This window comes from Anolis carolinensis, chromosome 4, assembly GCF_035594765.1.
Source record: "Anolis carolinensis isolate JA03-04 chromosome 4, rAnoCar3.1.pri, whole genome shotgun sequence".
Taxonomy (NCBI): domain Eukaryota; kingdom Metazoa; phylum Chordata; class Lepidosauria; order Squamata; family Dactyloidae; genus Anolis; species Anolis carolinensis.
The window spans coordinates 204446545-204518633 of NC_085844.1; the positions used below are offsets into that span (position 1 = coordinate 204446545).

Consider the following 72089-nt stretch of genomic DNA (forward strand, 5'->3'; position numbering starts at 1 on the left):
ACAATCAAAACCAATGACAGAATTCACTAAACCAAGTTAAAATGATAGCCACCAATTTATAAAATTTAAGAGAACTGAGTGAATTCATAGAAGACACCCAGTCACTACTGGTCATATTATTTACATATTTCTTCAAGAACTAGAGCCAGTATGTCTTTGTATGCCAGGTACTCCATGCAGAGCAGATACAAGCAGAAGAACGCTACTCCAGTCGTGTCCTGATTTATGGAGCTTCTTGTAAGCTTCTGTATTGGCCAATGTGTGAACACAATCCAGGACTTGGCATAGCTCTTATGTTTTTAATAAAGCAAATCAGAAATAACTCTAATCAGGACATGGGTAGTAGGAGACTGCTTGAAAAATTCCTCAAGAGCAGTTAAGGAATAGTTACAAAGACTACATTCACATAGTGCCAAAATTGTGCTTTCATCTTCAACATCAAACAGTTGTATTCCTGTTTAAACCTTGGGTTCAGATTTGTAATTCTGTGCAGATTTATGTGTGAAAAATTACACTGAACTCAGTAAAACATAAGTCTACGCACAGGACTGGACTACAACAAAGAAATCACTAGAATCCTGTTGACAATGTTCAATGAATAAGTTCTCCGTATAGGAGCTACTGGACACCTTTGTACCATGCAGCGTGTCAGCATTCAGGTTAAGCTTGTGGAAATGGAGTAGTATCACTGTGATGCAGAACTGAATGTGAATACATATGTGCTTTTGGTTTCACTTTCAGTTCCACATCTGGGTTGCTTACAGTTGGACAACATTGCTTTTCAACGAATGGGTTGCACAGTCTAATCTATGTACAAATCCACATGCAGAAAAATACACTACTCAATTCTGATATAGGTCTCAGCCAATATCATTTTAAAAAATTTCTTCTTCTTCTTCTTCTTCTTGTTATTATTATTATTATTATTATTATTATTGTTATTGTTATTATTATTATTATTTACACAACAGTCTGACAAAGCAAACAAAGTAGATATGCTGGATTTCGTATCACAAAATCACAAGTCAAACACTTCCCAAGCATTTAGGACTGTGTGATGTATTTTTGGATGATGTGCGCAGATCCCAGTAGGGTGGCCTTTTGCAGTTGGCAGACCCGCTACGACCCACCTCGAAGCTTAAGATCGTCAGGTGAGGCCCTGCTCACGGTCCCGTCAGCCTCACAGGTGCGGCTGGCGGGGACGAGAGACAGGGCCTTTTCAGTAGTGGCTCCCCACCTATGGAACGCCCTTCTCATTGAAGTCAGGCAGGTTCCCTCCCTCCTGTCTTTCCGAAAGAGAACAAAAACGTGGTTATGGGACCAGGCATTTGAGCATGAATAGCTGCAACAATGAGATATGAATATATGACCTACTGACAGACCCCACCTGGACATGGAAAGCGCCTTAAATGTATATTTAAATGTATAATTATGTATATTTTAATGTATATTCTTAATTTTATTGTAATTTTTAATCTCAATGGATTTTTAAATTTGATAAAAACTGTTTTTTAATGTGTATGTTTATATTGTAAGCCGCCCTGAGTCCCCTGATGGGTGAGAAGGGCGGGGTAGAAGTGATGTAATAAATAAATGAATAACTAAATAAATCGTAGTTTTGTCAATGTCTATTGTTTCCAAATGCTGGCTGAGATCTTTTGGCACGGCACCCAGTATGCTGATCACCACCGGGACCACCTGCACTGGTTTCTGCCAGAGTCTTTGAAGTTCGATCTTGAGGTCCTGATAGTGGCTGAGTTTTTCCTGTTGTTTTTCATCAATTCGACTGTCACCTGGTATGGCGACATCAATAATCCAAACGTTTTTCTTTTCCACAACTGTGATGTCTGGTGTGTTGTGTTCCAGAACTTTGTCAGTCTGGATTCGAAAGTCCCACAGTATCTTTGCGTGTTCATTTTCCATTAACTTTGCAAGTTTGTGATCCCACCAGTTCTTTACTGCAGGGAGGTGGTACTTGAGGCATAAGTTCCAATGAATCATTTAGGCCACATAGTTGTGCCTCTGTTTGTAGTCAGTCTGTGCAATTTTCTTACAGCAGCTGAGGATATGATCAATGGTTTCATCAGCTTCCTTGCACAGTCTGCATTTTGGGTCATCAGCTGATTTTTCGATTTTGGACTTAATTGCATTTGTTCTGATGGCTTGCTCCTGGGCTGCAAGGATGATTATTTATGGTCTGATTCATTCTGTATGGTGTATAATGTGATAGATGAATATGGTTGCACAATGGTACACTGGTCAACTCATGCTCAAAATGGATATGAATGAATGCGACTAGAGAAGATGTGATGTGAAACCTGAGTGGATCGTCTAAATGACAAGTGATTATCATTTAATAATTTATATACAGCATAGGACCAGATTACCCAAAGGCCCATATTCTCCAATATGAGCTTGCTTATGTTTTGAGATTTTCTGGGAAGGTCCTTGTCTCTGTCACACCACTGTCACAGGTACATCTGATGGGAACATTGGGAGAGAGGCTTCTTACTATTTCATCAGATGAAGGCAAAGAAGACACCTCTCCCCACTTGCCAGCATGGAGTCTGAGAATCCATGACATAATGCAGGGCTACTTCCGGCAGGTCTCCATGGGGCTACATGCTGGCAGCAGAGAGAAACGGAGCTCAGACTTATCATACAAAAAAGGCAAAGGAGTCAAAGAGGAAATGTAGCATAGTGAGGAAACATCGAGGAAAGGATACCACGATCCCCGATGACACCTAAAGGTAGGGAATACAGTGTGACGCTGCTCCACAATTTCCCCTACTGTTGTATCTCAGCCTGCACCTGAGCTGTCAGGTGAGCCTGAGGTTGGGCCTGTTCAGCCTATGATTGTACCTGCACCTGGCCTGTCAGATGAATCTGGGTTGGGGCCTAAGATTCCCATGCAGCCAGAGTTGGATGAGGCTGCTGTTCCTGGACAGCCCGAGTTTGTTCCTGAGGATTTTGGGAGCAGGCAGACAATGGTTTCAAGCAGGCAGATTGAACCGCATTCCTTGGGAGAGTCAAGGTCGGGTTATCTCTTGGCAGATGGACATTCTAGTTGTGATAAGAGTAATGAGGTTGACAGAAAGAAAGCAATATGCCAATGGAGACAACAGAGGGAGGTTTTGAGAAGGAGCAGACGGTTGCTAATGAGAAAGGGTTTTGAGCAAACTTCCCATGGAAAGAGGCCTTGATTCCAGCTTTAAGAGGAACCGCTTCTGAGAGAGATTTTCAGAGGTTGTTCAACATCAAGAGTGTTGTTCCTGTTTGCTCATCAAGAGTATTGTTCCTGTTTCATGGACTCTTGTCGAATGCTTCATGGAATCTTGTGTCATGTTCCTGTGGACTTTAATGCCAAGTTTCTGTAACAACAACAACAACAATAACAATAACAACAACTTTATTTTTATATCCTGCCTCCATCTCCCTGAAGGGACTCAGGGGGACAAGCTCGTTCCAACAAAGATTAAACCAAACATAGATTAAAACATATCTCTGTAGAATCTCTACAGTTTCATGGTATGGATTTAAACTGAAACTTTAAAGACATTCTTTCCTCATAATTTTTGGACTGTATTTTTTACTGTAGCCTTGTAGCTGCAGTACTCTCTCTGCACTCCTTTGAGGAGAAGAGCCAAATTGCTGCCACTACTTCCCAGGCATTCAAAAAGGCCAGAAGTAGTGCTGTGGCAGAGAAACTATAGAAGATTGGTGCTTCTTTTAGGTTCTCTCAGGACAGGCTAAGGACCTTGTCACACATGCCACCAGAATCAGTGAGTCTTACTGCATTTTCGCGGAGCCCATTCAAGGGAGCATGGGGACCTGTTGCCTCACCCCCTGCTCAGTCCCGTCTCCCCCTCATCACACAGAGAAGAAAGGAGAACTAGGAAGATACTTTGCTATGCCTTGGTCCCAGAGCCCTGTGCGAACAGCGACCACTCACTCCCAGTGAGAGAGCTCCCACACCACAAACTTACACACACATGCCACACACACCACACACTTACACACACATTGACACCACTCCCTGGAGGAGGAGAAGCCTGCTGGCTTTGTTTGCCAGCCAAGCATTTTTCAGTGTTGCTTGGTAACAGTGGCTAGCACAAGGAGGGCATCCCTTTATGGCCCCAGAGGCTGCCATATGGCTTGACTCCCAGTCTCCCTGGAGGGGAAGGTGTCAGGAAGGCAGGTAGATAGATGGCCCTCTTGTCTCTACACCTGGGGGCCCCACCCAAAGGGAGGTCACCCCTGCCTTCACTCTGTTTTGAAGGGAGAGAATGGGGGGAAGCGGAGGTTGAGCGAGTGGGAACCCCTCCTTCTCTGTTTGGAGGTGGCTGTGGTGAGGGGATGAGGAGACAGGAAGATGCCCGGTGTGCCGGGAGTAATGGAGAGCTGCCACCTCACACTGCTGGTACATAGGGCATCTTTCTTTCTCTCTCCATTCCAAAATGATAGCCCCAAAAAGGGCACCTTGCATCCTGCACCCTCCTGGCTTTCCCCTGCCCCATCTTACATGAAAAAGCCACAATAAGTCACCTCAACCCTTCTTTCCTTATAGAAAGATGGGAAGCCTCCTGTTATGCCCCACCAGCCTCTTTTTGGAAGTGGCAGGGGTTTTTTTTCCAGTACAGGCATGGAGCCACCCCGGGAGTACTTCTAATGGGTGTCATGGGAGGCATCGGGCTCTGTGGCCAAACTTGAAAAACCCCATAGCTGCTGCCATAAAGCAGCATACATACAGTGTCAAATGGCTTTTCTGAACACCTGGGCAGGAAAATGATGGTGGTGGCCAGGAGCAGGTCACATCCCAAAGGCATCCATGGAAGTTTCCGATCTTCATGGAATTATCATTGATTGCTCCATGGGTCATATAAAAATAATTTTGACTCAAAACCTGCCATCAACTTATTTATGAGGACAAGTTATACACAAGTTTGTGTGGTGTACTTGGGAAGCTGCTGAATCAAAGAGAACTTTCCCTGAATATTTCAGGAACTGCACAGACTCGTATAAAAAGACCATGAGATAGTCTGGATAAAATTCTTTCAAGGGCATTTAAAATGTAATTATACTTACAACAATTACTAGTTTGTGAACACATCTAAATAATTGCATGTTACTGGAAAGTGGAAATAGGGGATTAGTGGAGTGAGAGCAAGTTCACACTGCACAGGCAGAGCTCAGTTAATGAAACCTAAGAATGCACCTTCTTTGTAGAAAGTCTTTGGGGCACATACAGCTACTGACCAGACTAGAAACTTAACATTTTAGGTTGCTTAAAAAAGTTTTACAGGAACTAAAAGAGAATAATATTTATAGCACAGAACAGATAAACTCTTCCAGTGGAAAAAGTGAGAGAGGCAAAAATAAGTCAGGAAGTGACTGCAGGGAATTTCCAACATAATTTCTTTCAACAGAAACCTCAGACATCAGGCCAGGTAAACTTTGCATAAGTTGAGATGCTATATTTTAAAGGGGGAAAAAGAAAGATTGGCAAAACAGATATTGTCATAGTTTTAAATAAAACATTTGATGAAACAGAATCATTAGAGCTGGAAGAGCCCACAAGAGCTGCCCTTATTTTGTTAACTGAGATATACTTGTAGTTTGTAAGAGAGATGTACATTCATCTGAATCACATTGCCATTTCCAACAGGAAAAATGCATGCAAAATCCTTTTCCTTTATCTGAGGACACTAGCTCAATCAGGTTTATGCATATGTTCAAAGTTTTTATAAATGCATGTATGTTTTCTATCTATAGAACAAATCCATGTATTTACTTTTTGCTCAGAAATGTGTTATTGCTCATGAGGTCTTCAACAAACAAGTTGGAACAATCTATCACTGACTGAAGATCAAGGACAGAGCATTCCCAAAGGAGTGTCTTCAGCTGGCACTAGACTAGAACCATTACTTGGATAAAGCAGCATGTGTCTTCATGCCCTCAGAAAGGAAAGGGTTTGTTTTATTCACAGTTGCAAATTATAGGGAGACCGTCAAAGGTAAAGCTGCTGCAAAGTTGTGGCACAGTCTTCTAGAACACACGGGATGGGGGAATTTACAGAAAAAGTGGGCACTTTTAGAAATCTGGGAAATGGACCAAAAGAATGTGGGTCTCTGTCCAGGACTCATTCAGAATAGGTGTGTATTCTATGCCAAAAGTAATGTCCAGGGATGGGGAGGGTTATAACAGAAAACATCACTTGGAGTCCTAGTGAAAAAGAGGTAGTTTGCTTCCTTATATTCTCTACTTTTAGTCAAAATAGCACTATAATTAGCATTATTAACTTGAGATAAGATACTCTGATGTACATTTCTGCATGATTAATCTAAGATAAGCAAGTTTCTATAGCTGTTGTATAAGTCAGTCTCCTTCTTTACATTCCTGAAATAGCGTTCATCCAAATTAAAGATCAAAGACTAGGAAATTTGTGATTCTGTTTTTTTTTTTCTTTTTATTCTCTTTTCCATATGCCATGAAAGCTCATTTCACTAAGCTTACTCTCTAGGTAGCTAAAATCTTTTTTTATCATGATGAATGTGAAGGAATGCTGGTGAGAGCCAAGTTAGGATGTTCATTTGCTATGGGGCAAACTCTTGTGGTTTATAGTACATGCAAACTTTGCAATTTCTTGAGTGCCTGAGGTAATGTGGGGGTGTCTTCTCTTGTTTTATGATTCAGTTACTAGGTGTGTTAGGATACACATTGAGATGGGCTCTACATTCTGATTCTGCTGGCAGCAAATCAAAGGCACTGAAAGGCAAACCAAACAGATCTGGGCAATGTGGTCTGGTGAAACTAACTCTTTCAAAATTAGTTGTTATCTGTGATTTCTCATGTGTGAAAGCAAGTGTATAACAATCTACCTGATGTGTTTAGGCTTAGCAGACCAACATCTTTACCACCATGAAATGCCACACAAGAGCTAATGATATTTTTTAAAACTTTGAAAAAAGTGCAAAACAGTTTGAAGTTTTTGGGGGGTTGGGACGAGAGAAGGCACTATTGCTGAGCAAAACACGCCAATATTGTCCCACCCTCATCAAGCTTCACTGGATGTGAAGCAATGTGGAAAAGGATCAGCATTCAAATCCAAATCACATTTTCCATACAGAGAGTCCTTCCATTTCTCCTGACTGGTCAGGAGTGAACTTGCCATGCAGAGCTCAACCAGATTGAACAACTTGCTGTGCAATGAGATTAACAAGGGAGCGGCCCCATTTCACATACAGAAGCTGGATGGAGTGGTTGATTAATCCTAGCAGTCATATTGGTCCAGTGAATAGAACTCAGGACAGGTTATGTAGCAGAAAAGAACAGTTGGGTGGAGAGCTCACGAATGAGAGCAGTGGCCAACCCACTTGTCCCCAGAAAATGCTGCGTAAAGTGTTTATCTCCGTTTGCTGAAAGTTAGTGCCAGTCCTGAAGCTGCCATCAAGAGTCAGCAAAAATGAGAAACATCCTTTCAGTTACCTGAACAGTTGGGATATGTTTACTTCCCTTTTTCAGAGTGATGAGACTTTATATGCCCACAATTAAACTATCGAGCAGCTTAATACAGTGGGCTCTTAGTATCTGCTCGGGAGTGGTTCCAGGACTTCCTGTGGGTATTCAAATCCATGGATGCTCAAATCTCATTATATACGGTGGTGCCCCTATCAAGAATTGCATTTTGGAATTTAATATATATATATATATATATTCCAGAAAGGAATGATTGAATCTATGGACATAGAGGGCCGACTGTATATTCAAGTATCTGTCTGACATCATGCTTTCATTGTACCAATTCCTATTTAATGGCAATACCCTGTTTTCCCGAAAATAAGACATCCTCAGAAAATAAGACCTAGTAGAGGTTTTGCTGAATTGCTAAATATAAATCCTCCCCTGAAAGTAAGATCTAGCAAAGTTTTTGTTTGGAAGCATGCTCGCTTAACAGAACACCAGAGCATGCAGAATCGGTAAATGTACGTACCATAGAGTGTTGTACATGGCAATATTGGTAGTAACAAGACATTCTTAATAGGATTCACAGTTTGTTTGGTTATGTTGGTTTGTGATGACAACTGCTGAATAGTATATACTAAATTTTTGTGTTCAACAATTAATGTGAATTCTTCTTCATGGAAAAATAAAACATCATCTGGAAATAAGACCTAGTGCATCTTTGGGAACAAAAATGAATATAGGACACTATCTTATTTTCAGCGAAACACAGTAGATAAAAAAGCAATTGCAACAAACAAGTGACAAAATGTAAAAATAAGTAGGAAGAGGTTTCACAAACCATGCCCATTCTCCCAGAATGGCAACATCTACATAGTAAAGTTCACAGAAATTCTGCATAGCATTTATTCATGTGGTTAAATGCTGATAACATTTAATTATTCCTACAATGTGTTTCTTTCTCTCCTAATCATGCTTTCATCACTCATGACAGATGGATTCCCATGAACTGTGGCAAAGCTGTACATGCGGAAACTATATTTGTCATAGTGACTGTTGCTTTGATTTTAAATAGTGTGCCTGTATTCGAAAGTTTTAAAAATTATCTTTTTGCATACTAGGATGAAAAGCTGACAGAAAAAATAGAATGTTAAAAAATAGTTTATTTTGCTCTCACTAAACTATCTATGTTCACATTAATGGCACTCCTTTACTTCCTACACCCTTGTGATATTGTCATCTAGCACATGTCTTTGCAGAAGGCGCAAAATCCTTCACAGGCAGCAGTACAGTGGGAAATGCACAGCTTGGAAAGTGTTAGTTGTCCACAGCAGTGGAGAAAATAAAATCCTGTATATTTCGTCATGGGAAACAGTCTCAAGAAAGTACTAGATGCAATTCAGTTAAATTTTTCTTCAAATCACCTAGGATCATCATTAGAAAACTTCACATTCATCACCATGCCAGAAGGGCAGAGCAAGGCCTATGAATGGGAGTTTTAATTTTAAGGCCTTAGGTGAAACACTGGAATTCATACTGTCCACCTGAATTCAGATTAATGGCTATTTGTCAGATGACTAATTAGTGCATGGACATTCTTGCTTTTTCTTTTCAAAAGCGTTTAAAAGAATATCAATTAATTCACACCAGGGCCAGACGAAGATAATTTTGAATATTAAGTGGGGGTGGGGAAAAGCGCCCCCCCCCCGCCGGCACCGCGGGAGGCGTGGCCATGTGCCTCGGGAGGCACATGGCCACGCCTCCCGCGGCGCCGGCGGGCCCCGCCTCCTGTGCCCTGATCCCGCCTCTCACGCAGCGTGGGAGGCGGGCTCAGGGCGAGTAGCGCGGGAGGCAGGGCCAGGGTTGGCCCCGCCTCCCGCGCTACTCACCCTCGCCCGTCTGGCCTTTTCCAGCTGGCCAGACTGCAGCGGAGATCCCTCCAGGCCTTCCTGTTCACCGGCGAGCGAGCCCATGGTCCCCGCTGGGGCGGGGGAAGCCTGACGGCGCCCCCCGGGGACCTGCGCCCGAGGCGGCGGCCTCACGTGGCCTCCATGGTGGGGCCGGCCCTGGTTCACACTTCCTCATACTTGCAAGATGATTTTCTCGTATGATATGACAATACAGGTTACTGAGCCATAGTACTGTGGAGACTGTAACAAATACAGGGTGGAAATGAGAAACAACCTCTCTTGCTTTCTGTTAAATACTCTCTCTCATTCATATATATATATATATATATATATATATATATATATAGAAGAGATGTGCTGTACCATACCAAAAGAGATACTCACAGGAACATTTCAGCAAGTGAGAGTCCAAAAGTAGCAGGCTAAAACCCAGAACCTCAATCAGTGGCAGTGAGAGACTCCATCCTGGGCACACAGAAGACTGAGCGACTTGGAAAGTACTGAACAGACTGCGCTCTGCATCACGAGATGCAGAGCCAACCTTAGGAAATGGGGCCACAAAGTGGAATCCACGACAGTGTCTGGACTGTACCTCCCATAGGATGTTTCCTCTAAAATGTTTTAAATAGATAATCTATTCTTTCAAAATGCTTTGTTAATTTTATTATCCATTTTCTTTTAAAATACTGATTTAAAGAATTTTACAAGTTACATGGTAAGAGTGGTGTTGCCACATTTCCTGATTGTCTAGCTCACAGCGTCTTTGGATCCCGACCCCCAATGGGGTTCCCTGAGCTCAAGGTGGGGTCACAAAAATTTGGCAACAGTAAAGGTTTTCTGAATGTCACCTAAGAGCTGTTTTAGAAATTTACACAAATTTTGAGCAGTGTTTACAGTGGACTATGCAGAAAATGTTTCAGCTGTACTTCATAAAAAGAAAAATCAGCCTGTTTAGCAAGCTTTGCAAATGCTGATTTATTACCAGTAAATGTTTAATTGTGATACCTATTTTATATACCTTTATACCTGTAGTCACATAAAGATATCTTGGGAGAAAGGGGGTCACAACTGAATTTTCTAGCTTCTATTCAACCTTATGGTAAGTTCTAGCAAAAATCATTCATTTCAATAAAATTCACTATTATTTTTGGTTTTCTGTTTCCACAGCATGTTTAGAAATCTCTGTGGATAAAAGGGATATGAAAGTTTCTGGATAACTTATACTATGCAAAATATTCAGTAGATGAATATCAAGATTGCGGGGAGCCCTGGAAGTTTTTTTAAAAAACAGTTCAATCAAGGATGAAGTTAAAAATTAAATTTAGAAGTTTATAAAATGTTGAAATCAATTCAACTGAGTGAAATAGTCATATGACTCATGTGTTGCTATGCTGGAAAATTTATGGGTTGTGAATCATAGGTTGCCATGAAGTCAAGGGTTACTCTTTTAAAACTTTGATGCATGAAACAGAATATTAGCCAATCTTATTTGGTGTTCATTAAACAGGATAGAACAAGAGTTTGTTGGCAATTTGAAACTGCAACTTTTGAAAGATGTCTTAGTACCAATTGTATTTGTATCATGTTATTTGAATTGCTATGGGAGCTGTCATAGAAACATGGCTCATAGTTGTTCTTAAGAATTAACATTAAAAAATAACACTATGTAACACATTTTTTGTTCCTGGGTTATAAATGTTATTTCCTAATTAGTTCTATCAAAACAAGGGGGAAAATTTATTAAACTGCAAAAACTTTGTTTTTGCAGAACATCATACGACATATTTTGCTATAGTTTTTCAATGAATATCTCATGCAACAAGGTCAACATAGTTTGTGGCAGCCAGAAAAATGAATTTTCTGAAGTATAATAACTATTTTCAAAGCACATACCACAAAATTAAACAGGAAGTAACACTTTCAAACCATGAACTGATTTTTTTCAAATTTTGTTACATAGTGTAAAAGCAGCAGGCAAACAATCAATAAATGGAACTTCACGAGTAAGATACAGACTTAAGTAAGTGACAACCTTGAAGAGACAGCTAAATCCAAATCCAATCCCTGTGGACTGCTGAATAGATTTGTGTTTTTGAAACATACTATATTTGTTACCTCTGTGAAATTTTTTACAAAAACAAAGTCTGAAACACATTTTTTTTAAACTGGTCACTTTAGATGAAAATTTCAATATAAAACAACCACACTAAAAGGCTGAAATAAATTTTAAAAAGAATTTATGAGCTCTGGCAGGAGGAGAACCACCTGGAAAGGAAAGTTGTAAAGGTGATGCACCATCACTGACAAGGACATGTTATAGTCTATATCTCAGTTGAGGAAACAGGACACAGTGACCTGTAATATTCAGTACCCTGGCTTCAAGTCATTTTTAATAAACATAGAATTGTGCCAGGAATAGTATAGCTGTTCACAAACTAGCCAGATTTTTCTGTTGGCCTTCATTACAACCTGCTAAACTAAATACTGCTAATGCATGGATAACTGTGGCCAGGGTATCTCTAATTTTTGCTTTTTGCCTGGGATTATAATATTCATTCAGCATTTTCATTATATAAAAAGACATATCTTAGTATCTCCCATTCTTGACCCTTTAAACCGGTGCCTGTCTTCAGTGATGGACTGGATGAGGGCTAATAAGTTGAAACTAAATCCAGACAAGACAGAGGTACTCCTAGTCAGTCGGAAGGCGGATCAGGGTGTGGAATTACAGCCTGTGTTGGATGGGGTCACACTTCCCCTGAAGACACAGGTGCGCAGTCTGGGGGTGCTCCTGGACTCATCATTGACCCTGGAACCCCAGGTGTAGGCGGCAGCCAGGAGTGCCTTTGCACAATTAAAACTTGTGCCACAGCTGCGCCCATACCTTGAGACGGCAGACTTGGCTATGGTAGTCCACACCTTAGTCACATCCCGTTTGGACTACTGCAACACTCTCTACGTGGGGCTGCCTTTGAACATAGTTCGGAAGCTTCAACTGGTTCAGAGATTGGCAGCCAGATTACTAACAGGAGCCCTATACAGGAAGAGATCCACTCCCATGTTGTGGCAGCTCCACTGGCTGCCGGTCTGCTTCCGGACTAAATACAAAGTGCTGATCATTACCTTTAAAGCCCTAAATTGCTCGGGTCCAGGCTATTTGACTGAACACATCTCCTCTTACAAACCAGCCTGAGAACTGCGGTCAGCGGAGGAGGCCCTGCTCTCAGTCCCATCCTCATCTCAAGTACGGCTGGTGGGAACAAGAGAGAGGGCCTTCTCCGTGGTTGCCCCCCACCTCTGGAACTCCCTCCCTAAGGAATTAAAGCTGGCCCCCTCCCTCCTCTCCTTCAAAAAACAACTGAAGACCTATTTATGCTCACTAGCATATGGATAGGAGGAGGATTAGAAAAAGAGAGATCACTACAGGGCCCTGGCTGAGAACTGTATTGTGTTTGGACTTTCCTAGTCCACGCCAGCCCAATGGTCAGCGTTTGACCCACACTGTGAACTCTAGTCAGCTGTTGTAAACTAATGTGGAGATAGGGCAGAATACAAATACAAATAGGGCAGAATACAAATAAAGTTTTATTTATTATTATTATTATTATTATTATATTATTATTATTATTATTATTATTATTATTATTATTCAGTTTCTATAGAACTATTAATGTGTATGTCAGAAAAGAAAAGATGTGCTTTAAACATCAGAATAACTTGTCATTGTGCTATTGCACAATGAAATTACATGCCTTCCCCCACACACATCACAAAACTACACAACCATCCATCCACACCCGCACCACCACCACCACAGCCCCAATGCCACATCAGTGCAAAACCATGGAGTTGAACATAGCCACAGCTTTAGGATAAAAACTATCCTTCAATCTGTTTGTCCTTCTCTTTGTCACCCTGTACCTTCTGCCAGATGGCAATAATTCAACAAAAAAATACTCCAGGTGAGATGGATCCCCAAGAATGCTCTGAGCTTTCTTAAGACAGCTGGAATTATAAAGTTCTTCCAAAGAGGGAAGAGGGCAATCAATGATTCGCTGTGCAGAACTGGTGAACCTTTGGAGCACCTTCCTATCTTCCACTGTGCACAGATGCAGTAGGTTAGGACACTCTCTATAGCACAGCAGTAGAAAGTCACCAGCAGTTTTTCATTCAGTTGGTGGTTCCTTAGGAGTTTCAAGTCTCAGTCTCTGCTGGGCCCTCTTCCTTGGCCTTATTGATGTTAGGAACCAAATTATTGTCCTTGCACCACGAGAGCAGCTGATCCACCTCATCCCAATAGACAGACTCATCTCCTGCAGAGATAAGCCCCACCACAGTTGTATCATCTGCAAATTTGGTGATAATATTGCTATGGTGGATGGAGGTACAATTAAATGTGTACAATGTAAAAAAGCAGAGGACTCAACACACAGCCCTGTGGCATTATAGTGTTGAAGGTGAGGGCTGAAGAGGTATGGTGACCCAATCTAACCCTCCAGACACGCAATCCATAATCCAGGAACATATTGAACATGACAATCCAAAATGCACGTGTTTAGACACCAGTCTATGTGGAAGGATTGTGTTGAACTAAAGAACTAAAGTCTACAAAAATCATCCTCACATAGTTCCACTGTCGATCCAGGTGGGTCAGGGCAGTGTGGAGCGTGATGGCTATAGCATCCTCTGTTGATCTTTTGGCTCTATATGCAAACTGATCTTTATCCAGTGAATGTGGAAGGCAAGAAATTGTTTGCCTGCAGACCAGTTTTTCAAAGTACTTCATGATGTTGGAAGCGAGCGACACTGGTCTGTAGTCCTGAAAATTCCCAGTAGGGAACTTTTTTGGTACTGGAACAATGATGGAGGCCTTCAAACAAGATGAAGTAATAAACCAAGATAAAGACCAGTTAAAGATCACAGTAAAAACACTGGCCAATTGGTCAGCACAGTCTTGAAGCACCTGACCAGAAATGCCATTGGGTCCAGTGGCCTTCCTAGGATTTGCAACCCTCAAAACACACCTAACCTCATCTTCCTCCATGTTGAGGTTGGAGCTGCAACTGCCCCATGGCTGAATTCCAGCTACCTCTGGTGGGCTTACTTCAAAGCGGGCAAAAAAGGGATTCAACTCCTTTGCCAATGTGGTGTCCCCCTCAGCAGCAATGTCATTGCTTGATTTACAGTTAGTAATTTGTTGAATCCCCTACCATACCTGCCTCACATTGTTACTGTGGAAATGATCCTTGACCTTCCTCTTATATTCCATCTTGGCCTGCTGGATGCCTTTCTTGAGACTTGCTCTGGCAGCACTGTATTTCACCTCATCACCAGATCTGAAAGCACTGTTTCTGTTACACAAAAATCACTGGAGTATGTTCCTCCAGGTCTGGATGATAAAAAAATGTCCCAGTTTGTCCTCTCAAAGCAATCCTGAAGTTGTTGGGAAGCATCTTTAGGCCACGATTTCACAGTTTTGGTTTTAAGTAGGGCCTGTTTCCTGAGAGGAATATATGCTGGTGCCAAGAACAATGACACATGATCTGACTGCCCCAGGTGTGGTAATTTCATGATCCTGTAGCACTGTTTGATGTGAATATACACTTTATTCAGCATGTTAGCTCCCCTGGTGTCACAGTTAACAGGCCGATAGAATTTAGGGAGCACTACTTTGTGTCGTAGTTGGGCCAGGGGGCAGTAATTTATTTATTTGCAGTATTTATATTCCGCCCTTCTCACCCTGAAGGGGACTCAGGGCGGATCACATTACACATATAAGGCAAACATTCAATGCCTTAACATAGAACCAGCTCCGAGCTGGTACTACTGGTGAAACTACTAGCAGGAGGAAAAGGGCTAATGGTGAGCAGGTGTTTGATGAGGAGCAGCAAGCAAAGCGGGTCCGGGAAATACTCATACCTCCTTCTGAGGATGAAACGTTTGAAGGGTTCTCTAGTGATGAGGAGTCAATGCTGGAAGATGATGATTTTACAGAGAGTAGAGGAACTAAAAGTTCAACTCGGGAGCAAGAGTCAGATGAGGAAAGGGAAAGGAAGAAGATCCGGGATATGCTCACTGCTCCCACGGAAGATGAAACATTTGAGGGTTTTTCTGGGAATGATGGGTCTGGGAGTGAGATGGAAAATGCTGCAGATTGTGTGCTGAGCCAGTTCCTGAGGGTGCATCAGGGGATTGGCAAACTACTGATAGACCAGGGACTTGGGGAGATCTAAGTCTTGAACAAAGATGGAGGGACTGGAGGGATAATGGGCGGGGTTCACATATGAGATCAAGATCAGCTGTGGATAATGATGACAGGTTGGAGGCCTCATCATCATCGGACTCCGAGGTGTAAGTTAAAAGTGGAGTTGGAAGTAAAGTTCCCTTGCAGAAGGCAAGGTGTCGTTTTGGACATTGGGTTGTCGTTGCCTGTTCTCCTTTTGGGCTTGGGTCCTGGCTATACAGCTTAGTGTTCCTGAATTCGGTTTGGCTCCTGATGACGGCATCGCTCGTTCCTGGCTTGGCGTTTCCTGGCTTCCTCTTGGTTCCTGAATTCGGTCTGGCCCCTGACGACGACAACGCTCGTTCCTGGCTTCCTCTTGGTTCCTGAATTCGGTTTGGCTCCTGACAACGACAATGCTCGTTCCTGGCTTGGCGTTTGCTGGCTCCCTTTTGGTTCCTGTATTCGATTTGGCTCCTGACAGCGGCATTGCCCATTCCCAGTTTGGCATCTTCTGGCTTCCCTTTTGGCTCCTGAATTCGGCTTGGCTCCTGACAACGGCATCACTACTCCCGGTTGGCTTCCCCTTTTGATTCCTGAATTCGACTTGGCTCCTGACGACAGCATCGCTACTCCCGGTTGGCTTCCCTTTTTGGTTCCTGAATTCGGCTTGGTTTTTTAACAACGGCATCGCTTGCTCTCGCTACTGGTGGGCGTTTGGCCCTCTTTTGGCTCTCTGTGCCATAGCTGGATGTGGCACTAGTTTCAGTAAACGTTTGGTTGAAGTTAAGCAGGATTATCAGGCTAGATAATTTGGATTATTTTCTGTTCCTGCACATTTGCCTTTTCTTGAAGCAAAGACATTTACTTTTACTAGGAACACTCAAGTTAAGTGTTCCTAGGTTCAGATTATCATTTAATAAACGTTTGTTATCTTTACTCATTGTGTGTGGCCCTTTAAGAGGTGTCTGAAGTTAGCAAGTTCCCTCTGCTATAATATACACAGCATCAGGATACCTTTTCTGCTGGATTTCAATGGCCTTATATAAAAATCCCAGTGCTGTGTTACTATTAGTGTCAGGTGGTGTATATTCTGCAGTTATCATGACCACATTAAAGTCTCGTGGGAGATCAATAATAATAATAGGTAAAGGTTTACCCCTGACATTAAGTCTAGTCATGTCTGACTCTGGCGGTTGGTGCTCATCTCCATTTCTAAGCTGAAGACACCACCAAAGTCATGTGTCACATGACCTCATGGAGCGCCGTTACCCTCCCACCAGAGTAGTACTTATTGATCTACTCACATGTACATGTTTTCGAACTGGTAAGTTGACAGAAGCTGGGGCTAACCCAGTTCTCCGGATTCAAACTGCCAACCTTTCGGTCAGCAAGTTCAGCAGCTCAGCGGTTTAATCCACTGTGCCACCGGGGGCTCCAATAATAGTAATAGTAATACTTTATTTGTATTCTGCTCTATCTCCCTGAGGGTTCCAGCATATACAGACACAAGGCAAAAATTCAATACTTAGAAACAATGAAATCATTATTATTTACTTGTCAAGATTTGCCCTGTGTTGAGCTCACAGATCTCAGATCTCACTATCTACTCTTACTTTAGAGTGGAAATGGGGAAGTGTGGCCTTTAAATGTTATTGAACTGCACCCCAAATCCTTTTAAGGCAGTAGTTTTTAATGACACTAGGAATAGGATTCAGCACTTTGGATACTTTCTTTAAAGGTTGGATTAAAACCTGGGATGGATTCATTGCCCTACTGATATGGAGCCCATCGTCTACCCCTGCCTTGTGAGAAAGATGTAGGAAAAAGGGATGTACTCTAGCAAAAGAGCACCAGCTTAGCATGTAGATAGTACTTGGTTCAGTCTTAGCCATCTGCAGATAGGGTTAGAAAAGAGTCCTGCCTGAAGCTCTGGAGAATTGTTACCAGTCATCACTGAGCTAGACAGACCTATGACTCCCTGTTTTCCTAAGGGAGAAAAACAAATGACTTCAGGGTCTAAGAAATATCTAAAATGTGCAGAATACTTTTCATTTAATAATACATAACCATAATCAGCCCCAAGGAGAGGATTTCAAGGCAGATCATCAACTCTCATTTTATACTAGGCACTTTGTTTAAGACATGTTTAGTAGAGTAAAGGTGGGGGAGTTAGTCTTTAAGTGAACAAAAGCTGGTGAAGTACTTCAAGGACTAAGGATTCTCATTGCTCCAGGGATTTGGAGTATTGACTGGCAAATGCAGACCCATATATAGCCTTTACCTTTATCTGTGTATTTGTGTATATCTATATAGGTCCTACATATTGCTCGCTGGCAATGAAAACAGTTCTAAGGAAGAGGCCCCAGACAAGTTCAGATTCAACACTCAGACCACACTAATAATGAAACCCTATAACATATGGTTAGAAATAAGCCACTTTCAGATAGGATTTCAGTCTTATACAGTCATCTACCTTCCTTTCACTCCCTCTACTTTTAAAAACAGTGAAGAGGTCCTAACAATAAATTGCCCATTGAAAGTTTTGCATTCCATTATTTTCATTTTATTCTAGTACATTTACACTTTAAAATGAAGTGTACACATGATGCATACATATGTACATAATTATGTATACATATGTGTACAATCATGTACAAAGTCTGAATTAGATTATGAACGTTTAATTTATATAAAAACTATAATCTTCCTTTGTGTATGAGGACCATAAATGTGGGTAAATAATCTTTAAATAATTAAATGTGACAATTCTGCCTTATCTTTAATTAATGACAAAGTAAAATCCAAGCACCTTGAGAGCCCGAAGATATTGTTCTACAATTATATTACAACCCATCCTTAATTGTTTCACTCAGAAATTATTTATCTTCCTTCCCTCTGAGAATTCCTTCTGAGACCCTAAACACAGTTGCTACAACTCCTATTTCTATATACTTTATTACCCTGGAGGTTTGGAGGGGGGGGGGGGGGGAGTGCTTAGCACATTGACTATAACAATCAAAGAAAGACTTCTTGTTTTCTTGAATAGAATCTGTATTAGCCTATGGTTGTTTTGTTTTGATAATATTGTGAACAAGGAAACTGGACTAGTAGATGGTTCTCCGTAAATAAAAACATGCTACTCCATGAGGCTGATAACCAGAGAGAACTGGAATTGTTGTCTCTGGTTAAATTAACGAATCTTAAACCAAGGAGCTCACATTAGCTGAATCATAGAATGTGTTTGCAACCCATAGCAACCATACTTGACAATCATACAGCAGAACAGACTAACCACCTCATCACACTGGGATTTTTGGGGTCTTTGCTCTTCTTTGGCAACTAGGCCTGCCTAGTGCCATCACATGACACTAGCCATGGTCCCACCGTATTGATCGCCGAAGTGGCGAGAAAGTGTTGCAAGACACTTCCTCACCATCAACAAGAGGTAAGGTTTCTTTTGGATAGCTCTGATGGAGCTACCTGCATTTTTTACCCCTTTCCCCATCTGATGAGGGGGAAAGGGCAATACAGCAATGTGCATTGCTTCCCCCATCTGATGGGAGTGGGGGCAGGAATAGGAAGCCAATGCCCCTTATCCTGATGCCCTCATGTGATGGAGAAGGAGCAAAATGGAACTAAATGGGGGGGGGGATCTGTCTGCTGAGGTCCTACATTTCAAATTTTCAACCTTCAACCAAATTAGGATCTGTGTTTTTGAGGTCCCTCTGGCACCAGTAGCATCTTTTTTCTTCATAGAGATTTAGCAGCATAGAACTCAGCCCTGTCTCAATTAGAGGCCATTGCAAAAACAACACCAAACAATAAATATAAAATTATATTGCTATTCTCCTTGTGCTTATCTACCCAGCTTAAAAAATATTGGGCTTATAGTGATCTGTACAGAAGACATTCTTGATATTTGGAATGTGGTTATTTATGCTTTCATCTGGTTAATTTTTCCCAGGAATTTACCAGGAAATCTGAATTTTTGGTATGTGGCTGGCCCTTCAAGATGGCATCACATTGCTATGACGTTGAGAGCAGTTAGTGATTGCTGGAACAGGTTGATGGGAGTTTCTTTTGCACTCACTACCTACAGAAATACATTTGGTGGAAACAAATGAAAAGGCCATCTCAATAGCTACTCCTATGCTTAGGAACTTCTTTCCCAGAGAAAATAGATTGTTGCCCTCCTTCCTATCCTTCTACTAGCAGATGAAGACATTTTTGCTTCAGCGCATTTATGAGCTTTGTATTGTTCACATTTGTTGCTTTTATTCTTGCATCTTATACTTTTAACTAATTCTAATTTTGTTGATGGTTTAATTATGTTTTGTATGCTAGTGTTCTGGCAAAAATTTAAAAACAGCTATAAGAGACCACTGAGATCATAACATGCATGGTTGACAATCAGGAAGCAACTAATGAAAAGTTTGTGTTCTGCCAACATGCCAAATGAAAGTATTGATTTCCGTTAACCTAGTCACATATTTCTCTGTAAAGTTAACATGTTTTCTATATATATATACATTATACAATGAATACATTTCTAGCTAAATTATTTGCTCTGGGATATTTTGGCATCTTGTTGAGTTTATATCAAAGAAAAAAACTTTTCATCTTTCAAATAAGGGGATGTTATATAATAAGAGGCTCCTGCCAAATCTGTTAGAGAGGAAGGCAAAGGCAGACCCCACACTGAACAAATCTGAACATATAAAAATGATCCACATGAGTAGGCAGTCTTCTTCTCATGCCCACAGAATCTGTGGTATGTTCTTTGCAGATAGAAGCTTTAATGAATGCATCCAGAGCAAGGCTAAAGCCTATTATTCATCCCAAATGAACCTGAAAAAACTATTTTTTAAAATATTTCCAAAAGAGAAATGGTTTTTTTTCTACCCATGTAGCTTGCTTAAAATCAGAATTCATAACTGAATAGCAAGATCACAAATGTTAAATGTGTTGAAAGTGCTGAGTTCAAAAGTAGATTTTTTTGGTAGATGAGTAGATGGGTATGTTAAAATGAAAACATCAGATTTTTTAAAAAAAATTAGAAGCTAATCTGGAAAATCATGGTTCTCAGTGCCTCTCCATACTCACAAAACTAATAGCAAAAAAAGTTTTTAAATGTTGCCACTAAGTATGACATTTTTTGACACAGGAAATCAGACAGTATAGCTATAGGAGACTGTTTATCAAATTGTATGTTTGGGGAAGCATTATTATTGACCTCATCCATGTTGGGTGCCAATTTTAGCCATAGATTTAATGGCAAAATGGGAGCTCTCCCATGTTGCCCTGCCAGTAGCTCCATGGGTGAAGGAGGGCAGAGCCAGCACATGCCACCAGCAGGGCAACATGGAAGAGCACCCATGTTGCTATTAAATCTATCGGGGAAAGCTCAATGTACTATATTCACATGGAATAAATAAAAACTATTAATAAAAAAAATCTATTGGGGAAAGCTGTGCAAACTATGCATTCTCATGCCCCCCCCCCCGGTGATTGCCCTCCCATGGGTCTGGATGATGTGGGGTACGGGGTGCTGGATTCTCCACACCACTCTCTGAAGAGGAGCACCACCACCGCTGCTAGCAGCCAGCAGTCTGATGGCGTGGTATGTGATATATTCCCTGCTTTTTGCCTCCCAGTGGAGTGCGTGGTATAAAAATAAATGACACCATTTCTTGCAAGAATAGTATAACATCATAAGCTGGTTGTACATATGTCACTGGCAACAGCATATTCTCCAACATTTCACAGATGAAATCCGGGATGTGTGCCAAGCAATGTCAAAGTATGGTCAAGGTTGAAGAAGACACAAGCAAAGAGAGATTGCAAGAGTTTGCTTTTGTCTGAATGCAAACTAGTTTTCACTTTAAACTCTGTTTCTACCAATTGAATTAAGCTGAGGACAAAGTGTAGAAGTGACAGGATATGAGAGAAATTATAACATTTAAAAGAAACTCAAAATGTAGGAAGACAGAACAATAATAAAAACCATCCCTTCCAAACAGGACAGTTGAAGGGTATGTCACAGCAGTGTGTGTACAGACTGAGAAAGAAATAAAAAGGAAAGAAGGAAGACCTAATCAACATCTGTCTATATTGAACTCATAGCAAAAGAATACAAACACATCACCAAATACAATATGTTTCCCACAGCATTATAATATAACTGAAAAGGGCATGGCTAAATGTGAATACCACAGCTTGTTCTTTTTGGCATGCTAAGGGTTGCTTTCATTTTATGAAACCTACTCTGTTCTTTGTAAGAAAAAACTGTGATTATATTGTAACATTTGGTTGGCAAAAAAGTCCTGGAGAAACTATCTGAGTGCCACACATATACAGTATACTCTTTTAGCTAGAAGAAATGTGCTACAATTGCAATGTAATGGAACCAGATACCTCCTTGTCTCTGAATAGGCAGCTACTTTAGAGAACAGCCTTTCAGCCACCATAAATAAATTCGAGGGAGAAAGGATGAAAAGCCTTCAAAAGATTATTCTCCAGCTATTTGGTGTTTGGATTTACAGCAGGCAATTTCAAGAGTTGTTGTGGCCTTGAGTCTTCCCATAGTGCATTTGACACTCCAAGCCTGCAGACAAAGTAAATAACTTGATTTCATTTATGGGACAAATTTAGAGATCAAAACAGATGGAGTTTCAGGACTGCTGGGCATTTTTGCCTCCAAGGTGAACTGTAATATGTGTTTGGAAGAATTAGATGGATACGTTTTTTCCCTCCTGATATCCAGACAATAATTGTTAACACAGGAATGCAACAGAGCAAATATAAAAATTCTAGGTGTCAACTATTTTCAGTGTTTTACTTACTAAAATGCTAGGAATTTCAGGACAGGGGGAAATGTATGTTAGAGAGCTGAGTTCATTGGGGGGGGGGGCAATGTGCTAATTTTGCCCTATTAATTATCCCGCACAGAAGGCTTAGCCTAAATATCACAAATGGCAGAATACACATTGTTGCAGATTCCACCATTAAAATGAGAATTTCCTGTTCTCTGACACCATAAACTGAGCACAAACTCTTAACTTCTGGAAGCAGAGTGGTTTGCTTTTTGAGGTTATCAGAAGAATACTCTTCAGGAGTAGCTCTTCTCTGGGCTTTGCTTTACTGAAGAAAGTGTAGAGTGTGGAGAAAAGGTGAGCTTTGCTAATAGATATGCAGAGCTGCACTTATCCCTAGAGGGTGAGGTTCTGGGTGGGTGGGACCAGGTAAAGAGTTTTTGTTCCCCATTGGTTGAGTAGTTTGGGTAACTGGAATCCTCCTGAGACATAAGACAAATAAAGACTCAAACTGATGGACACCACCTTAAATGGGCAGACATTTAGTGCTTTACCTGCTCTGCTTGTTGTAGTTTTTTAAAATCCTTGTAAAATTAGTTGTTCATTTCTTTTATCTTTATTTTCTTCTTTCTGTCAGTCTGAACACTTTTTCTTCCATTTCCTAAAACCAAATCAAGGGCTATTTACTTTCTTCTCTGTTTCAGTATCATTTTTTTAAAGCAAGATACTGTGATTTCTCTTTTCTTTCCTCTTTTTTTCTTTTCTTTTGAGAAAGAGGGCTTTGATATTATCTGGAACTATGCATGACTGAACAAAAGACAGGTAAGTAAATAGTTTTGCTACACTCTTTTAACAATCATCTGATATCAAGGTTTACTGGTGCTTCATGTCAGGCAGGGATTGGGAAGCATGTATGGTTCAGAATACGCTGGAAAGGATATACTAAAGTTGAATGCTTAAAGATAATTACTTACACTTAGGAATAAACCTAGTTAAGTAAGAAGAAACATATTTCAAAGTCAACATGCGGGGATTTTAAAATACTGGAAGAAAAAATGTGCTACTGGGGAGAGGAAGATACATAGAAAGGGGAATGTCAGAACAGATGCTATTTGCCATTTAAAATGTTTGCAGTTCTCTTTTTAATTAGCAAAAAAGAACATGCTAATTTATTTTTTACTATTTGTATAATATATGAACTCATTTATGATGCTTCTAGATGTACATTTCTGCAACTAAAATGAACTGTACTTATTGATAATGTTATGTGTATATATGTTTTTTCTCCACACACACACACACACATTCATTTTGATATATTCACAAAACTTTTGCTCTAAAGAAATTTGAGCATCCAAGATTTCATCTTCGAAAAGGATTGTTAACACATTCTCCATCCAGTTTACAAGCTGTGGATTAAGTTTGCTTTTTCTAAAAAAAGAATGATCAGAAGTTAGGCTGACTCTGAGAAACTAAAATTAATATGTTAAAAGTTGGTACATTTGTTCACCACTTTTGTTACTTTCTAACACTGTTTTCTGAAGTACATTCCAGACTATGAATCATGTATATCAGTTTAATTTAACTGAAAAAAGTTAACTTCTCATATTGCAAGGCATGGGGAATTCAGTGTTTTTGTTTTTTGACTAGAGCCTCTTTGACCTCCACATTTACAAGATGCTATTTCCATAAGAACCTGGGCATTCTTTCAAAAATGGAAGACATGGAAATTGCACATGTTTGTATATATAAACATAACCTGGAAATGGGTCAACAGCCACAACCCTGTCTCTCTTTCATTCTTTTCTTTCTACTCATAATATCAAGGCTTATGTTAGGGGAAATTTCAGATGAAACCTCTCATAAAGAGAACTGCACCTTACTGTAATATGCTATTCTAACACAAGTTGCAGATTTATCCTATTTTTCTAAACTGCAGCGCAACTGCATGCCTATTAGATAATCTACATTGCAGAATTATAACAGTTTGACACTACTTTAACTGCCATGGTTCCATCCTATAGAATCATGGGATTTGTCATTTGTTGTAGCATCAAGAGCTGCCTGATAGAGATGGTCAAATATCACACAAAACTGCAAATTCTAGAATTCCATAGCATTGATCAATAGCAGTAAATGTGGAGTCAATCTGATATAATTCTGCAGTGTGGATACCATATTCCAACACAGCAGGTTCAGTAGAATTTGACCTGTTCAATTCGCTACATAAATATTTGATTTGAGGCTGAAATTTGCACATGAAAAATTGTACTTAGATTAGCTTACACTAATCACTGGAAATTTTATATATGAAAAAAAATATCCAAAGGTTTGTGCATAGTAATATTTCAGCAATTGTCACAAGTTCTGTCTTTGAACTTGTGGAGCCTACTACAGCTATTTTTATGTGCACAGACAATTTCTATTCCAAGAAACCATGTAATAGAGATTTATTTGTCTTTACACTAGGAGAAAAATGTGTTAGGCAACAAGACCTTCCATCTGGAGATAGCTGTTAAGTTCACCCAAATTCCTCCAATATTCATTATATTCGTTCTTTTTCAAAGCTTTCTCTAGCAGCCCTTCCAGACAGGCCCTATATCCCAGGATCTGATCCCAGGTTTTCCGTTTATCCCAGATTATCTGGCACTGTGGACTCATATAATCCAGTTTAAAGAAGAAAACCTAGAATCCTGGGATATAGGGCCTGTCTGGAAGAGCCCTAAGATGTTAGAAACTGAGGCTGGGTTCCATAGAAAAGCCTATCTACATAATACAGTTCAGTATATAGTTTAAATGGTCCTTCATAAAGAAAAAAAGAATAGTTCTTAAGATGCAGACCTCTTGTGCAGCGAATTCCTTGCTTCCATAAAATTCTTCAAGTCATAAGTTTGTTAGCCAGAAACTTGTTTATCAGGCACTACTTTAACTGCCATGGTTCCATGAAATGTGTTTGTGCAATCATCTCCTTAGTGTCATTTTCTGTATAGGATTTAAGCTCCCAAGGGACCTGGCCTTGGAAAGGGTTAACACTGCTAATTGAGCTGAGAGGCAGGAGGCTGATCTCACTCCCAAGACTGGTAGGGACATGCCTAATGAAAAGGCAATTCAAAGAATTCAGGTTTGCAGGGAGGAATTTCAGCAGGTAGGTTCCTGCTCAGACCTTTTGTTTGTAAGAAGTTCCCAAAAGCTTTCAGACAAGTCTTGACATACCCAAGGGAGAGGCCTGCGACTGCAGGTTTGTACTTTAAAAGAAAAGCCTTCAAGCATTTTGAAGTCCTGTATCAGCACCTGGTTTAGTAACCAGAATTTAGAATCTGTACTTTCTGACATAACATATGTCATTATTGGGATGGGGGGTGGAAGAGTGAACTTTATAGCCACCCTGTATTCCTAAGTCAGTTTACTAAATCTTATTGCAAGCCATTCATCTGTATCCATCTTTCAAAAAACATTATAAATAATGTGACAAGGATTTCTTTCCCAAATCCCTTCATGAGAAGAGATAACTTTCTTTGGAAACATTAAGAACTTTCAATTAATTATGTGCCTGTATACCTGGAAACAAGTATCATTACATTCATTGGCCTTGTTCTCAAGTATGTGTGCATAGGTTCAGAATGGAGGAAAGTTGATGGAACTCACTTGAAATTTAGAGAAAAATGGCCTCATTTTTGTGCTTTATTGCAAATGCTATGATATATTGGTGAAGCAATTTAATTTCTCTGTGCTTCAGGTTAACACCTTACAATGGAAGGAAGAATGGGCTCTCTCCTCCCTCCCCAGACAAACTGTTGGGATAAATCGGGCTGTGAGCTATGATCATGTAAGTTTGAAGTACAACCCATTAAATTCATTGGAACTTGCTTCTAAGTAAGCATACCTAGGACTGGAATATTAATCAATAACTGGGAATTGTAAAAAAAAATTAAGGTCTTTGTAACTGTCATGTTCTCTTGTCCTCCTCTGGCAAATGGAAGTAATTATTTCTTTCTCACAGTGATTTTTGTAAGATGCATTTGAACTCATTTCTCATACACTTTTTGTCCATTTCTTTTATTCGTTGCTTTGTAGCAAATCAATTTAATGATTAGGAATCAATATAAATTGCATCCTGAGACGGAAGCATCTATTCAATATCCAAGAATGATTGTTAAATAAAATTTTCTACAATTAAGTCAAAATGCTGTGAAATAAAGACAACTCATGTTATCACAAAGGTTCGAAAGGATGATTTGGTCTTTCTGAAATAGAGATCATTTGATCTCATTGAATATAGCACTTACATCCACAATGAATGACATTTCCCTTTCTAGGATATCATTTTGAATATCTCTTGTTCATATGCTTTTCTTTTATTGGATCTTTTTCTGGATAAGATCACTGGAGTGATAGACCCATTTTCTTCTGTATTTCCACAGGGCCATTCAATGGCAGGTCTATCTGTCAAGTTCTTTGGGCACATCTACTTCCCCCACCCTGTGTCCCAGATATAAAAAGCTATCTGCCATAAAGTGACAGTAGTTTCACTATACAGCAAAAATGATGGAGAAAATATCTGCTATTGACTTATTTATTTCCATCTATATCTCATACCTGTGACCAGGAAACTTTAGTATCTTTGTCCAATATTGTCCTATTTAACAAGAGTAGCCAGCTACCCTCACCGATTTATGGTGATTCACATAGCCATTGTGCACATGAACCCATAGGTAGTATTTTGCCAGCTTATTAAAAGGCAGTGGCATCAGCAGGGATTTCACTTTGGACCCGTTAGGCATCTGACATCCCTGTAGATTTATGACTAAAAATAACAGTTTAGTGTGAAAACAGCAACTATTTGAATTTACCCTGAGAAACTATTTGAGACAGGATTAGAAAGCAAGCCTTTACATTTTCCTTGGGGCTTGTTTATAGCAAGTGTTATCTAATTCTTTGCCTACAGATGTTCATCCATTCCAATATGTTGGCGATCTCTGGCTGTGAGAATAGATGAGCTTACAGAGACAAATGTTTCAAGGTTGTTCAGGAGTTGCCTAATGCCTTCCACTCTCAGAATGTCATGTGGACTTGCTTTAGAATTTCTTCATTGCTGTTAAGAGTTCACACTAAAAGGATAAATCTGCAAAGGACAACTGAAAAACCAAATCTATTGGCCCTGTGCACTAAAAGGGAATATGACATAGTGGTGAAATAGCTTGCAGTGTATGTAAAAAAAACCTAACCAAGTAGTTTACAGAACAAAGAACTGCTCATAAGGCTGTACAACAATCATTTTAAACATTATTTCCCTTCAGCTGTAATTTGAAATACAGTTTTTACCTTTGTACACTGTATTTTGTTCTCATGATATATTCTGTTTTTCACAGTTCTCCAAGCAAACAAAGAATATTCCATGAGTTCTATTGTCCTTCATTCCACCGGAGTCTGTCTCATATCTAATCAGATTTCAGTGGAGTGAAGCACAAGAGACATGGAGTTGAATCCACTGAGACTTCAGTTTGACTGCAGAAAGCAATATGCTGTACTAAAACAGTCAGAAGAAGTCTGCCTCAATATACACTGTGCTGGGAAATGGTAATATAGGGGGAAAAAGAGTAACATTTTAGTGGCGTATGTGTACCTTGAAATGTTTGGCAGAAAATGTTTTGAAACTCTATTTATGACATATTTCTAATTTTTTTTCTCTCTCTTTCATGTGTTAAAAAGGAATGATTTCTTGAGAATTTAAATGCCCTAAAGTCAATTGTGGAGCTTCTTTCCAAATCCATCTGAACAAGTTTTACATGAATCGAAAAAAAGGTGCTGAGGAAATGCATTCTCTTGTGATAAAATGCAATTTTCCAAGCCCTGTACCAAAGTGATTTGATATATCATGAATGTTTTGATCTGTACATAATATTCTATTCCTGGCCAACAATGTGCTGCCTTCTATAACTCATTTTTCATTCTCTTTTTTGGAATTGGTACCTTTTGGAAGCAAATGACACAATTAAATTCTTACATGTTTTATATTAGAACTGTGATCTGATGCTGCCTGCAATAATCATGTTTGCTTTTTATAATCATGTTTTCCCAAGGATTGTGAGTAGTTAATTGTAGGCAGGCAAGCTTTGCCTTTATTTCTGTTGCCTTGTCTGAGGAGGTCTCACATTTCTGGCATGCTGCTGTTATCATCATCTCATTTTTCCCCAGATTAGGACTCAAGGCAGCTTACAATTAACAATTAGAAAGGCATAGTCACAAGAAACAAAGGTGAAAACACGATTAATTAATTAAAAAAAAACTTTGGATTAAACATGTGTAAATATAAAAACACACACCAGAACAATAGTTGCCAGTTTCCAGCATATTGTGTAAGATGGACCTTATCAAATGCCTGTTGGAATAGCAAAGTCTTTGCTTGCCTAAGAAAAGAAAGTTGGAATCATCAGTTTTACTTCTCTGAGAAGGGAATTCCAGAGCCATGGGGCAGCCACCGAGAAGGCCCTCTCATACATTCCCACCTGATCTACTTGTGCGGGTGGTAGGACAGAAGAAAGGACCTTTCCAGAAGACCTCAAACCATGGATTAGTTTGTAAGGGAGAAGTGAGTCCTTCAAATAATCTGAGCCATGAAGGATTTTAAATAACCAACAGTTTGCATTCTGCTCAGAAATAGACACAGGTAGCCAAGTGGATTTGTTGCAACAAGAAAGCTGTGTGTTCCATTTAGATATGATGGCCATTTGTAATAACGGAAACATAAATCATTTCTCCACTGAAAGCTCCTAGAATTGTTAAGCCGGGGCTCATAATATAGCATTTACATCACATGCCTATATTGTCTGCTTAGAAGTCCTATTGAGTTCAATGGGGTTTAATTCTGATATGTGAGTGTATAGAATTGCAAGCCTTAAAGTGTCAGTGCAAAATCTGCAAAGGTTAATGCAGTTAAAAATATTTGACAGGTAAAAATGTTTCATCTCACTAATTGTTCAACAGATGTTATGTCCTTTTCATAGATTTAACCTCCCTGAGAGACACAAGCAAAAAAAGATAAGGACCGGCAGAGCTTTAAAAATACCAAATCATTGCTTTTCACCATGGCTATGAATTATCTCCTTGGATAGATTTAACACTGTGTTCCAAAAATTATGCTGTATTTTTTATCTCACTTTCTGCCTGTTTTTTATTTTACAGTGGATCTGGGGTGGGAAGGAATCCAAAGCCTACATGATGTGATCTGCCTTCCACAAGCTCAGCAATATTCTGTGTTAAATATGACAATGTGCTATTTTTTAAAATCAAAGCAATTATCTGTTTCAACAAATCCAGTCTCATTTATGTTGTGACTGACAATCTATAAAAATTGGATTCCTGGATATCTTTAAAGATACCATTCTAAAACCACAAGATTTCTCAGTACAACATAACTGTTAATTATGTATCACTTACATGTACATTTTGCAAACATGGTGTCCCAACTTAATCCTCTCAACAACCCTATGGACAATATCAAGCAAAGATGAACTGGGCAAAAAGGGCACTCATTGCATGCCATTATTCAGTAGCAATTTGACCATGTTCTGTCAATTTCAGATGCATCGTTTTCTAAAGAATGGAAAGTTGCTTTTAAGAAGAATTAGCATAACAGAATGTTAAAGCCATGCATATCTGAGATGGTGCTCTAGATCCCATGCTCTGCTCTGAATTATTGCGCCACATTAGGGCCCTTTCTACACTGTCAATAGTGCCTTTATGTATATGTAGTGGGACCGTGAAAAGATACAAAATTTTTATAATAAAATAAATAAAGAGATGGAAAAACTAATAGGGCAAAATGTAGAGCTGAATAAAATATACTTTTTATTCAGAAAATTGATGGCAAGGGTAGCACTAACAATGGGCAGATATCATAAAATATATGATAGAAGCAGCTCAAGCTATCATAACTGGAGACAAGTGGCTGATAAGTGTGGAATTTGGAATGGTAAGTAAATAAGACACATATCGAGAAAAAATGTAAAGCAGAATTTAATTATTGGGATTTGTATTACTCTATTTGTGTTAACAATCAATTAATACAAAAATTAAAATATAAAATCCAGATTATCTGCTTCCAACTGGATTATATGGCAGTGTAGACTCATACAATCCAGTTCAACGCCGATAATTTGGATTATCTGCTTTGATAATCTGGATTATATGGCAGTGTAGAAGGAGCCTAACAATCTTTTATTGGTTTAGACATCTCAAAAAGATAAGACCAAGACTCTTAACTACTATTAATATTAGGATACATTCTCACATAATTTAGATAAATTCACTAGAACTTATTTAGAAAAGTTCACGAGAGCCAATATGGTGAGCTGCTTTATGTGTTAGACACTGATGCTGGAGATCCCCATGCAGCCATGGAAACCAACTGGAAAACATTGGACACATTACACTCATCCTCAGAGAGGGTCAAAGGAAATCACCTCCCAACCACATGATAGGTTCATTTTAGGGTCACCATAAAATGGAAATTACTTGAAGATACCCAACAACAAAATCAATCCAGTGCATTAAATCCCTAAAACCACTTTTGCCTGATTTGAAGTCAATCTAGTTATGTTCTTGACCACAGAAAGAAACCGACTACATTGACTGCTTAATCTGAGGCTTATCTGGCATGGTAAATGTTGAACAGGCCCTGGGATGGTTAAACCTCCACCTCATTCCCCATCCCCAGCCATTGTGAAGGCAGGAGGGAGTCCTGACCATCCAGTGGCACCAAATCTAGTTCAACAATACCCAGACTTCTAAGCAGACAATACCTAATGGCCATCCTTACCATTCCCTCCTATTCTCCTAATTGCAGTGGCCAATGAGTCATGGATGCTTGTCATATGCAGTAACCTCAGTCAGGAGATAAGAAATTGCCCCTCCTCTAGCCCCTCTCTTCTCCGGTCACTTCATTGCATTAAGAGATGAGCAACCAGCATAACCCATCACACCCACTGGCCACTGTGAGTGACATCTCATCTCAGGGAAGATGAGATGGCTGGGTAAACAGTTGTGACCAATTCCATCTCAGAACTACTGTTTAATTGGACCTAGAACTACAATTAGCTTTAGATTCTGGGGGAGAAGTCAGAGTAACCGGCAAATTCAGTTAACGTGGTTCAAAGCCTCATTAAGCAGCTTTGGCCCACATTAACCTGGATTTCACTTAGTCATCACGAAGCTGATTTGCTGGCCCTTCACACTAGGTGGTCACTGGAGATGTGCCCCTAGGTGGGGATGAATTAATGTATAACAGATGCAAATTTTTCACATCCATCAATTAACCTAATGAAATGGGAGAGACCCCTTAAGAAAATATAACTATTATGATTCGGGGGGGGGGGGGGGTCTTGAATTTCTTCTAATAGTGTGGTCTTCATTTCTAGGTATGTAGGAATTATATTAACATTGCCAGATAATTTTATTTTCTTTAAAGTTTAAAATGCAGAAAACATATTAGAAATGTCCCCGGTGGTGCACTGCATTCCAGCAGGACTGATGACTTGAAGGTTGGGTTACTGACCTGAAGATTGCCGGGGAGAGCACAGATGAGCTCGCTCTGTCAGCTCCAGCTCCATGCAGGGACATGAGAGAAGCCTCCCACAAGGATGGCAAAAAGATCAAAACATCCAGCCATCCCCTGGGCAACGTCCTTGCAAACAGCCAATTGTCTCACACCAGAAGCGACTTGCAGTTTTTTAAGTTACTCCTGACATAAAAAAGAAGTGCACATAACTTCATAAAAAGCCCAGTAAAGGCATAAACAACCTAAGTATCATTTACATTTTCAAATTGTATTTAGACATAAAATATGAATCCCAAGATTCCGTAGGATGGAGACATTATCCTTGCAGTGATTATGATTATGTGTAATGCTTAATCCAGTCAATAAATCAATTTTACTTAGCCCTTAGCCTTATAAGATGTTCATTAATGGATGTTCCTTAAAAACTACTTAAAGTGGCAGTTGAAAAGAAAAAGGAATCAATTGATCTATATGTGTCATTTTTGTAAACGTAAATGCATACTTCATATGTGTTCTAGAAAATCAGATGTACACTAGTGTTCACCCTTCTCTAGATTTTTAATGATGTCCAGACATCTTTAAGTTCCTTTTCTTACAACTAATAGCCAAACCAGCTTTATCATTAGGCTAACTGAGGCAATTGGATCAGGGAATCGCCAGCAGCAGCTTCCATTTGTTCTCCATTAACTCTCCCTCTATCTCCTTCTGCTAGATAAAAGAGCTGTTTTTCTACACAATCTATTTTGGGCTCCTTAAATTATCTAACTGCCTGAGGCGTGGTGGACAGTACTATTCCACTGATGTGCTAAAGACAGATCCAACTGCCAGTCTAGTCAGTTTTTCTATACTTGTTCTTCATCTCAAGCAGCAAACAGTTTTACCTTGTCTCTGCTGATGGCCTAATACCCAAGTGTTTTATAATTTTGAAGCTCTTATTGTTAGGTCTTGTCCCTTCTCAGACAACCAAGGGAGTTGGGATAATGTCTAGAAAACTGACTGATCAAATTTCAAAGTGCTGAATTTAGTCAAGATCAAATGAATGAGCCTGGGTACATCTGACAATATCATGCATTTAGACATATGATTTAACCTCTTTGAAAACACATATTTTGCTGAAATTCTCCATATAACACCAACAGTATATCCACTGGGATTCTGCATTATCTTGGTAGAGTGTAAATTTGCCTCTATCTACCTCTGCCTCCTTTCCTCCTGCCAATACACAACTTACTGTCCAGCTGTCAGTGCCCTTTCCCTTGGAGGATTATATCCTGTTTGTGCATCTAGCTTCAGAAACCATGTACTGCTAGGGACACTATGTGGCTGGCAAGGTGCACACAGCAATATAAGAAAGAAATGTTGTGTGAAGTTCCTTCTGCAATTATCTTTTTAAAAATTATATGTAGGAACAATCACTAAAAGATGTCAACCAACATTTCTTGGTTTTCTGTTTGCATAGCTACAAAAATTAAGAAACCACCAGGGCCGGTCCAACAATGGAGGCCGTTTAAGCGGCCGCTTCGGGCGCACGTCAAGGGGGGCGCTGTTGAGGCTCCCTCTCGCACTCCTCGTCCCACTCGCGCATCTCTCGCACTCGTCCCACTCGCACTCTGCTCAATCGCGCCCCTCTCGCACTCGGCCCACTCACGCCTCTCTCACACTCGGCCCACTCACGCATCTCTCTCACTCGGCCCACTCGCGCCCCTCTCGCACTCCTCGGCCCAATCGCGCATCTCTCGCACTCGTCCCACTCGCGGCCCTCTCGCACTCTGCTCAATCGCGCCCCTCTCGCACTCGGCCCACTCACGCCTCTCTCACACTCGGCCCACTCACGCATCTCTCTCACTCGGCCCACTCGCGCCCCTCTCGCACTCGGCCCACTCACGCATCTCTCTCACTCGGCCCACTCACGCCCCTCTCGCACTTGGCCCACTCACGCCTCTCTCGCACTCGGCCCACTCGCACCTCTCTCTCACTCGGCCCACTCGCGCCTCTCTCTCACTCGGCCCACTCACACCCCTCTTGCACTCGGCCCACTCACGCCTCTCTCTCACTCGTCCCACTCATGCCCCTCTCGCACTCGGCCCACTCACGCCTCTCTCGCACTCGGCCCACTCGCACCTCTCTCTCACTCGGCCCACTCACTCCCCTCTCGCACTCGGCCCACTCACGCATCTCTCTCACTCGGCCCACTCACGCCCCTCTTGCACTCGGCCCACTCACGCCTCTCTCGCACTCGGCCCACTCACGCCCCTCTCGCACTCGGCCCACTCACGCATCTCTCTCACTCGGCCCACTCACGCCCCTCTCGCACTCGGCCCACTCGCGCCTCTCTCTCACTCGGCCCACTCGCGCCTCTCTCTCACTCGGCCCACTCACGCCCCTCTCGCACTCGGCCCACTCACGCCTCTCTCGCACTCGGCCCACTCGCACCTCTCTCTCACTCGGCCCACTCGCGCCTCTCTCTCACTCGGCCCACTCACACCCCTCTTGCACTCGGCCCACTCACGCATCTCTCTCACTCGGCCCACTCACGCCCCTCTCGCACTCGGCCCACTCACGCATCTCTCTCACTCGGCCCACTCACGCCCCTCTCGCACTCGGCCCACTCACGCCTCTCTCGCACTCGGCCCACTCACGCCCCTCTAGCACTCGGCCCACTCACGCCTCTCTCGCACTCGGCCCTCTCGCCCTTGCAGCCCTCTTGCCCCTGAACAAGACCTGAGGCCAGGCCTCTGGGCCTGCTGCTCCATCTGCACCCTTCCTGGATTCCTCCCGCAACGCCCGGCAGCCCTCCGAGGCTGGAAGGAGCTCTGGCAGGTCGAGCAGGCCTGTGCCCCTGCCATGCACCTCCTTGGGGACCCTCTCAGCCATAAAGACGGGGCAGGTAGGAACCCGTCCCTGTTCCCAGCATTTCGCCAGGCATGTCTCCAGGGCAGGCCTGGGCCAACTTGGCAACTGAGGGGGGAAATGGAGGGGCCTGAGGCTGGGTTGCTGCAGGTTTTTCAGCTGCCTGGCCATGTTCCAGAAGCTGGAACATGTGGGCCTACTCCTAGGATTTATAGTTTCCTAAGGCCCCTTCTTCACAGCCATAGAAGACAGATTATCAAGGCAGATAATCCACATTTTCTGCTTTGAACCAGATTATATGCATCCACACAGCCATATATTCCAGTTCAGAGCAGATAGTCTGGATTTTATATGGCAGGGTATGGGTTCTTCTACATAACCATATAATTGAGATTATGAAGGCAGATAATCCAGGTCATATGCACTGAACCGGATTACATGCATCCATACAGCCATATAATCCAGTTCAGAGCAGATAGTCTGGATCTTATATGGCAGGGTATGGGTTCTTCTACATAACCATATAATTCAGATTATCAACGCAGATAATCCACATTATCTGTCTTGAACTGGGTTATCTGAGTCTACACTCCCATATAATCCAGTTCAAAGCAGATAACCTGCATTTTATATGGCAATACAGAAAGGGCCTAAGGGTATATTGTAGTGTATATTGTAGTGGTGTACTTCAGAGGGATGCATATATCTCACCAAAGGGCAGCTGCACTTTGGAATTAATGCAGTTTGACTCCAATTTCATTGCCATGGCTCAATGCTATGAAACCCTGGGAATTGTAGTTTTATAAGGTCTTTAAACCTTCTCTGCCAAATAGTTTAGATGCCTCACCGAACTATAACTCCCAGGATTCCATAGCATTGAGCCGTGGCAGTGAAAGTGGAGTCAAACTATGTTAATTCCACGGTGCCTCACTTCTTCCAATGGAGAAATAAAGATACAAGTGCCAGTTAAGTCCAGTGGATTTCTTTATTCATACCAGGGGTCCCCAAACTTTTTAAACAGGGGGCCAGTTCACGATCCTTCGGACTGTTGGAGGGCCAGACTATAGTTGGCCACCGAGCAATAATAAATAAATATCTAAATAAATAAATAAATAATAACAATAACAATAAAAAAGAGGGTTGGAAGACACCCTTTGGGCCATTGAGTCCAATCCCCTTCTGCTTTGTGCATCGAAAGCACAAACAAAGCACCCCTGACAGATGACCACCCAGCGTCAATGTGAAGAAGAAGAAGAAGAAGAAGAAGAAGAAGAAGAAGAAGAAGAAGAAGAAAGAGGTTTGGAAGAGACCCCTTGTGCCATTTAGTCCAACCCCCTTCTGCCTGTGTGCACTAAAAGCACAAGCAAAGCATCCCTGATAGATGGCCACCCAGCCTCAATAATAAAAATAATAATAATAATAATAATAATAATAATAATAATAATAATAATAATAGGATTGGAAGAGACCCCTTGGGCCATTTAGTTCAACCCCCTTCTGCCTGTGTGCACCAAAAGCACAAGCAAAGCATCCCTGATAGATGGCCACCCAGCCTTAATAATAATAATAATAATAATAATAATAATAATAATAATAATAATAATAGGATTGGAAGAGACCCCTTGGGCCATTTAGTCCAACTACCTTCTGTCTCTGTGCACCAAAAGCACAAGCAAAGCATCCCTGATAGATGGCCACCCAGCCTCAATATTAATAATAATAATAATAATAATAATAATAATAATAATAATAAAAATAAAAATAATGGTTGTAAGAGAAGAAGAGACCCCTTGGGTTACTTAGCCCAACCCCCTTCTGCCCTTGTGCTGTGGGGCTGGATAAATGGCTTCGATGGGCCGCATCCGGCCCCCGGGCCTTAGTTTGGGGACCCCTGATTCATACCATATGGAGAGGGGCAGATTTCTCGCCCTTTTCATGATATTGTTTAAACTTCCACTCTATGTCTAATTTTTGTTTTGTGTAAGGTAAAGGTAAAGGTTTCCCCTGACGTTAAGTCCAGTCATGTCTGACTCTGGGGGTTGGTGCTCATCTCCATTTCTAAGCCAAAGAGCCAGTGTTGTCCGTAGACACCTCCAAGGTCATGTGGCCAGCATGACTGCATGGAGCACCGTTACCTTCCCGCCGGAAGTGGTACCTATTGATCTACTCACATTGGCATGTTTTCGAACTACTAGGTTGGCAAAAGCTGGAGCTAACAGCGGGCGCTCATTTCGCTCCCGGGATTTGAACCTGGGACCTTTCGGTCTGCAAGTTCAGCAGCTCAGTGCTTTAACACACTTCGCTACCGGGGCTCCTTTTTGTTTTGTGTATTTTATGGAAATATGTTTCCATATGTATATTTTACGGAGTGTTTTTAAATTATTATGTGTTCTAGCAATGTTGTCAACCGTCTTGAGCGGGTAAGAAATAAAATTATCATTATCATTATTGAGTTGCTGTGCATTTTCTGGGCTGTCTGGCCATGCTCCAGAAGCATTCTCTCCTGACATTTCACCCACATCTATGGCAGGCATCCTCAGAGGTTGTGAGGTTGAGGCAAGTGTGAATGTTGCAGTTGGCCACCTTGATTAGCATTGAATGTCCCTCACATATTCATAGCTGGCTGCTTCCTGCCTGAGGGAATCTTTGTTGGGTGGTGTTAGCTGGCCCTGATTGTTTCATGTCTGGAATTCCCCTGTTTTTGAGTGTTCTTTTTTTACTGTCCTGGTTTTATTTATTTATTTATTTATTTCCCATACTTGTGTCCCGCCCTTCTCACCCTGAAGAGGACTCAGGGTAGCCTCACAACTGCCAACAATTCGATATCCGATTGTTTTGGGGGGGCGCCAAAATTCTGTTCGCTTACACTTGAAAATTACCTTGGGCCGGCCCTGGAAACCACACATGTTTATTCCAAGTGAACTGATATATGGTATTGGATTTGTATTAATCATACATTTTCCGTATTCTCATTAAAGAATCTTATCCTTAAAACAAAATATTAATCCCATATTTTTTGTAAAAAAAAAAAACCAACCCTTTAATCCTTAAAAAGAAAATCAACTGTTATTTTAATCCCTGTGCATTCCTGATCTAGAAGAAGAAGAAGAAGAAGAAGAAGAAGAAGAAGAAGAAGAAGAAGAAGAAGAAGAAGAAGAGGAGGAGGAGGAGGAGGAGGAGGAGGAGCCACATATGTGCCAATCAGGATATGAGTTTTGTTTTTATTCTTCAAAGTCTCTCAAAGAGGCTTATAGGGGTCCTATGAAGATGCCCTTGGAAATGATTTCTGGTGAAGATTAATGATGTGTTTAATCAAAATAAAGCAGCAACATTTGAACCTTTTGTCCACCTTTTACAGAAGCAAAGCATAGGACCCAGCCATAAGCAGACAATGACTGGATCACATAACAAGTTGCTCTCCAATCAGGTCTTGTTAGATAACACTCAACTAGTACTTCAGAATTGTTGGATAGAACATGTATGTTACAAATAATTTAAAAGGATTCGTCATAATACTTTCTTAAAATTAGAAGAGAGTGTTGATAAGGTCCTTTGATCATTCAGAACCCATTCCCACTCAGACTAGACCACTACAGATTACACCCTCTCATATACACACACTATAGCCTCAAATACTTTGAAATGTATATCTTGGACGAAATGTGCTAGAGTACTTTTTATTAAAAGAGGCAGCATGATGAAGTGGTTGGAGTGTAGGACTACTCTGGAAACCAGGAATTGGCCATGGAAACCCATTGGGTTATCTTGAGTGAATCACATATTCTTTGCTCCAGCAAACCCTGTGATAGAGCTTCTTTAGGGTCGTCATAAGTCAGAAATTACTTGAAGGCACAACAACAACAATCACCATTTTTAATGAAATATCCAGCCAGCTTATATACAATGCTGGTCCAAGACATTTTTGAGACAGAACCTGTTGCAGAGCAAAACATATTTCCTCTCCGTCATCCAAATTAAGTTACATAACAACCAATGCCATACAAATAATTTCGGATAATGAGAAAGAAAATCCCGTGAAGTTTTCCTTTCCATTTGCTTTTCTTTCATGAACTTTCAAGTCTGCTGCTAGTGCAGTCCATACGTGCTACCTAAAGCTAGGGGCAGTCAGATCTGATGTTATAACAAAAGGCAAAACTGAAGATACTGTCCTCTTGCAAAGATCAACCTTCTGAAGTTCTTACAAGCACAAGAGCTGCATTTTTGCAGTGCTCAGAAACAAGCGACAATTTAGATTTCTTAAAAAATAGAATATTAAAGCGATAGATCCCAAAATGACACTCATTATGTAAGCTGCAACCCTCACTGTATACCTTCCTACTGTCCCAATTGTAAGTAATCTTTGGTTGTCCCACATTTTCAGCTGCTTTTAAATGCATTTTTCTTTTTCCTCTTTCCAGTTTGCCCTTTGTCCTCAGCTTGCTTCAAAGTAGTTTACACCAAATTCAGCACACTCTACATGTCCAGGTTTTCACCCATGAAATGTTGGAAGGTTGCATCATTATTCTCAAGAACGCTCCAAAGTAAAATGTCAAAATTTATGACTCCTATCCAGAATTGCCACTACAAAATTTGCATGTTCATTTGTGATATGTCACATTCATTTGGAACGCAGATCCAGCAAACCTTAAAATTTCAAATTACATAACTGCTTTGATTTGTGTTATTTTAGGCAATTCTATTGATAAGCAGAATTTATCCCTAGAGCCTAAGGGGAGTTAATACATAGATGTCGCAGAGTTCACTGGTCTCTTTCTAAAGCCTGATGATTACTGACATTTTCAGATCTAATTTTACAGAAGAACTAATAACCATGACACCAGAAGGAAAAGCAACTTTTGAAATGATGCAAGCCTTCTATAGAAGGTCACTCAATAGGAGTAGGGATTATACATAAATTGTGACTTTGTTCATAAATTGTGACTTTGCCCATTGATCTATTTTAAGTCCCTTGGAATTATCCAAACATAGATTCATTACAGTGTCCTTACTAATCATGCCTTGTGTGATCATAATCACCGATTATGGTGATTATCATCAAGATTACAACTGTGGCACTGTTCTTTATAAACCATCAAATCTAAAGACCTTTGTGTTCAAATGCATATTAAAGATCTGAAGGGTAATCAGAAATGCAGAAAAATTTAAGGAAGGGAAGTAAAGATGGGGTGGGGGGGGGGGGCTCTCTAGTAATGGGCTGCATGATCCTTTTTTTTTTGTGCTTCCCCAGCATCCCAAGCCCCTGGAACACATCCACCACAGAACACTTGTTCTAGAATATGATGAGCTGAATGAGTGGGCCCCAAAATATCTGAGAACAACTCATGTTTAGAATGACAAAAATTAAACCCTGATCCACTTCACATAGGAAAATCTTGGAATAAAAGGTGACATTCTCCAGAATTACAAAGCTGGGGATTCCAACTTCAGCTCTAAGAGAATCACTGCTAATTCATGAAGGGAAAAGGTTTGAAAGTGGTAAACTGGTGCTACATAACAAAACAGCTATTTTGTCCCAAATACCTGATGCTCTCAATGGCACAGCGAGTTAAACCACTGAGATGCTGAACTTGCTCATCAAAAGGTCGACAGTTTGAATCCGGGCAGCAGGATGAGCTCCCGCTATTAGTCCCAGCTTCTGCCAACCTAAGCAGTTCGAAAACATGCAAAAGTGAGTAGATCAATAGGTATACCACTCTGGCAGGAAGTTAACAGTGCTCCATGCAGTCATGCCAGCCACATGACTTTGGAGGCATCTACGGACAACACCGGCTCTTTGGCTTAGAAATGGAGATGAGCACTAATCCCCAGAGTTGGACATGACTAGACTTAATGTCAGGGGAAACCTTTACCTTTACCTGTTTGTTGTTGTTGTTTATTCATTCAGTCACTTCTGACTTTTCGTGACCTCATGGACCCAGCCCATGCCAGAGCTCCCTGTTGGCTGTCACCACCCCCAGCTCATTCAAGGTTAAGCCAGTAACTTTACTTACCTGAAGTATAATCTGGAAATATAGGGAATTAACATCATTTCTTCACCATAAATAATAAGACCTTGGTGCATGGACAGACCAGTGGAGACAGGATATTCTAATGGACTCAGGGACTAGTTTAATGCCCATGCTACAAACCACTAAAAGCCATTTCTAATATTTTGCTTTGATTGGGGTTTTTCAGCGTTCTACTAAAACTGGTGTTATCTCCACCCTTTCTTCTCTTGCTTACCTATAAAACCTAAATTACCAAAGGGCCAAATATTTTATTTTTAAAAGATATTAAAATATTCCTATTCTGCCCTACTCCAAAGATCTGTGGACAGCAGAGCAGTAAAAGCAATATAGTGAAGTTAAATACGTGAAGGAATCTCTCTCCTTTTCTCATCCTCTACAGGATCTGAAGGGAAGGTTCTTTTCCAAGACCTTTCATCGTTGTATGGTAACTGCAATAATAATCTCTTTTGTAGCAATAATCTCTTTGTAGAAAAGCTTCTTCCTGAAGTTACATCTGACATTGGCTTTGCACCCATCTTGACACCAGGCATGGATGCAGCTGTGCAGGGTAGGGATAAAGGCACTGCCTCCAAAATAAGAATTCTGCTCCTTGTAACATTTTCTTTCAGTTGTAAATTTCTAGCATTGCAGTAATTTAATACTTCACTTGAGCATTTAGAAATACAGTTTAGACATCCAGGTAAATTTACCAAGGAAATCTGAATACAGCAAACCTCCAGTGCCTTGCTCTGCAGTGCTAGGGATTTGTGAACAGGAGGAAAAGTTCATCCATGTTAGACCAATCCTTATTTTTTGGGGGAAAGCCTCCCCATCTGAGTACCCCTGGCACCAGCACAAAACATCTATTTCCCCATTTGTTTTAAATGGTTCTGTTTGTTTTATGGGGTTTCAAAAACTTTTTTATTGCCTATACCTGTATTTTATTGTTTTATTACATAGGTATTGATCACTCCTCTGAAATCTTGTAGTCTTGATTGCTTTATAAATGTCTAATGAAATAAAATGTACTTTTGAATGACACCTTGTTGATACAGATCACCTAAGCATTTTTTGGAGTTTTTGACAGAAACAGGGAGATAAATGATTGTACTAGGATGAAGTAGATATCATAGCATAATTAAAGGAAAAAAGTGGAGATTCTTATAAAAAGGCACAGGCCTGACAATCTCAAGGGCACAGCATCACACTTTAATACCAGGAGAGAGTTCCCCTTCTCATTTATAATTTTTTTAATGAGATCAGATCTATGCTGTGTTAGCCTCATAAATGCTCAGATCACTTTCTTTTGCCCATGATGAACTGATTAGAGCTCCTTTGATTTAAACCTTAAATAAAATGTTACATTATGCTTGGCATCTTACTTTATGCTGCACTGTGAAGTAGCCTAGGATGAAAGGCCCTTTAGAAATGGGGATTTGACTGACAGACTGATTGAATTAATTGCAGACATTCTCTTAATTGTACACTTAATTACTGACACTATGTGTCAAAAGATTATGTGGCAGCACCTGCAGGAGACCCTTCACAGCTCCAGTCAAAGCCAGCTGCGTGAAATTTTGAGGAAGCATAGTGCATTGCCTGAAGCTTGTAAAAGGGGGAAATCATATTATTTTAATAATATACAATTAGACTCCACCATTGCCATCCCCTAAATATACCCAATCCCCACTCTTTTTGCACCAATATGGTCTTACAGATCAAGAAGGGGGAAGACACAAAAGCGGGCTAATTATAGCTCCATGTGATTTGAGATCTCTCTCTGGTTTGTTCCGAAGTAATTTAGACCAGGAAAAAAAGAGAGGGTTACAACTGAAGCTGATTGAAGATACTACAAAAGTAGCTGCTGCAGACATGATTGCACTTTTACATCTATGAGTCAATTCATAGAGTCAACCTCTGCTAGATGCCTAAGGGGAGATATATATATATATATATATATATATATATATATATATATATAGGATTGTATTTTTCCTTCTGCTCATTTCATCTATGAAAGAAATTAGAGTGGAAGGCCCCATTAGAAGAAGAAAGCAAAGAGGCTATGTTCAACACTGTGTCTCATTCTATCCTTGAAGAACACATATTCCTTCAGAAAAACATCTGAAAAGATGGGAAAATGTGAAAATCACTTTTCACCCACCCCTCCAGAATTCTGCTACTATGGCACATGTGGGTACAGGCTAACATGTTGTACAAATCAATTTACTCCCCAAATCTGGAATGATTGTGGTATAATGCAAAGTCATGGGTTGTATTTAGAATTACTTAATAATGATGTTTCCATTAACAATACTTTACAAACATTTTAGAAACAAAATGCCAGTGCCCCCTATTTTGTAATGATTCTTGAAACATTTTTTATGGATCACACATGCTTACTGTAATGAGAGTAACAAAATGTTACTATTTCATTATAGTAACTGTGCATTGGGGAAACTTCAGGGGCTCTTTTCTCCCTTGTTTCTGGGGCTATTGGGGTGAAACTTGCTAAAATGGTAGAAAAAAATATATTACTGTTAGCCTATCAAATTTCAGAACATTTCACTTATCCATGGATTTTTGGGGAATTTTCAAAGTTTTTTTATAAACATTTTTTTAAAAAAAACTACAAGAGCTTTCTCCTTGAATTTTCTACACAATGACACAAGATAACAGAAAATTATTCCCCTAACTTTCAAAAATATTCACACATCTACTAATTTTAGGGAATCTTGTAAACTTTTGACAAAAATGTTATTTTAAAAGCCACAAAAGCTATCTTATTGAATGTCTCTCATATATATATATATATATATATATGTGTGTGTGTGTGTGTGTGTGTGTGTGTGTGTGTGTGTGTGTGTGTTTGTGTGTGTGTAATGTACATTTGTAGGACCAAGTAAACAACAAAACCACGGAACCAAATCTCACCAAATTTGGCCACAAAACTAAACACTATCCAAGGAGTGACCATAAAAAACTCTTGCTTACCCCATCCCCATCCAGCATGCAGAAAAAAGGAAAAACACAACAAAGACACACTATTGCAAGGGAAATGGTGGCCATGTTGCGCCTGCGCAGAGGCGGCGATGGCACGGGGAGGGGTTTGATTTTCTCTCACCAACGGACTCTTCTTCTTCTACATGCCCATAGGTTTCTGTGGCAGGGCCTAGTTGATGGAGGCATACTTGGCCAGGACGGGCAAGTCCTTCAGCGCCCAGGCCCAGAACAGAAGAGGAGGAGGTGGAGGAGGAGGGAGAAGGACAATGATGAGGAGGCAGCATTGCTGCTTGGCCTGGTTGATGGAGACATACTTGGACAGGTCAGACAAGTCCTCCAGTGCCCGGGCCGGAACAAGAGTATGGAGGAGGAGGGGGCCGAGGGAGGAGGAGGAGGAGGAGGATGACAGGGGGAGGTGGCGCTGCTGCTCCACACTGAGAGCTGGGTCACCAAGCACTCGCATGGGGGAACTTTTCCACAGCAAGGCCAGCCTAGGGCACCGAGTGCTCTCCCCCTCCCTTACCTTGGCCGCTCCGGCTCTACTCGGCACCCTCCCAAAAACTCCCACTGGCTCCCAAAAAACCTGCCAAACCTGGCTCCAAGCATTAAAAAAAATTAAAACCAGGACAGTAAATAAAGAACAACACTCTGAAAACAAGTGAATTGCAGAAAGGAAACAATCAAGGCCAACAAGCACCTCCCAACAAAGGATTCCGCCAGGCAGGAATCAGCCAGGGTTCGAAGCTATGAGACAGGAAAAAAGATCAGGGACAGCTAACACCTCTCAACAAAGGATTCACCCAGGCAAGAATCACACAGGGTTTGAAGCTGCAAGGCTATTCAATGCTAATCAATCTAGCCAATTGCAACATTCCCACTTGCTTCCAACAGACAAGAGTTACCTCATTTCCAACATTTCTACTTCCCCCTATTTCCAACAGACCTCTATGCAGAGACCCTCCCTGATTGACTTTGCAGCTGCAAGGCCATTTGATGCTAATCAAGGTGGCCAATTGCAACATTCACACTTGCCTCCAACAGACAAGAGTTCTTTCTCCCACACTGGACATTATTCCACAGGTATATAAACCACACTTGCCTGTCTGATTTCTACCTAGGGAAATCCATTGAAAATCAACAAAACCTGGCTCCCACCATTAAAACACTCTAAAACCAGGACAGTGAATAAAGAACAATATTCTGAAAACAGGGAAATTCCAGACAGGAAACAATCAGGGCTAGCAAACACCTCCCAACAAAGGATTCCCCCATGGAGGAATAACCTAGGCTTTCAGGCTACAAGGCCATTAAATGCTAATCAAGGTGGCCAATTGACTATGCCCACAGCAATGCGTGGCAGGGCACAGCTAGTATTATTATATAATATTACACGATATATACATGATAGAATCATAGGTCTGGAAGGGACACCAAAGACCATCCAGTCCAACCCCCTTCTTTCTGCCATGCAGCCAAAGCACAATCAAAGCACCCCCGACAGATGATTATCCAGCCTCTAAATAATAATACAAAAATAATAAAAAATAATTGTGATAATAAAGAAAGTATGTTCTTAGTTTGAAAGTGTTGTTTCCTGTTTAATTGTGTAGTCCTTACATTGAAAGTAGTGTTCCCTCACTACGTCACAGTTCACTTTTCGCAGATTTGCTGTTTTGCGGTTTTTCAATAAACTCTAAAATACTATTATGAATCATAAAAAAATACAATTTACAGCCTAAGGATGGGAGGAAGAAGAAGCCGAAGGGAGAGAAAAGGAGCCCAAGCATCAACGGGACGAGAAGGAGGCGGTTTATCAACACATGATTGGTTGATAAAGACTTAAAATAGTGTATAACTACTGAAATAATGTATAAATATTAAAATTATTTATTTATTTATTTACATCACTTTTACCCCGCCTTTCTCCCCGAGGGGACTCAAAGCGGCTTATAATAGATAGGCAAAAATTCAATGCCTAAAAACAATGTAAAAACAACAATTAATATAAAACAATCTACAAAACAACAATTCATATAAAACAGACACCATTGCAAAATAAAATCACATTATATAAAATTTTAAGCATGTCCAAGATTAGAATCCATTCATCCAGAATCCTCAGTAAATCTTCGTAAATAAATATATAAATAATAAATATAGCATCCCTACTTCATGGATTTTCACTTATTGCGGGCGGTCCTGGAACCTAACCCCCACGATAAGTGAGGTAACACTGTACTCCAGAATCTTCATTTTTGTGCCAAAACCTATGTTAAATTGGTGGAGACTCTACAAGATGCTAGAGCATGATGTCCCTCCTGCAAAGACAAAGTTTTTGCAGTTTAATAAACTTTCTCCGTGTTTTTATGATAGAACCAATTAGGAAATGACATTTATAACCCAGGAACAAAAATCATAGTGTAGCAAAACATATTAATATGAGAATAAAACTACAGTAATTCCTCTTTTCCAAAGTATGAGAAAGCTGTATGACTTTCGCCTCATAATGACATTCAGTGGGATTGACTGGGGCTTTGTCTGCCAATGCCTATGCCATGTATAAGGACTGGTACAGTGCTCAGAAGGCTATCAGGTTTCTCAATAAATCCAAAATCCAAAAGGACCACCAGAGATAATTTCTTGCAGAGGCACCAACAAGTGTGAGCTCTGCATTGATGGCCTGGCCCCATTGGTAAAAGAGGACCAGCTTCTTTTTTGGGTGACTGAGTGGCCCTTTGTGGGGTGGAGTTATTTACCAAATGTGTACAAAGGAACCCTGAAGGCTGGCTCCAGTTCTGTTATCATGCAGTCATACACAGGGGCACATCTCCCTTCAATGGATCAAACCAGATGATTCTGGTCTGGAAAATGCCAGCCCAAGAATGTTGTAGCATTAGAGTTACTCAGTGCCCTGGGGTTCAGAGTAGTGTAACTGCAGGGCTACAGAACATAGACCAGCTGAGAGATGGTGTCCCTCTCCTGTTTCTTCCGGACCAGCTTGTTCACCACCACCAATGACCTGGAGACACCATCTATCACCTTTTGCTGCTCCACCATGCATTGGAGCATCAGGAAGGTCAAGTTCCAGCAGGTGGAAACATCTTGTAGTCGCTTGTGTTACTGGAGCCTCTCCATGGCCTGCCTGTCTTGGAGCTGTCTGGCAGCCTTATTTATTCTTATTATTTATTTAATTAGTTCATTTATATATCCCTTTTCTCACTTCTGGGGGGGACTCAAAGTGATTCACAACATAATCAATGGCAAAATTCAATGCCTCATATATATACATGTCAATTATCAAATCAACAATATATGATAATAGAATAAAAACCATTAAAACTATAAAACTGCAACAGCAATCACAGACACAACATGACTTGGTGACTCAATGACTTGGTGGGGGTAATGTCCAGGGCCCCCTCCCCAGATCCATTAGAGGCTTCCTATGCAGCTATTCTAGGTGGCAAGAAGCAGGGCTGTTAAAGGAGCTGTGCAGGCAAAGCAGCAGGTGCTGTGGAGGCTTCTCACACAGTTGTTCCGGCTGTGAGCAGTGGGACTGTTAAAGAAGCCATGCAGGCAAGACAGTGGGGGCTCTGGGGGCTTCCAGTACAGCCTTGCTACCTCGGTGGAAGTAACTGTTCAATCAGTTAACCTATGTGCTGGGAGTTATGTTCTTCAAGGCTATTAAGTACATCTTTGACGATGTTGTGGAGTAAATGTGCCATGCAGCTAACATTTGTAAAGTCAGCATTTTTCACTGCTCTTATCATATTTTTCCCACAGTCAGTCACCATGATCCCGGATGTAATGTGCTCTCGCCTCTCACCTCTCATGCATCCACTCCTCCATCATGTCTTCCAAGTACTGGCAGATCATATCTGCCTTGTGATCCTCGTCCACCATTTCCATCTGAAGCAGGGCCCAGCAATTCCCTGTCTCCAGGCTTCCTTCCCTCTCTCACCAATGTGCTGTGAGGGAGAGGTACAAATGCCCTCCCTCCTATGCTGGACCAAATGTCCGATGTGAAATGGATGTAGCTTCCGGGGCGTCCTTCAACAACTTCACCACGCGTTCCTTGCAGCCCTCATATAGGGCTGGTAGCACCATTTGGGAGAAGGCAGTGCATGAGCGGTTCTTGTATTGCAGAGCCAAGACTGCCAACAAGCAACAAAAGCCTTCCTGCTCTACCATCCGGAAGGACAGGTGGTCAAAAGCCAACAACTCTCCCACACACAGGGTGATCTGCTTGGTGGTGGGCAGCTTTCCCCCCAATCTAATCTTGCCCCCAGTGGGCATGCCCCAAATTTCCAGGGTAGTCTTGATCATCTTTCCCCCAACAGCATCAGGGGAAGTACTCTCTGGCTGCTGCTGCTACCAATTTCTCCCTCCAGTCTAACCATTGGGTGATGCCGCTTCATGTGCATCCTCAACCCTGTTATAGCCAGATGCCTCAAATCTTTTCCCCTGCTTACTTTCTCATTGCAATGCTTGCACATTGCCTGCATGGCAAACTCAGGATGCACCTGGAAATGATCCCAAAAGTTTGACCTTGGCCTTCCCATCACAACAGTGGTGTGGGTGTGGTGATGGGTTTGGGGTTAGGGGAGCAGAGGGTTGATAGTGCAGCCTTCTCTGCAGGACGCTCATCCTGCTCATTGCCAGGTGGGGTCTCAGAGTGCAATCCAGGTAGAGAAATAAGTTCTATTAGTTTCTCTCCCCCCCCTTCAGATTCCAAGACATTATCCTCCTGCTGTGTTTATAGTCAAATCCAGCCCTGTTTCCACCACAGAAATGGGAAGTGGCAACTGGGACTGAGAGGGTTGAATCACAGAGGTTCTACTGCTGCTAACGTCACCACCTCCACCACCCAAAGTTGTACTTAGATACTTGTTGGGTGCTCCCCTCTTCCCCCCGCCCCCCCAAGCAACCACAGGCAGACCCAGAGGATGTATGACCCAACTCACTCCCACTGGAATGCTTCATGTTAAATTTATCCCTGGAACAAACTTTGGTCAGAGTGTAACTAGACAACTTGTGTTTGTGTTCTTCTCTGACAGAGGAGGCAGTAACAGCAGGCGGTAACCCTATGCTCAAAAGCAGCGATTAATGTTATGCTATAATATTAGATGCAAAATAATTTCAATTTCTAAGCACAGTTTGTGCTAATGTGCCAATGCCAATGGCGACAGCATCAGCAGCTAGCCCATGCCCAATGACCAAGGCAGCAGCCAGCTATTAATGCTATGCTTGTTATAATATTTTACACAAAATAATTTCAGTTTTCAAGCTGAATTGCCCCTTTGTGCTGGGTGTGTCCACCCAAGGCAGCTAGCTATTGCCATGCTATAATATTTGGCTACAAATAATTTCAGTTTCCTAGTTCGGTTGCCCCCTTATGATGGTGTGTGTAGAATGCAGCAGTTATTAATGCAATGCTAAAATATTATTTATTAAACCCCAAAAATATAGAAGTTTGTAGTCCCTTTGCAAGTGACTATTATGCAACAGCCAACAACTGCAGCCAGCAATAACTCGAAATGGAAAATGCCTAGCCAGCAACCAACAACGGTCTCCTCCTTTTCTCCTTCTTGCAGCCAGCAGCGAGCAATAACTCAAAACGGAAAATGCCCAGCCCAACCAACAGCCACCAATTGTCTCCTTCTCCTTCATACAAGAAACTATCTTCTCTGTCTGTCTTCCTTCTCCCTGCCTGCCTGCCTGCCTGCCTTGAGCTCTACGTTCTTCTCTTGATCCTTTCCAGAGCACAAATGGAGCCTGTGCCAGCATGCGCTGGAATTTAAAGCCAAAATGGTGGCCACTTCAGCTCCCCCCTCCCTCAGTCCTGATTGGCCGAGAGGCATTTCAACATATTTGGCTTCGCCTCTCAGCTAGGCTTGGTTGCTCTGTGATTTCTTTGCTGGGTCACACACAGAGAGACTTCTGAATCAAAATTTAAGAACTGAAGAACTACAGGAAAGGAGATTCCACCTGAACATCAGGAAGAACTTCCTCACTGTGAGGGCTGTTCGACAGTGGAACTCTCTCCCCCGGGCTGTGGTAGAGGCTCCTTCCTTGGAGGCTTTTAAGCAGAGGGTGGATGGCCATCTGTCGGGGGTGCTTTGAATGCGATTTCCTGCTTCTTGGCAGGGGGTTGGACTGGATGGCCCATGAGGTCTCTTCCAACTCTACTATTCTATGATTCTATGAAGCCCTCTTAAGTTTCAATTCTTACATTTTTGGCATGGGCCACACATGCATCAGACATCTCGTCGTAAGTACAAAGCTAATGAATTTCTTACAGCGGGATATGACTTTTCTGCACCAGCCTATTAGTTAATGAATTAGATCTTCTTATACAAACTACTCTTAAGTGTCTCTCCTGGACTAGTATATAGATTAGAACTTAGCTATCATCTAGTTTTCATACTTTCCCAGTGCTCTTATTAGCTATCATCTCAAAAGCTCCCTGTCAGCATATATTTAGAAATATGTATCTTGAGGGAAAGTATGTTTTAAAATATACTGTACTGCATCGCCTAGACAGATCTTCACAGAAAATTATTCAACAAAACCCATTTGAGAGAATAACTCCTTGCACTCATCTAAAGATATTATCAGGATAAAGTGTTCCAAAGGACTTGTTGTCTAAGGAAACATTGACAACAGTCCAAGGTTTTCCTAGTCTCAAAAGCAAAGGGGTTTTTTTGATGTTTTTTTTTTTTGTAAATATAAGTATGACAAATATCTCAGGTTTAATTAATGTGGAATGTACCATGAATATCTATTTATTTAAATTTTATAATAGCCAGTCTCATTGATCTCCGTGGGAATTGCCTGCTCTGATGGTGGGCAGCTACGAGACTGTCTCCAGGGTGAACTACCTATTTTGATATGTATACATTTTCTATGTACAAAACATCCCACACCTTTGAATTTCATTACTGTTACAATATGCCCTCTTGAGAAAAAGAGAGAAAATAGAGAATTTTGATTCTCTCTTTACAAAGCCATGATGATTAGTGACAAATATGGAACTCAGATCTCTGCAACTGAGCTTCATGCCCTCAGGTAGGAAAATGGCAGCTCTGTAATACCTTTCTTGTGAATCAGAAATGTGGGTTCAATGGTACATGCTTCACAAGAGAGGCCATATTCCCTAGTTTTACAAACAAAGGCTGCTGTGTTAAGTTTACAGCATAAAGGGGGGAAACACTGCTGTCCAAGCCCTCCTGTGGAAAGGAGCAATGCATAAAACACCATGATCAAAGAAAGGCCCAATGACAGAAAATAGGATGAGATTGGATGGGGAAACAAGATGAAAAGTGCCATTAACAAAACACACAACAGAAATTGCAGTGATGTTTATGATGTAGCTTCCTATCTCCTCTCACACACAGAGACTCAGAGCAGCTGTTTGCCTCTCTCATTAAAGACCTTGGGGGGAAAAAGGAAAAGCTAAAAGTGCTGTGCCAATAAATGACTGCCCACCTGTCTTAAAATAGACATCCAACAAAAGCTGCAATATTCTATCTGGGAATGCCTCTCTGTACCTAGTGCTATTTCAAAGGCTCACATATATCTCTTAGATGTCCTTTGCCCTGAGATCTGTTTTTTGGAAAAAAAACAAAGAGGCACAACTATACTATAGCTTCACCGTTCATCCCAAAGCACAAAAGTCAGGTGGAGATATAAAAATTGGGAAACACCTTTCACCAATTCATCTATCAACCCACAATCCACTTTGAATGGCAACAGCTTTTCTAAGAGTAAACCTACACTGATCAGTAAATTTGCAACCAGTCCAGAGCTGGTCCTGGACCTGGCTACATTCACCCTGCCAAACCCACTTTTAGAATCATAGAATCATAGAATCATAGAATAGTAGAGTTGGAAGAGACCTCAAGGGCCATCTAGTCCAACCCCCCGCTAAGAAGCAGGAAATCGCATTCAAAGCACCCCCGACAGATGGCCATCCAGCCTCTGCTTAAAAGCCTCCAAAGAAGGAGCCTCCACCACGGCCCGGGGGAGAGAGTTCCACTGCCGAACAGCCCTCACAGTGAGGAAGTTCTTCCTGATGTTCAGGTGGAATCTCCTTTCCTGTAGTTTGAAGCCATTGTTCCGTGTCCTAGTCTGCAGGGCAGCAGAAAATAAGCTTGCTCCCTCCTCCCTATGACTTCCCCTCACATATTTGTACATGGCTATCATGTCTCCTCTCAGCCTTCTCTTCTGCAGGCTAAACATGCCCAGCTCTTTAAGCCTCTCCTCATAGGGCTTGTTCTCCAGACCCTTAATCATTTTAGTTGCCCTCCTCTGGACGCTTTCCAGCTTGTCAGCATCTCCCTTCATCTGCGGTGCCCAAAACTGGACACAGTATTCCAGGTGTGGTCTGACCAAGGCAGAATAGAGGGGGAGCATGACTTCCCTGGATCTAGACGTTATTCCCCTATTGATGCAGGCCAAAATCCCATTGGCTTTTTTAGCTGCCGCATCACATTGTAGGCTCATGTTTAACTTGTTGTCCACGAGGACTCCAAGATCTTTTTCGCACACACTGCTGTCAAGCCAGGCGTCCCCCATTCTGTATCTTTGATTTCCATTTTTTCTGCCGAAGTGAAGTATCTTGCATTTGTCCCTGTTGAACTTCATTTTGTTAGTTTCGGCCCATCTCTCTAGTCTGTCAAGATCGTTTTGAATTCTGCTCCTGTCTTCTGGAGTGTTAGCTATCCCTCCGAGTTTGGTGTCATCTGCAAACTTGATGATCGTGCCTTCTAACCCTTTGTCTAAGTCGTTAATAAAGATGTTGAACAGAACCGGGCCCAGGACGGAGCCCTGCGGCACTCCACTTGTCACTTCTTTCCATGATGAAGACGACGCATTGGTGAGCACCCTTTGGGTTCGTTCGCTTAGCCAATTACAGATCCACCTAACCGTAGTTTTGTCTAGCCCACATTTTACTAGTTTGTTTGCCAGAAGGTCGTGGGGGACTTTGTCGAAGGCCTTACTGAAATCTAGATATGCTACATCCACGGCATTCCCTGTATCGACCCAACTCGTAACTCTATCGAAAAAAGAGATCAGATTAGTCTGGCATGACTTGTTTTTGGTAAATCCGTGTTGACTATTAGCAATGACCGCATTTGTTTCTAAGTGTTTGCAGACCACTTCCTTAATGATCTTTTCCAGAATCTTGCCTGGTATTGATGTGAGGCTGACCGGACGGTAATTGTTTGGGTCGTTCTTTTTTCCCTTCTTGAAGATAGGGACCACATTCGCCCTCCTCCAATCTGCTGGGACTTCTCCTGTTCTCCAAGAACTCTCGAAGATGATTGCCAGTGGTTCTGAAATAACTTCCGCTAGTTCCTTCAATACTCTTGGATGTAGCTGATCTGGCCCTGGGGACTTGAATTCGTTTAGAGTGGCCAGGTGTTCCTGGACAACTTGTTTCCCTATTTGGGGTTGGATTTCCCCCAATCCTTCGTCCATTCCATGTTGCTGAGGTTGAAGATGGCTTTCTTTTTGTGAGAAGACCGAGGCAAAGAAGGCATTAAGCAGTTCTGCCTTTTCCCTATCCCCTGTCACCATCACCCCATCTACTCCTTGCAGTGGCCCTATCGCCTCCTTTTTCTTCCTTTTTCTACCAACATAAGCAAAAAAACCTTTTTTGTTGTTTTTTATGTCCCTGGCAAGCCTGAGCTCATTTTGCGCTTTAGCCTTGCGAACCTTTTCCCTACAGGAGTTGGCTATACGTTTGAATTCTTCTTTGGTGATTTCTCCCCTTTTCCACTTCTTGTGCATGTCACTTTTGAGCTTTAGCTCAGTTAGAAGTTCTTTGGACATCCATTCTGGCTTCTTTGCACTTGTCTTATTTTTCTTCTTTGTTGGCACTGTTTGCATTTGCGCCTTGAGTATTTCACTTTTGAAAAACTCCCATCCATCCTTAACTCCCTTGTTTTTTAATATCGGCGTCCATGGAATGCCGCTCAGTAATTCCTTCATTTTTTGGAAGTCAGCTCTCTTAAAGTCCAGAATGCGTGTTTGACTTGTCTTAGTTTCAGCATTCCTTTGTATTGCAAACTGCAGGAGCACATGGTCACTTGCCCCTAAGGATCCAACCACTTCAACTGTATTGATCAGGTCTTCCACATTTGTTAAGATTAGATCAAGAGTTGCTGATCCCCTTGTTGCCTCTTCTACCTTCTGGACCATAAAATTATCTGCAAGGCAAGTGAGGAATTTGTTGGACTTTGTACTCTTGGCTGAGTTTGTTTTCCAGCAGATATCGGGATAATTGAAATCGCCCATGACTACTATATCTCTTCTTTGTGCCTGTTTGGTCAGCTGTTGACAGAAGGCTTCATCAAGTCCTTCATCCTGACTCGGAGGTCTGTAGTAGACACCCACGACAAGATCTTTTTGAGTCCCGGTTCCCTTGATTCTTATCCAGATGCTTTCAAGCTGGTTTCCCGGATTACAGTCTTGCATTTCTTCTGCAACGTAACTGTTTTTGACATATAAAGCTACTCCCCCTCCTCTCCCCTTTGTTCTATTTATGTGAAAGAGGTTATAGCCCTCAATGGTTAAATTCCAGTGATGGGAGTCATCCCACCAGGTTTCAGTGATGCCTATGACATCGTATGTGTGGTGCTGTGCTAGGAGTTGGAGTTCGTCTTGCTTATTTCCCATGCTCTGAGCATTAGTGTAAAGACATGTAAGACCCTGTGACCTCCCCTCGAACTGTTTATTTGGGATTATTGTGCTCTCTGTACTTGGTCCTTGCTGTGTTTGTGCAGCCCTCCGTTTAGCCTTACGGCGGTTCCCTGTGGTCATGGGTAATATAGTGTTCGCCAGGCTGTTGTTCCCCTCCCCCAGTGGATTTAGTTTAAAGTGCGCCTGATGAGGTTTGTGAGTCTGTGTGCAAAAAGATGTTTTCCTACTTGTGTGAGATGCACCCCATCGCTTGCCAGTAGTCCATCCTCTTGGAAGAGTAGACCATGGTCAAGGAAGCCAAAATGCTCCTCTTGACACCATTTTCTGAGCCAGTTATTGACCTGTACTATTTTTCCGGCCCTTGTAGAGCCATGTCCTACAACGGGGAGGAGGGATGAAAAGATCACATGTACATTATACAGTTTTAGCTTTGTTCCCAGAGCTCGAAAATCATTTGTGATCTTTTGAAAAGTATGCCTAGCGGTGTCATTGGTACCTACATGAATCAACATAAGGTGGGGAGGGTGATGGGGCTTTAGGAGCCTGCTGAGCCTCTGAGTGATATGGTGTATTTTTGCCCCCGGGAGGCAGCATGTTTCTCGAGCCATCCCATCCGGTCTGGAAATGATGGCTTCCGTTCCTCTAAGGAGGGAGTCACCTACTACCAAGACCTGTTTCCTTTGAGGATTGACAGGGTCCCTTTTGTGCAAGACAGTGTGTATGTCCCCTGAAGAGTGTTCCTGTTGAAGTGAATCATGTAGGTGTAAAGTGTTGTCCTCCTCCTCAACATCCCCAGTGCATTCATCAATGACAATCCATTGAGATACATCCGAGAGCCCATTACTCTCCCAAGGATGTTCCTGTTGCTCCTGGTCTATGATTGGGGATGGAGCATTTGCATGATTACATAAGTGTGACTGTGGTGATGCACTGTCCCCGTCAGGGCTATCCCCTGCGCATTGATCCAGGATGGTCCACTGAGTGGTATCTAAGAAACTGTGGTCCTCCACAAGATGTGTTTCCTGATTGTATGTTAATGATGTAAGAATTTCAAATCTGTTGTGTAAATGCAGCTGAGCAGAGGAGTTCTGTGGAGGCTGCCTGGTCCTGCGTCTCCTTCTATGGGTGACCTCCTTCCAAGCCTGAGGGTTGTCTACCTTTGAGTTGATCTCCCCATAAGGTTCCTGATCATGGTCTTGGTGGTGTTGGTGTGATGCAGGCTGCTGATCTACAGCAGCGTGTTGTGCAGTGTCCAAGAAGAGCTCGAGTGCCTGAATGTCCTTAAGGGTCTTAATACGGTGCTCGAGCTGTTGGATCCTCTGCTCCATCAGAGTCATCTGTTTGCATTTGGAGCAGATGTAGTTGTCTAGTTTTTGTGTGAAAAAGCGGAACATGCCACAGCTGGTGCATGTGATGGGAATGTTTTGCTTTTGTTGCATCTCTTGGTGAGCGTGGTGGCCAAGTGGGATCTTTGTACAGTTAAGTAATATGCACGCACTTTATGTGCAGACTGCAACAAACCACGTCTTTGTGTATTTGTTTATGTTGCTTTGTTTCCTGTATGTACTGCAAAGGATAGTTAGTAAAGGTGCCTGACGGCACGCACGACACTGGCAAATAAAGCTTTCCCAGAAACTCAATTAACAGGGGGCAATGCCTGCTGTCAATCAACTTAAGTACCTGGCTCTCTTTCAACACAACAGTCACACAACAGTTAGACTTTGACCACAGGAGCCAAGCCCAAACTCAGTTTAAAATCTTAGCCAAATCTTAGCCAAATCCTACCTGAAGCCAGGGAGCAAAAATGTCCTCCTGCTTCCTCTGCTTCTGCGAGAACCAACTGCCCTTCTGGGATCAGGCTCTGGCAGAAACTCACACTGGCAAATAAAGCTTTCCCAGAAACTCAATTAACAGGGGACAATGCCTGCTGTCAATCAACTTAAGTACCTGGCTCTCTTTCAACACAACAGTCACACAACAGTTAGACTTTGACCACAGGAGCCAAGCCCAAACTCAGTTTAAAATCTTAGCCAAATCTTAGCCAAATCCTACCTGAAGCCAGGGAGCAAAAATGTCCTCCTGCTGCGTCTGCTTCTGCGAGAACCAACTGCCCTTCTGGGATCAGGCTCTGGCAGAAACTCACACTGGCAAATAAAGCTTTCCCAGAAACTCAATTAACAGGGGACAATGCCTGCTTTCTTATGTTTTCCCCACATGTACTGCTGTAGAGGCAGGCATCTCCCATTCTGTACCTTTGTCAGGTTACTGTCCAAATGGTCCAGCTAGGCTAGCACCACATCAATTCTTCTCATTTTCTATGTTCCTGCTTCCAACAGGCCATTGAGTCCCATACAAGTACTGGACATTATGATTTCAACAGAAGCTCCTGCATGATCAAGGAGGATGAGCACACCAATTTCCTCACCTTCTTCCTGGATGTAAACATTTCCATTTATGTCAGAATGGGATTCTTGTGATGTCCAAGAGCCAGATGGGAGTAGTGATGATAGAAGCAACATGGACATGATCAATTCATCAGTGCAGGGAAAGGCTGATGGTAGTGGTGTCCCTTGTAGACAGATTGACAACCCTCCATAAGATCCCGCATTCACTTCTCCCTATACAACTATCAGAGAATCATAAAGGATTCCTCAGCTAGGGTTTTCCCAAAGCTATGCTTTGAACATCTATCTGAATGCAAAGTATGGAGCTCAAAACATCAGGAATTGCTGAAAATATACCCTACCCTGTCTCATGAGCCTTCAATCCTGAGTTCAAGAGAGAAGTTGCATGAATACATTTATAACCAAGGTATTCAAATGGACAGACAGGCTATTAACAGCTCCAAATTCTCAACATGGTACAAATTATACAAATTCTACCACAAAAGGGCTATGTATCTAACCAACCTCACATTCCCTAACCTCAGACAAGCTTTTACAGCTCTACGATTCCAAAGCATGCCCTCAGCAGTGCTGGATGGTAGATACTCGGGCACTCCTTTGGCTAGCCGAATATGCGTATGTGGGGCCTCAGAAATTGAGGACCTGCCCCACTATTTGTTTGCCTGCACTCTATACTCCGCACCAAGAAATAAATTCTTAGGGCCTATTCTGTGGTACCTACGATCGAACACGGTTGAAGAAAAGATCTTCTATCTTTTATCTGATACCAACTCCTCAATCACGTATAAGGTCTCCCTCTTTACCTTGGCAGCAAATAAAATCAGAGCAAGACTGATTGCGGATATTGCAGTCGACTGTGCCGGGGATGCTTTTATCTAGTTTTTAACATGACTGATATTTTATACTGGCTTTTTACCGGTTATATTTTGCAAGCTCTGTTTTATACTCCATGCATCCTGCTTGTAACTGTGGAATTTTATAGGATTTCTATAGATGCTTGGTTGATATTTTTTCTTATGTTTTTTAAATGACTGATCTTATACATTGGCATTTTACCGGTAATTGTGCAGTTCCCAGCACATGTTGCACTTGTGCTGCTGCACCTCACAATGTATAGTTTACATGTTCTGTTTTATCCTGCTTGCATCCTACTTTTAAGTGTTGGATTTTACAGTGTTTTGTATAGATGTTTGTTTGATGTTGTCTCTGTGAATGCATATGACTATTGGTCGGAGCATTAATAAATTGATTGATTGAAGAACTCATGACTCATGACAGATTGACACCACCAAATCAGACTTGATTCAGCTGTCCACACTGCTCCAAAGCCATGTGAAAATGCAGTGTTTTAAGCAAACTCTGGAGTATCCCCAAACTTTGCCTGAAATTGACAAACCCAGTTTAATCCTGGATAACCCATGAGAATTGCCAGAAGTACAGAAACATGAGGTACAGGAACATAATGAGAAGTACAGGAATGTCAGGAGTCAGTTCATTGTGACTGGGTTTTCATGCCCATGTAGACTTACTTTAAATCTCTGGCAGGAGCTATCACCCTTCCTCTTATTGGACTAAATATGTCTGAGTGTGGAAGGGTGTTTACAGCACAGAAAGAAAACAGATGATTAAGATGACCCTCAACTGTAAGCTCTCGTTTCAAAACCCACATATTCTCTCTCTACTTCTACTTTGTGCTGATTTCCCTTAAAATGAAAAAGAAAAGAAAAGAAAAACCACCCGGGATTTTTTTTCTAATACTGGGGAAAAGTTTTTTTAAAAAAAGAAAAGAAAAAAGAGTTATCCTCAACTGTGAAATGTTTACTTGACCAATTCTTTAATGATAATAATGCATGGTGATATTACAATAAAGTGCTAAAGGGACATCACAGGAAACAGAGGCAATAATAGAAAGTCCTAAGTATCCACAGAGATGGTTATTTTGATGGATTTCTTAGTGTTTTTCAATGTCCAAACTGGCCAGATTATTTTTAGATGAGATCTTTCCAGTATTATTCAAGCTGCAATTCCATATAAACACAAACAAGGGAGAAAGTCCAGTCTAATTCAATAAGACTTACATCTGAGCAAACATGCATGGGATGAAGTATGTAAACTGCAAAATACAAGTATGTAAACTGCAGTATTGTCTTCTTTCTTTACATTCTCGTTTTAATTCATGTTAAGACAAAGGTTGCCAATCAAATAACATGTATTTCTTTACAGAGGCTAAAAAAAACCCATTGGAATTGACAAAAATACCAAAGTACAAAGCTCTCCTATCATATCATCTCACTGTTCTTGTACCAGACATTCAAATCAATATACATATAATGAGCAACAAGGAAATACATGGGCAAAAAAAAAAATCTTACATGAACAATTAAAAAGATGCAATACATTGTAAACATGTCTTAACCCAAGCCAACTCAGATAATTTAATATCCTTGTAATTTCTTTAAAGTAACTACAGTGTGTATGTTTTTAAAAGAAACCTGAATACTACAGGACACAGGCCAGTGAAATAAAGCACATTCTCCTCCTGTCCACTACTTAGTTACTTCAGTAATAATCATAACCATAATGTATTTATTTATTACCCATTTCTGCTTGTGGATTGCAGCAGGGAACAACATGGTTAAAACAGCAAAATAAAACAAAACACTATTAAAATACACATAACAAATATACACAAGTTAAACGCAGGTTAAACATTAACTGATAAAATGCAGGTTACAATTCACAAGTTAAAATTGATTGGATAGGCCTACCCATGCAATGCAGCAGCATAAAACCCAAACAGAAAACGAGAATTTAAACCAGGTGATGTTCATCTTCCAGCATTTAATAAGGTTACATTGCCCTAACAGTAAAGATAACTGAAGTTGGAGTTTTATTACTTGACAATGATATTTATGTGTTAGTTATTGTGAAAAGGAATTATTTACAAGAAACAGATTATTATTAAATAAATACTCCCAGGGCTAATTTTTGCAAGCAATTTCCCCAGCAGAATAACTTTTGATACCTTATGTTCCTGCATGTATGTTAATTTTGTACACTTTTTCTGACTAGAGAATTGCACCGAAAAATTTAGAGAATGGAGAATTGCTAAATGATTTATGGCTTGCATGTTGGTGCAAAAACTGTAAATTAGGTAAGCTTATGTTAAAATTCCATACAAAATAAGCCTCCTTCCATACATAAACTGCACAATACAAGCTTGGGCAAGCTGATTTCCACCAAGTGTCATAAACATATGACAAGTTTCCAATCAGAGGACACTGCTAGAATATGCATATTGTCATCTTGAAATATCTGGATTTCAAGGACAATATCTCCTTGGAGTAAAGTAGAAATCTTCATAACTCTGTGTTACTGGACCCAAATCAAAGTCCTATATGGCTTAGGTCCAAGATATCTGACAGACCATGTATCTCTGTATATGCCTACCTTGATATCTACAGGAGAGATCCTTCTTTCAGCCCCACCACCTTCACAGGAGCAATTGGGAACCTAAGAAAAACCTTCTTGTTGGCTCCTCCTAAACTTTGGAATTCCTTACCTGAAGAGGCCAGAATGTCCCCACCCATGCTGTACTTCTATCCACAATCAAATATTACTTTTTGTTCAGATGGGTTTTTAGAATTGAATGATTTTTAGGACAGAAATTGCAAAAGCGCTTTTTATATTTTTCAAGTGATTGGTTGACATCTGATTCAGTATTTAATATATTGTAAGCCTCACAATTTTTGCTATTCATATTTATGATCATATCAGAAATGTCCCTAAAACCCTACTCAAAAGCCAAGTAGTCATTCCAATCAAAAGAGTTCTGTAGAGCTGGTAAGTTGGATGTTGAATGACACTGTCCATCTCCTCACTGCCAGTAAGTCACAGTGTGACAAAGAGTTCTGGCAGGACTCTGCAAGGGTCCCTACATCTACTTGTCCCACCATAATCCATTGAAAGGACAGCACATCATCCTTCAGCATCCTTCCCATCAATACGACATAACACCTTTGATTACTGTAGTTACCTGGTGAGTTTGAGTAGATTGGATGAGGAGATGGAGTATAGCTAGCTACATCATTGAGAATCTCAGCATATGTTTTAACATTGTTCATGCACTCAACCTGTCCATGGGACAGTTACCTGCAGGTCTAATTTATCAATGTCCAACAAAATATGGACATGGTCCTCCAGCATAATTCTATGATATCTTGGACCAGGAGTCTTTCATTTCAATAAGGTTGATTGTTATCCTTAGTTTTGCATTTCCACACAGTCTGGACAAATATCATCTGCAGATACGGGAATTATACTGTACTTGAATTATATTTTGAAGTTGCCTTTTACATGTTTTAACTATATTGTAGTCATTCTAACTTGAAAGCCAACCTGAGCCCAAATCTTGGGGAAAGGCAGGATGGGTGATGATGATGTTACTACTACCATTATCACTAGGCTTTGGTATGGTGCAGAAAAATCTTCAGTAAAAACTTCTATGCTTCAGTAATACAGTAGCAATAGAAGATTGCTAAATATCTAGTCAAAGATAGATCCTATTAAAATAATATGGCATATTTTAAGAAAAGTGATTTTGCATAATTGATTTATTCATTAATTATTTGTTTTACTTTATTTTGATGCTATGCCCTTTTATTGTTCCCTGAAGGAAAGAAAAAAAAGTGTAAAAATGTGTTTATAAATTAGCAAATAAAACAGTACCTGTGTATAAGGTGGCAGCCTTAAATCATATTTGAACAGCAAACATTTTCATGAGATTACTGTAATTATTTGGTGATAGTTGATGGGTATTAGGACCATTAATATGCCACAGTGCGATCTACTCTATAGCTATCTGCTACCTTTGTACCAAGTTCAGAAACTCGAGTTGGTTCAAAATACAGCAGCCAGATTGGTCACAGAAACATCCAGGAGTGAAACTAAAGTCATTTCACTGTCTGCCAACCAGTTTCCAGACAAAGTACAAGGTGTTTGTTTTGACCTTTAAAGTCCTACATGGTTTGAGTCTAGGTGACGTGCTGGATTGCCTTCTCCCGTACAATCTGTCTCATAAACTTAGGTCCTCTGGGGGATGCCTACTCCAACCAACTAGAATCTGGCTGGCTGAGCCAGATCCAGTGCTGGATTTACTATTACGTTTGGTGTGCTTAAGCACAGGGCCCTATCGGCCAGAGGGTCCATCTAGTAAAATTTCAATGATTTTAATCAGGCCAGAATTTTTCAAACATCAGTAAACACCCTTTCTGCCATTTTCTAAATATTTTTGAATATTTCCCCTTCCCTTCACTACTGAAATTCAAGGAAAATTCAATGTTTTTGCTGAGGAGTATATTTGAAGAATGCCAAACCCTTACACCAAGTTAATGAGTAAAGTCAATGACAAAGTGGAAGTTTTTAACACTGCAAACAATCCAAGCAAATGAGTACCCCACTTTCTCCCCTAAAAACCCCTTACCCAAAGTAATTGTTCTTTCATAGGCTCTAACTGTCCTTTTGTGGTCAGCGGTTGGCTTTTCAAAATCAAAGATCTTCAAGAGCTCCCCTAATGTTGGCACGTATGGCACATTTTTGTCACTACTGTGACTGAGACATCATTTCTAGAAGGACTGAATTTTGCATCCCCAGACCTGGTGTCTAATTTTTAGCAAGAAGACAAACAGGAAAATTAAACCACAGACAATATGCAGATGAGATGGCATTTGTTTTCCATCTAGAAGAATGCAACTTGTTCATAACACTTAGAGTCTCATTAATTTACCTGTGACATGTTGTTACACTTAATTGCTTTTGACAATTAGTAACATTTCAACAGCTCTCTTAATGATCCAATTCTATCATGCTTGTCTTCAGTTCACTAGATAGGAGAAAATAGATGAGGTAGCAATGTATCCACTACAAAAAGCCCTCCTTTGTATGTAATAGAAACATGGCAATGGAACACCAGTCATTTCAGTTCTGCTGTGATCAAATTAAAGGCACATATAAAGTTCTGTTACTTCCTGTGGATATGGCTTTCTCAGTGCAAAAACCTACATTTAGAATGAGACATTGTTCAATTAATTACAGGGGAGAGTTCTGAGTCTTTGCTACTCTTCCTTTAATGTCTTATTGATCTCTTTGTAAAGTAAACAAACAACATAGGGCTGAATTAATCCCTTCCTCAGGCTTAAGAGTCCCAAGCCTCAAGGCATGGCCTATTTCTTGCGAACCTACAAGCCTCTGATAGCCTAATAGAAATGTTAGTGAAAGAAGAGAAACATATTGACCATGTTGTCTGCAGCAAGTGAAGACTGGATTCAGATTTAGTTTCATTTACAACCCTCAAGAAAGCAGCAGGCATCAATACTGGAATGAGTAATGAAACAATGTTATTCTTTACAATTAAAGCAAAGTTAACTAAGATCAGCTATACTCAGACAACAAGGTACTATCTATACTTTCCTAGTACCCAAGGAAAAGGCCTGGCAATTTAACCAATAAGTCTGCTGGATACTATGATTAGAGACAGAAAGCAATTTTGATGAATTCAACAAGCCAAAAATGACAATCCAGAAAAATGTATCTTTCTTGCACTTCACAAAACCTGTTACATAAACAGCTATAAAAACATATTTTTGAGAAATAGGCACAAATATGATTAGGAGCTTTATTACACAAGATAGGCAAACCAATATTACAGCTGGCCACCAATAACTTCCCATCCCACAACATTCTCATTATCTACCTTAGCTTGATCAGTCACTTCCATTTCTGTATCTGTATGTCATCAGTCACTTGATGTCAGTGGGTGAGATTTTTATTCTTTTCCCCTCTTCCCACTCCCCTCACTATTCTCAAGGTGGTTGCTTTGCCTTGCTTTATTTTATAAATAAATGTAATAGTTGTTAGTGGAAAAATGAAAAAAAATATCCTCTCTTCATAGCCCTCTAGTCAACAGTCTGTAAACTGCCCAGAAGCTGTATAATACACGGCAGAATATAAATATTTAAACATACAGACATGGAGAAGTTAAAGAGCATGTGTACAGCAAAAGTGTCTCTCTTCCTCACTTACACACTCTCTCAGAAAATCAAGGGATCTGTCCCATAATGAAACAACAATTTTTTCAGTATTCATAGTTTTTAGCCATCCATTGTTGTCCAGAGTTTTACACAAGATTCTTATGTCTTACTTTAGCATCCTTGTTTTTTTCTGAAATCTTCTGTCCAAGTACTAATCAGACATGCCCCTGTTTACTTCCAAAATCTGTCCAGCAATCCTATCCCTGCCTAGGAGGTTTAAGTGTCAAATGGGACTATAGTTTTGAGTCTTGAACCTATGGTGAAATATTCTGATATCAAACTGATCAAGACTTAAGTCATATTCGAAACCAACTGAAACACTAAATCAACCTTAATTTCTTTAACCTGGAAAGCCAAGAAAAGTTCAGCAACAGTGACTTCAAATTTGCATTCCACTAAACTGCTTTGTTGAGCAAACAGCATTTAGGATGGCTTAGGATTTAAACTATTCAGCAGTATTACTATTAAAATGACAGAATTTGGAATGAATTTATCAACACTGTTGAGTCACAGAGTGAGCTGAAAGACAGGTACATTTCACCTAGGATCGGCTCAGTATGTTTCCTCTGATAGGCAGGCATGTAGCCGGGGGGGGGGGGCTTGGGGGGCTTCAGCCCACCCCCCGAAATTCCCAGGGTGGTCCGCGAGAAGGCCTTATATTTATTATTTAAACTGTTATGTTTATTCATATCATGATCTGATCACCATGCTCAATATATCCCATATGCATGGGGGAATTGGGATAATGATACAAAGGGTTTGCTAGGGCAAATCCTCTCTCACTCAGGCTCAGCCCCCCCCCCCAAACCAAAATCCCAGCCCCTCCTGAACCAAAATCCTGGCTACGGGCCTGCTGATAGGTGTTTATAACAGCAGCTCTGTGACATTTGAAGCTAATTGCCAGGGCCAAGTCCAAAAATTCAGCCATGATCCAAGCCTTACATCACCCCCAATCTCATTGATTTGCAGTAATTATAATAAATATTACCTCTTCTGAACCTAAAAAAGAAGTGCCAGATTTCTCAAGAATTGGTCTATGAGATGGAAAAGTCAATATGTCTTACTTTGAATCAATGAGCTATGGAAACTGCTGTTCTAAATCATCCCAAATTTGTAAAGGTGATCAGCTGGTGACATTGTCCTCAATATGTAAATTAAAACTAGCATGTATCAGATTAATTTAATCAACTGTTCCTCCTAAGATAATTGTATTTCTGAGCTATGGTCTGTTCTCCTCATCATTTCAGCATAGACTTTATTGCCTGAATGTCCTCATGGGAGGAACAAAAAACAGAGCATCATTTTACAAGATTTAAACCTAACAGTATATTTTATGTTCATCTCAGCACAGATTCTTTTGTTTTATCTTCTTTAATTCCCTTGCTAGGTAATTGAGGCAGAAAAGAGTCTGGAGTGTTTGCAACTCATTTCATGAGCTTGCACAGATATGGATGGTGGAAAGTGTGAGTGATAGTACTGGATCTCGGAATAATTGACAAAGCAGAAGCTGAACAACAACTATCACCATAATGACATCCATGCCCTATGCACATAGAGTCTAACATAGAAAAAGCAAGCCTAATTTTCTTTGTAAAACATGTTACAGAACTTTACTTATACATTATCTCTGCATAATCAAACACATGCTCTTAGGGAGTTCAGAGAAGGAAGATAGAATGGTGATATATCAGAATGATTCAAGAAAAGAGAGTGTGAAAAAGAAAAACACAAATAACAAAATGAGGAAGTTTGCAAATGTACTAACTAGTAAGCTAGTTTGTATAAGCAATGGCATACAAAAACTACTAAGATCAATAAGTCCTAAAGTTGTGCTCGACATTGTGCTCATCTTAAGAATTTCAACACCATATGAAGTGTGTACCAATTCTGGCATCACTCAATTCCCCCTCTTGTTTCTCCTTCAGTTTGTTTGACATTGTAAATTGAAGCAATAGAAGACTGAACAACCTGAGCAATCTAACACACACATAACAAATTTATAAAGCTGTCTTATATACCTAGGCTGCACATCATTCAAACTAGCAAAAGCTGCTGCCATTACCCCGAACCATAGACTGCTTCACTATATTACTAGTACAGGGGTATAGTGTGCAATTTAGTTTTGGACTTTCTGCATGTTTCCTAGGAATACAATAAATACAATGGAAGTGAGCGAGATTCCCCTCTAGTAAAGCTGCACAGTTTTCTGAGTGTAATAAAGAACGATGTATATAGATTTTGTCTGCAAAGCTGTAGTTTCTCAAACTCTTGCTTAGTTCTCAGAAGGATAGGTTTCAGTCCTTGGCACTGGATGGAGATGCATTGCCAGCCAGGTTCCTGGTGGACTTGTGGAGTCTTGGAGGAGGAACATCTGAAAAAGACTCATTAAGGCTATTGCTCCCTCAATCATGAAGTCATACTGGGCAGCCGTGGTCAGATTCATTAAGTTCAGGTCAGAGGCCAGCTACAGAGATGTTTGGCCTGTGACATAAGATTCTTCACTACCCGGCACACTTTTAAAAATTGGCTGTTTCTGCTCATTTCATGAAGCTTCATCTGGCAGACATCACTTTCTTCAGCAGGACTGCCTGTTTTGGCAGCCCTTGTCCAGGCCTTCAGAGTTTGAAAGGTCATAAAATGTTGGGGAATTGAAGCACTGTACTGCCAGGATTACAGAATGCCCATTTTATACAGAATCCTGAAGCAACTGGTCAAAATCTCAAGATTCTAGCTATGAGGCTAAGTTGTTTTTTGTAGCTTTTATTACAATCTTTTTCGGAGTCTTCATGTGGGGGAGGTAGTGGCTAACTCAAGAAAGGACAGCTCTGGGAGGGCCATGCAACTTAGAGACATTTCATTTCGAGATGGTGAACTGGTCAATTCACATCAGGCAATCAAAAACCAACCAATGGGGCCAGGGGATCATCCTGTCAATTTATGGTCTTAGAAAAGGCAGACTCTGCCCTGTTGGAATGTTCTTGCACTACCTCTGTGCTAGAGGTTCTTCCCCAGGCCTGCTCTTTGTGCACCAGGATGGTACCGCTCTTTCCAGGTTTCAGTTAATTGTCATATTTCACAGAGCTCTTAGGGAGTTTGGCCTGCCACAGGCTGAATTTGGGGGCCATTCCTTCAGGATAGGTGCAGCCACAACAGCCACTGCAGGAGGGGTGCCAGTTCGCATTATCAAAAGCCTGGATCATTGGAAATTCTCTGGGTTTGCATCTTATGTTCAGCTGGAATTTATGTAGTGGTGCATGATGCTCTCTGTGTTTATGTTATGTTCATTTTAGATTCAAGGTGTGGAAGTTGGCAGAGGAGTTTGATAAGGAAAGGATGCCAAGGGGCCAAACTGGCTAAAACCAAAAAGCAGCAGCTCCTGGGCCAGGAGGATTGGAAAGGTCCCTAAACATAATAAAGGTTAATAAACATCCCTTATCTGAAATTCTAAAATTCTCTCAAATCCAACATTTATCACATTGGTGACTGAGATAGTGACACCTTTTTCTTTCTGGAAGTTCTATGTACATAAACTTTGTTTCATGCACAATATTATTAAATTTATTATACAAAATCACATACAGACTATGTGTATAATGTGTATATGAAACATAAATGAACTGTATATTTAGACTTGGGTCTCATCCTCAAGATGCCATTATGTATATTCAAGTATTCAAAAAAAATTAAAAATCCAGAATTCAGAACATTTCTGGTCCCAAGCATTTTGGATAAGAGAAACTCAACTGTAATGAATGTATCAGGTTACATTCATTACAAGCACACTGTGCTTCCAGCTTTATATGCGGAACTTGCAAACAGTAATTTCTAACTAATGGAACAATCTGATCATGATGTATGTTATGTAAAGAAAACAAGCTCATTTCTCCTCCATGACAGGTCTAGTCAACAATGAGCTGAACAAGGGCACTTGCCAAATAGGCTTTTAAAATATTTTGTACCCTACAAAGAATCCATTTCCTCCTTAATGCATATTTGAACTGAGTTTGCTTTCTTAAATTTCACAGAGGTTGACTATGCATGTCAGCAGTTTGAACTCTATTAGCTTAAGGAGAAAGCAGCCCACAATTCCCCAATGTAGAGACTGGCTGCCTCTGAATTCCCTTTTACCTGTCAAATAACCATGTATGCTCCCAGGTTTCTCCCTAACTTCATTATGTTGCATCTCACCAAGTTCTTGGTACAATGTCAATTTTGACTTTTTTCTCTTGTGTCCATTGGTCTCCCTTCTGATGCATCTGGTGCTCTTTGAAGGTGAAGGAAAGTTGAGTTAGAAAAGATGAGAATTAGAGGAAAAGCTCACTGAACAGGTCAGATATGTGTGTATGTTTGTTTTGATTTGCTCTGTTTGATGCAGATTGTGCCTACGGCAAGGCTTTTGGTGACAGCGAGCCACCTCATGAAGACAAAACCTGACAATAACAAACAGTTTGAAAAGCTTCTAGCAGCACATTGATATGAAAGGGGGAAAAGCATTATTTTCAGTCCTTTAGATGGAAGAATTGTATGCGTGTGTTTTCTGCAGACAAGGTAGCCAGTTCTCATCTCTTCAATGCCACATCCATCCAGCCATCCAATCTGCTGCTCCCAATTTACCCCTTTAAATTGCCTCACCAGGCTGTAAAACTCATTGGAAATGTCTCCTCAGAAACTAATAGCCTAAAGGGAGTTTGGGTTTATGAATAAAACAATGTTTTATTAAGTTGCTATTAAATTTCAATCGAACAGCACTCAAGATACATTGGAGCAGACATATTCCTGCAAGTAATTGGCTTTCCACATCTGCCTTCCTTTCTAATTGGACTAATTATGGCAGCATAGGATCATGTTCAGTGCTCTACTGAAAGCAGGAAACCTTGATTTAGAGCAAGAGGAGCGGCAATTACAGGGAATTAATGCATAAGGCAACATCTAAATAAATCATATTATGAGTAGACAGCAATGTAATTATTGTGACTGGTAGTTCCCTTGTGGAAAAACATCAGACTTCAACCCAAACGGAGCTCTTGAACTCTCCTGGGGAATCCAAAGCAGCATCTTCTGTTTCAGGAGCTTGTATGAATTTTGTTTTGTTTCCCCCTCCAATATCTAATTGAGGCACAGTGTCAAAAAGAGGATGGCCTGACATGACTCCTCCAGCTGAGAAAAACAATCATGCTTGCATGTTTGCCCTTCAGCTGAAGTAAATGCATGTTAATCTACTATGGATAATATGTATCTGTTGTCAAAACTAGAAGCAAGAGCCGCAGGATTACCCTTGTAGTGTAAATTCAACTCCTCCTTGGCCAATCTACACATTGTGTGAGACGGAATTATAGTTAATAACATGATGTAACAAAATTTGAAAAAAAAAATCTGTTCCTGGTTTGAAAATGTTATTTTGTATTTAGTTATGCAGTACTTATTTTGAAAGTAGTTCTTCTATTCCAAACACTTCATTTTTGTGGCTGCCACAAATTATGTTGAATTGGTTGAGTGAGTTATTCATTGAAAAACTGTACTTAAATTTAACTTAAAACTTTATTTATATCCTGCCACCATTCCTCGAAGAGACTCGGGACGGCTTACAAAGGCACTCCAGTGTGCAGCATATAACATAAAATGGTAAAAGGTAAAGGTTTTTCCCTGACATTAAGTCTAGTCATGTCTGACTCTGGGGGGTTGGTGCTCATCTCCATTTCTAAACCGAAGAGCCGGCGTTGTCCGTAGACACCTCCAAGGTCATGTGGCCGGCATGACTGCATGGAGCGCCGTTACCTTCCCGCCAGAGCGGTACTTATTGATTTACTCACATTGGCATGTTTTCAGACTGCTAGGTTGGCAGAAGCTGGAGCTAACAGCGGCCGCTCACGCCGCTCCCGGGGTTTGAACCTGGGACCTTTCGGTCTCCAGCTCAGTGCTTTAATGCACTTTGCCACCATGGCTCCTATATTAAACGGTACATAAGTATAAAACAATAACACATAAAATTATAACAACAACCAATACCAACACACATAACAAAAAATAAAATCGCTCAATTTTAAAAACGCAGAACACCTGGAGATAAAAACTAGCTGCCATCAATTCACAGACTAAAGTGCAAGTGTGTCAACCTTATATTGGCCCATTACAGCCTACTTACGGTCACAAGCCTGTTTAAAAATCCATGTTTTAAGGCTGTAGCCAAAAATGATGTAGGATGTCCTGCAAAAACAAAGTTTTTGCAGTTTAATTAATTAATTAATTAACATCTCTTTTACCCCACCGTTCTCACCCGTAGGGACTCAGGGCGGCTTACAACAGTTGGCAATTTAGATTGCCCAGAACACATTCAATAAAACTATAACAAAATCAATAAACATTACAACAATACCACATCGATTTAAAACTCTATTAAACTCTATTAAAACATGAATTAATTTTTTTAATGCATATGTAGTTAGATTCATCCACTGACACCTTTCGTGTACGCCTTGATTCAAGCCATATCACCTCAGATATTTATTCCTCGAATGCTTGAGCACATAGCCACGTCTTCACTGCTTTCTTAAAACCTAGGAAGGTCAGGGCTTGTCGAACACTACTGGGGAGGGTATTCCACAGCCCAAATTTTCCCAATGTTTTTATGATAGAACCAATTAGAAAGTGACATTTATCACTCCCGAACAAAAATCATGTTACACAGTGTAATTCCTTTTGCTTCATATGCACTATCCATTTTTAGTCCTATAATGTTAATGGAGATCAGGCATCTCACTGCTAGATTGCAAACCGTGAATGCTATTCTAGTAATGGTTAACTTGCTTTCATATGCTTTTTTATTATTAATCCTCACCTTAGTTTCATTTCCAACTTGTTATTATGAGGAAATGATGTTCTTTCTGTAAGCACCTCTGTTGATAATAATGTCTTATCCTTGTGTTTGGCTTGTTTTTACATCTGAAAACATACACATTGCCTTTTTCCTTAACATGGGTGACTACTTTGAGAACTACACAATGTGTCCCAAAGGCATCCATGTCTTATTGACAAAAGGAAATGGACCATGTGCATTGCTGAAGGGATGTCTGATTTTTATATGATGTGAGACCCAGGAGGCCACTATCTGATAGAGAACACAATTGTGTTGTACTTTATCTGCAAGATTATCTCCATATTGTTTTCTGAAAATAATTACATGTGTCTCATGCCATTGTGCATGGCATCTCTTTTCCAATAGTATGCAAGCAAATATTTCTAGCTGTACTTCTATCATGCATTTAATGTTGTTCACAATCTAGTAAGCTGTAAGGTAGTTAGAATACATAGTCTGAAATGTGGTGTGGAACAGCAGTAGGAATACATCCTATGGAATCTTGCCATTTGCTCCCTGAATGAGAATCCTAAATGCCTCTATGGGATGGGACCCTTTCACACTTCACAAAGATAGCATTATGATTCCACTTTAATTGCCATGGTAACCTCCTATGGAATTTCCAGTTGAATTTTCAGCCGGGGGCTTCTGGTACCTCACCAAATGACCTAGAGACCCATGAGATGTAGTCATGGCATCCTTAAGATATAATCCTGTTGTTGTTCTGTACCATTCTGTTATGTGAAAAGATCCCATGACAGTTAAAATGGAAACAAAATACTAAAGTTTTAGAGTGTTAAAGGGTCCTGTCTAGTGTAGAGCATATAAAAACATTAAAGTATATTTGGTTTAGATGATTTCCACAACAAAACTTCAAATGTTTGGTTGTCTACCCTATTCCTTATTTATATTTCCCTTTCAAAATAAAGTTGGCCACTGTAGGGGTGAATTGATTGAGGGCCCATCCAGACAGGCCCAAAAACCTGGACCTGTCTCAAATTTACTGGAGGCATCCAAATGATGCTGCCTATAAAAACAAATTAATTAGATACCCCATTAGATCTAGGGTTTTCTGAAAGTCCCGGGTCTAATGTGATATTGGGCCAGTGGAGACTCGCTCCCAGGTAGTCCCGGGATGACCCAGGGATGAGTCTCTACTGCCATGTTGCTTCTTCGTACTTTGAAGAGCCCACCCCTCCCCCCCAAGCCCCAC

General features: G+C 40.8%; 1 protein-coding gene and 1 non-coding gene across 2 annotated transcripts; both read left to right on the plus strand.

Annotated features, from left to right (window-relative positions):
* The first annotated feature begins 22901 nt into the window (after nt 1-22901).
* On the plus strand, nt 22902-37811 carry LOC107982805 (uncharacterized). The gene is made up of 2 exons (XM_062978636.1): nt 22902-23228; nt 26143-37811. Exon 2 carries the CDS (start codon nt 33385-33387, stop codon nt 34609-34611), a length of 1227 nt encoding a protein of 408 aa, XP_062834706.1. The 5' UTR covers nt 22902-23228; nt 26143-33384; the 3' UTR covers nt 34612-37811.
* On the plus strand, nt 27806-27880 carry mir205a (microRNA mir-205a). Its single transcript, NR_129914.1, has one exon. It is a non-coding gene; the product is annotated as a microRNA mir-205a (primary transcript).
* Nucleotides 37812-72089: the final 34278 nt, after the last annotated feature.

What these genes read in the sequence shown, in the direction of transcription:
- LOC107982805 (XM_062978636.1), top strand. Translation starts at nt 33,385, where the DNA reads ATGTCAACCAACATTTCTTGGTTTTCTGTTTGCATAGCTACAAAAATT.